The sequence below is a fragment of the Papaver somniferum genome, chromosome 4, assembly GCF_003573695.1.
Source record: "Papaver somniferum cultivar HN1 chromosome 4, ASM357369v1, whole genome shotgun sequence".
Taxonomy (NCBI): Eukaryota; Viridiplantae; Streptophyta; class Magnoliopsida; order Ranunculales; family Papaveraceae; genus Papaver; species Papaver somniferum.
The window spans coordinates 153,307,794-153,368,741 of NC_039361.1; the positions used below are offsets into that span (position 1 = coordinate 153,307,794).

General features: G+C 37.5%; 2 protein-coding genes, 1 long non-coding RNA gene and 2 pseudogenes across 5 annotated transcripts; 4 read left to right on the plus strand and 1 right to left on the minus strand.

The window, feature by feature from the left end:
- The first annotated feature begins 1,576 nt into the window (after positions 1–1,576).
- LOC113271614 lies at positions 1,577–4,443 on the plus strand (annotated as a pseudogene).
- LOC113273310 lies at positions 3,664–7,746 on the plus strand (annotated as a pseudogene).
- Positions 7,747–48,303: 40,557 nt separating this feature from the next.
- Positions 48,304–49,656, plus strand: LOC113274373. Its single transcript, XM_026523784.1, has one exon. The coding sequence runs from the start codon at positions 48,466–48,468 to the stop codon at positions 49,363–49,365; it is 900 nt and encodes a 299-aa protein (XP_026379569.1). The 5' UTR covers positions 48,304–48,465; the 3' UTR covers positions 49,366–49,656.
- A 90-nt stretch (positions 49,657–49,746) lies between these two features.
- On the plus strand, positions 49,747–53,048 carry LOC113271615 (pentatricopeptide repeat-containing protein At2g13420, mitochondrial-like). Of its 3 annotated transcripts, XR_003322231.1 has the most exons (4): positions 49,747–50,109; positions 50,255–52,059; positions 52,164–52,275; positions 52,438–53,048. XR_003322231.1 is itself a non-coding variant. In XM_026521509.1 (2 exons), the coding sequence occupies exon 2, from the start codon at positions 50,262–50,264 to the stop codon at positions 51,825–51,827; it is 1,566 nt and encodes a 521-aa protein (XP_026377294.1). In that variant the 5' UTR covers positions 49,747–50,109; positions 50,255–50,261; the 3' UTR covers positions 51,828–52,371. The 3 variants fall into 3 exon arrangements, 1 of the variants encoding a protein (XP_026377294.1); XR_003322230.1 differs by having other exon boundaries at positions 50,255–52,275; XM_026521509.1 differs by lacking the exon at positions 52,438–53,048 and having other exon boundaries at positions 50,255–52,371.
- Positions 52,520–55,303, minus strand: LOC113271616. Its single transcript, XR_003322232.1, has 2 exons — positions 53,042–55,303; positions 52,520–52,836 (listed from the first exon to the last, which is right to left on the minus strand). It is a non-coding gene; the product is annotated as an uncharacterized LOC113271616 (long non-coding RNA).
- Positions 55,304–60,948: the final 5,645 nt, after the last annotated feature.

Consider the following 60,948-nt stretch of genomic DNA (forward strand, 5'->3'; position numbering starts at 1 on the left):
TCTGGTATTCCATTTTCACCGTGGCCTGAGTTAGGTGATTTTAGGAAATTTTGGTGGGTGATATTAGCGGACTTTCCCTGCCTCGGGGGCTGTTGCTATGACATTGATATTAGTTGAGCTTACTTGAGAGTACTTGCCTTTGGGGCTATTTTGATGTAAAGAGGGAGGCTATGAGTAATACCCTTCAGTAATTATGGGGTGGGCATAACAAACCCACGCTTGTTCTGGCCGCGTCTCCAGCTCACTTCCCTAAAATACGATCTCCGTCTACAGCTATAAATAAACAACTTACCTCTTCATTACTTGCTAAAACTAAAATTCATTGTACTGCGACTGAAGAAAACCCCATTTAACAACACACTGTTTTAGGGTTCGTTCTAGTTCGAAACGTAAAAATAAAATAAAATGGGTATTCTTAATAATCAAAAGGGAAAATCATCATCTTCTTCTTCCGTTGGGCATGTTGATCATAAGATTAGAAAAAAGTGTTTCAAGAACAGAATCAAAGGATTTGAGAAGAAATTTTATGAGTTGGGAAAACTATGTGATGTTAAGGCTGTTGGAGTTGTGCATTCTGAATTCATCAATGGGGTTAAAGCATTACCAGAGAAACCTCATGAATTTGATGAGGTCGTGATGCAGTTTCACGAAAAGATGATGAAATTGTGTACTGGTGAAGAAGAAGAGAAAGTTGAGAATAATCAGAGATCCTGTTTAGGTTACGGTAACCCTAAATTTGATAATTTATGTACTGTTGAATCACTTGTAAAGATTGAGAGAGATTTGGAATCCATATTTGTTATAATTTCCGAGAGAGAAAATCAGTTGAAAGCAGGGGATGTTACATCATCTTCTTCAAAGGGGTTAGTTCCCAATTGCGATCAGACAAAGAATTTTGGGGTAATTGAATCTAAAGATCACCATTACGAGTCCACTTCGTTGGTAGCAGGATCGTCTAACAACGTTTATGATTATGGATTTCCTTGTTCTGATTATAATCAACAACAACCGCAACCGGAGGAGGAGATGAATAAGAGTTTTGGGGTTCTGGAAGCTACTTCGATGGCAGTAAGATCATCTAAGAACTTGGATGATTATGGACTTTCTTCTTCTGATATCTTTAATCAAGAAGAGTACCAACCCTTGATTAGTCTTGATCCTTTCTCTTATGACATGGTTTGTGATCAGCCATTCTCTGATATGATCGACTTGGAGTACCAGAGGTTGAATTGCAGCAGCAGCTATATGGAGACGATGATGAACTTAACAACCCCTGGACCAGAATTTCTTCTGTGTTAATAGTGCTGGCTGGCTGGAGTAATTAAGTAAATTTTTTATTTGTAATCTATTCTATTTCTTGTATTCATGGAGGAGACAATTGATTTGTGATGATAATGTATCTTTCTAGTTTATGTAACTTGATTTTTTCTGTAATATTTCTTGTGTTCATGGTGACAATTGATTTGTTATTAGGAATCAAGATCCAACCTCCTTAAAATTTTTGTAATCTATTTCTTATATTATTTTGGATGTCAGGGTAATCTATTTCTTGTAATTCACTGCAAGTGACATAATGTATGCAACAACTCCGGTTCTGAATGGGCTTGTGTGCATCAGAAAAAATATTTTATCCCATTCCTACTAGACTGCTGTACAAAATGAACCATCTTTCAGATAAGTTACTCTGCTTTTCTTACAATTACTAATGTACTAGTTGATCAGTAAAAACCATCTCTGATTTCATGACATAAATTTCAACCTACCTAGGCTATGTTTATCTACAAGAGCTTTAAAAATGTGATGCCTAATAGTCTTAACAAATTTATTATCTAACGTCATACTAAAAATACGGGTATAGTTGCCAGGCGCCGGCAGATGGATAATAGTATTTGAGTTTCGGGAATATCTGAAAGCACTACTCACACATGTATGCAAACTTATTCACTCTTTCTATTGCTGCACATAAGCTGTTCGATAAAATTCCTGAATAATACGTTCATTTCCTTCATATTCATATATATATACAATATTATAATAGCTATTTGTAAGTTTTAGTGAATTTGTTGAATTATTTTTGTAGGTTGTGAATGGCATTCAAATTAGTGCCTCGATGTTTCTTGTTCACTTCCTTCGCTCAAAACTTGTCCAAACTGAGTTTTTCATCGTATGTTTCTTCTGACTCTCATGAGCTCTCACCAGCTAACGAACTACAGTTAGAGTTCAGGGAATATTTGAAACCGTCCCTTCCATCTCTTCAGACATCAAATGACGTAGACATGGTCGCTAACCTTCTAATAGAGCACCATGATCCTTATCATGCTATGGAATCCACTCTACTTCATCTCAATGGTATAAGAGTTTCTACTGAGTTGGTTCAGCAAACTGTGATTAGATTGAAAAATGTGCCGAACGTTGCATTGGATTTCTTTGTTTGGGCAAAAGAACAACCAGGTTACCACCATGACGGGGTTGCTTATGATATGATGATTGATATCATGGGAAAAGTACGGCAATTTGACGTCGCTTGGCAGTTGCTTCTTGAAATGGATCAGCTAGGTGATAAACCGACATCGAAAACTTTTGGCATTTTGTTTCGGAGATTGATAGCTGCAGGACTTACAAGGCAAGCCCTCCAAGCTTTTGATGACATGGAGAGTTTCACAAAAAGGGAAACTGATAGAGAAGATTTTGTTTACCTTCTTGACACTCTGTGTAAGTATGGATATGCTAAGGTGGCTATGGAGATCTTCAGTGGAAGGAAATCCAAATTTGAACCGGATACGCATGTATACAGTTCTGATTTATGGTTGGTGCAAGTTAAATCGACCCGAAGTGGCAGAGAAATTCTTTAGAGAAATGATAGATCGTGGATTAGAAGCGAATATTGTTACCTATAATGTTCTCTTGAATGGAATTTGCCGTAGAACGGTCTTACACCCGGAAACTCATTTTGAAGGGATCATTCAAAAAGCTGAGAACTTGTTGGATGAAATGCAGAAGAGGGGAATAGAACCAGATGTGACTAGCTACTCTATTATTCTTCACGTTTACAGCCGTGCGCATAAACCAGATTTGTCGCTTGATAAGTTGTGTTCGATGAAAGAAAAAGGGATTTTCCCCACAGTGGGAACCTATAGTTCAGTTATAAAATGTCTTTGTTCATGTGGAAGGCTCGAAGATGCTGAGGAAATCCTTAATGAGATGGTTGCTAATGGAGTAAGTCCATCTCCTACAACTTTTAATTGTTTCTTTAAGGAATATCAAGGGAGGAAACATGCTGATAATGCCTTGAATTGTACAAGAAGATGGGAGACTTGTCATGTACGCCGAGTTTGTCCACATATAATATATTAGTCGGAACATTTTCAAGGTTGAACAAGATGGATATAGTGCAGGAGATATGGAATGACATGAAGGAGAGTGGAGATGGTCCAGATTTGGATTCATATACGTTGTTGATTCATGGATTATATGAGAAACGGAAGTGGGCAGAAGCTTGTGAGTTTGTGGTGGAGATGATACAGAGTGGATTTCGTCCACAAAAGATCACATTGGAGAAGCTGTACAAAGGTTTAACACAAGCTGATATGTTGGCGACTTGGAAAAGATTGAAGAAGAAACTTGATGCATCATCACTTAAACCCTTATAGTAGTTGATAAAATATGGATGACAATATGACTTGGAACCTCCCGTTACAAGTTAAGAACGGTAAGCTGTCGAGTAACTGCTGGATTCTGATGGAAAAGAACAAATTCAGAGGCCTGACTCTTTTGCTTGGTTCATTGGCAACTGCTGGATCCTCTGCATAACCATTATTTAGTGACTTCTCCATGATTGAATCTGCCACCTACATACCGCCTCAACACCTGTTGAAAACTTGGCTTGGAACACGCCTTTCAGCAGATGGTTTGGTTGGTGTGCATTAGCTTCCTCGCCAACTAAGGTCCTTTATCTGCTCTTTCTTCCATTTCCTACGGATCCTGGTAAGGAGTCTATGGTTGACTTGCGTTTATGACTTGCTCCGCTCTCTCTTCAACTTAGTCACTAGTACTACTGGGTGCTGCAGAGTCTCCGACTTGGTTATTGAATGCAGGTTCGAAATCCTGTAAAATTTGAAAAGCTCATTATTGAATGCAGGTTTGCACATTTTTAGAACATTAGTTAGTGCGGCTTGTTGGTGTAGTGTAACAGACATTTTTCTTATGAGTTCTGGGAGATATGGAATGACAAATTGGGTTATCTTTTTTTTACACTTTCCTTACACTTGGGAGTTCCTTGGTTTTGTTTCAGTTGTCAAGTCTCTGTTAACTTTAATTAATGGGAGCTTAGTGTTCCTATTTGGACTGTGCTTGGTTAGCTACCTTGTAGCATTTGCAACTCCGGTAAAAAAAGATTTAGTGTTCTTCACAGTTGTATGATAATAACAATGGATGATCAAGAAAGGGTTTTCAAAGATGGTGCTATTGTTATTGATGCAGATAAGATTATTGCTATTAATCAATCTTCACTCATTTTAGCGGAGTTTGGTACTGCTGGTCATGATGATGTTGATATTATTAATCTCAATGGAAAAATCTTGATTCCAGGTTCTGATTTCAATCTCACTAATCTTTCTCTGTTGAGAATTTATGTTTTTGGTAATTTGGTTGATGTTTTTGATTGTAAATTTATTATAGGTTTAATCAATACACATGTTCATACAGCTCAACAACTTGGCAGAGGAATAGCTGATGATGTTGATTTAATGACTTGGTTACATAAAAGTATCTTGCCTTATGAATCAAATATGACTGAAGAAGATTCTTATCTTTCTACATTGCTTTGTGGAATTGAGCTCATTCACTCTGGTGTAAGCTCCCTCTAAATATCTAGTCTTTCAGTTGTTACTCAGATGTCCAGACAGTATTGCATATTTGATTTTCTGATAGGTTTTTGACATTGCGAATTACAGGTAACTTGTTTTGCTGAAGCGGGTGGACAGCATGTCTCTGGGATGGCAAGAGCGGTGGAGCTACTGGGTTTACGTGCATGTTTAGTGCAGTCAACCATGGATTGTGATGAGGGCTTACCAGAAAAATGGGGTGTTCAGTCGACTGATTATTGTATTCAGGTTTGCACTCAGTCTGTTCTCTTTTATGGTTTTCACATTTCGAAATCTTTCTTTGTTAGTATGCTTTGGGAATCAGTTTCAATCTGTCATTGGTGTTAGTCATTTGTTGAACTTGGTTTTTTTCTCGTGCATTTGGCAACCTGTTTTTTTGGTCCATTATTTGTTGTATGACCAATGTTACTTTATTGACTTATGCGAAGCATCATAATACTGCAGATGGGCGTATTAGAATGTGGTTTGGAATACGGCAAATTATGAATGCAACTGATAAACTACTATTTGAAACTAGAGATGCGGCGAAAGAACTGAACACAGGCATCCACATGGTATGAATCCTTCTTGGTACCATCCATTGTGCATTTATTATCTTCCTAACACCTACTAATTGTTTCTTTTCTTGTTACACTTTTATGTTCCCACGAAACACTGTTTCTTATCATCATAATGCACGTCCCATTGTACTATGGATTGTTTTTCTACTTCCTGGATCAACTATATGATCCTTTGTCCCAGACTCTTGAATGCGTGATTCTTACTATATTAAAATAATTCTGATTGTTCGATTTTATGGTCCTGATTCTAATTTGTTTATTGTTTTCCTTCACAGCATGTTGCAGAGATAGCTTATGAAAATGAATTTGTGACCAAGACTCGAGAAGTTGATCATGGAACAGTTACATCCTTGAAGAAAATAGAGCTCCTACAACCCAACTTGCTGGCAGCTCATTCCATCTGGGTCGATGATACTGAGGTGGTTCAAATCCTTGGCATTCTATCATGCTAAGATTGGTCATTCAATTGAGTCTCTTAGTGGTAGAGATCACGTATTTTAGTCTTCTTAGCGAAGTTTGCATGTTTATATTAATAGTGTCAATTGAGTTTGTAGAAACTAATATCGTTTATATTGGCAGATTGGTTTTCTTTCGAAGGCTGGTGTTAAAGTTTCTCACTGTCCTGCTGCAGCAATGCGAATGCTTGGGTTCGCACCTGTAAAGGAGATGCTGGATGCTGGGATTTGTGTCTCTTTGGGTACTGATGGGGCCCCATCGAATAATAGGATGAGCATAGGTTTGTTCCATATTCCTTTGTTTCATTGCAAATACCCATTTGTCTTGTTTTATAATTCAACTGCTCAATTTACGCTTACTCGCTCTTTAGTTTTCTCTTGCGCCTTGTACCCCCTTTATTATCTGGATTCCTCCAATCAGTAAACGGTTTTCAGGCGAATAACTTGTGTTGTGACTGAATCTTCCTTTGACAGCTGATGAGATGTATCTAGCTTCTTTATTAATTAACAAATGACGGGAAACTTACCTAAAGGGCACAACCGACCCTACAGCTCTGCCTGCTGAGACGGTATTGCAACTATAAATGGTGCAAAATCAGTATTATGGGATAATGAAATAGGTTCACTTGAAGTCTGTAAAAAGGTACAATTAATGATACATATTGTGCTTATGTAATTTATTTCTGTGTCCCGCTTGATTGGTTTATATTGATGGTGCTTTCTTTCTTTCTTTCTTTTTTTCTGGTAGGCTGACATGGTTATTGTTGATCCCTTCTCTTGGTCCATGCTACCTGTACATGACTGGTAGGAATTCTGAAATTGGATTTATGTTTGTTAAAATGTGTCCTAATCACATGGATCAACGCTGTTCCACGTTTTTTGTTTCTTAGATTAGGGCACATTGTAAACTTTATGATACCTTCTGCCGAAAAGCGTCATTTTCATTTGTTCTCCACTCTGCTTCAGATTATACTGCAAACTTGTGGCTTTCTTTTCGTACCCACATTGACAGCTAGCTTTGCGATTTTAGGTTCTGTATCTCATATCTGAATACTATATGTTTCCAATATTCTTTACAATTTTTCAGTTAGTTGCTTGCATTTATCAGGTTGACCAAATGTATTTATGCATCTGTTCTTTTGCAGTATTTCCAGCCTTGTCTATTATAGTTTGCGAACTGAGAATATTGAAGCTGTCATGTGCAATGGTCAGTGGATCATGAAGGACAGGAAGATGGTGAATATAGAAGAGGTATGTCTGAACTTCTTTTGGAAAACAAGTCATCTAAAATAAAATACGACAAGTCTTAGAAACTGTCTGACATTATATTTTTGAAACGCAATTGGCTAATCGTGTGGTGTTCTTGGACAGGGACAAGTTTTCTCAGTAGCAAAAGAAGCTTCTCAGGAACTTTTAAAGAGGGCAGGCATCACAGTACCGAGCAGAATGAACTTCATCTGATTGTGCACGATCCTTGTCAGACGAAGAATTAAAGAGATTTTCGGAGAACAAAAGTCATAGTTGACTCACTATTTAGGATTCGTAGCGAGTTAAATTTTGTTTTCCTGCAGACCAAAGTTGTTCTATGAGTACATCATACTTATTGATTTTGAAAACAAAGGTTTCTGAAAACAAAGAAAACGAAGAAAAAAAATGTTATTTCTGAAAGAGTAGTGTTTGTAATTGTACTACATTGTTACATGAGAAGTGGGCTCAACAACTCTCAAACAGATAGGCCCATAAAAGGTTAGTAAACCAATCAGATTGTCTCTGGATGAGAAGTAGGTAACTCAATTTTTGTTGCTTTATTCTTTATCAGATTCTAGCTGTATATAGAACCATAATTGTTTTCTCAACTAGTAATTCACCAGTTGTACATGCTCAGTAGATGTACTAGAATTTTTCATCAGTATTTTCACTTAATACTAAACTTATTCAGAATTTAAATTTTTTTTACTTGGCGACTTCCGGTGCATATGACTAATTATACTTGCACAAGTGAATAAAAAAGGTGGGGAGGAAAGACATACTGTAGAAGGCAATCTCGTGCAAGGGGTGTCTAATTTTATTGATGATTTAAGGAAAAATCCAATTAGATTTGGATCTGGGTGGAAAGATTTTCCCTAACTATAATCTCGGGCGACTAAATGTCCAATTGCCAAAAATGTAATCTACAAGTGTGGTGTCATAAACAATGTGGGGAGTAAAACAAGAGAACTCTATTATTGATCCGTAGAATTAACGGACAATTAAGAATTGTTTGTTTTTTATCCGTAGATTTAAAATGAGTTGTGGAAATCTAACGGCCGAAAGAAAAGCTACATTTAAAGAGTCGGTGACTCTTTAAATGAATGAGTTCTACAAGGAAATACCATTAGATCCTAAAAATAATATATTAGAGAGAGTCAAGTCCAGTTGACCCAGCCAACTGTCTGTTTGATCCTTTTTGGTAAAATATATTATAGTTTGGTCATAAATATTATGGTTTGGTCCTAGGCTGATGTCAATGTCATTGTGTGGTGGCAAAAATACCCTTTTGGGGCCACATATATAGACAAAATCACTAAAAAATATTTACACTCTCTCTCCTCTTTATTTTCAGATTTGTTTTCTCTCTCCTAATTTTTTCAGATCTAGTTTCTCTGTTCTTGATTTTCTTTCTCCGTTTTTACTGCTGGTGTTTGACTTTGATGAAGATGACGGTGTTGAAGATGAAGATGACGAAGAATCATATAAAGATTATGAAAACGACGAAGATGAAGATGCGTTTTTGATTTCTTTGCTACTGTTGAAGTTGAAGATGAAGACGAAGATGAAGATGCTCTTTTGACGTTTCTGCTGGTGTTGAAGACGAAGATGATGAGATATTTGTTTGCTGCTCGTGTTGAAGATCTCGATTTGTTGATGTTTTTCGTGTCGATGATGATTTCTGTTTGTTGCTCGTGTTGGAAATCTCAATTTGTTGATATTTTTCGTGTTGATGATGATTTGTTGATGTTTTTTCGTGATGATGATGTTTGTTGCTGCTTTTGAAGACGTCGAAGAAGATGAAGATGATGCTGCTGATGTTTTTATATGGAGTTCATTCCAGAAATGAAGTCTGGTTTGTATATGTTTTTCTATGGAGTTCATTTGTGGAATGAACTCTGTTTTTTTAGGTTTTTATATGGAGTTCATTTTTTATATGGAGTTCATTTCTGGGAATGAACTATGTTTTTTTAGGTTTTTATATGGAGATCATTTCTGGAATGAACTCTGTTTTTTTAGGTGATTTCTGAAAAAATAAGTAGAAATTAACAGGAGTTCATTTTGAAGAATGAACTGCTACAAAAAAAAGATTAACACGGAAGGGTATTTTTGTCCAGTTAATTTAAATAATTATGGACCAAACAATAAAGGCGTTTGACCAAAACACTAAACAGACATGGGCCCACCTAAAAAAGGACCAAACGATATTTTTCTCTTTTGTATTTGATATCTTAGGCCCTTTCCTATGGGTGTGGCAAACATTCATGTTTGCCATTTAAGCACCCACTATGGAGGGGGAAAATTGGCAAACTGGCCTGGCTAGGTGGAAAATTTGCCACTTATCCAGGCCAGGTCAAGTTTCCACCGAGTCCAGTTTACACCGTTAGGTGTTTACTGCACCGCTACCGGGTTTTATAAGACCGTCCGGTTTAGCTTGTACCGCTGAGTATAATCTGATCCAACGTCCATAATCCCCCCCCCCCTCCTATAAATACCATGTTCCTTTAACATTTTAACTCACACCTTCTCTTCTCTACTCTTCACATTTGTTAATCTAAAATAAATTTCATCATCTAACTATTTCATTCACTTGTATTGTACAATTTCTTTAATATGTCTCAATCTAATACTCAATCTAAACAACAAAAGAAGAAGATTAGGGGTCCAAAATTTACCGTAGCCGAAGATGAAAGCATTTGCAGAAACTATGTGTTCTTAACACAAGATAGTATCGATGGTGCCAGTCAACAATCTACTAAGTTGTGGGATAACATATTTGCTAACTTTCGAAACGAAACTATGAACATCAACGAGCGTGATGCAAATGGATTGTCCGGTCGCTTTGTTACAATCAACGCCCAAGTTGCCTTGTATGTCGCTGCTCTAATGCAAGTTGCTCGTGGTCGAGAGAGCGGTCTTGTTGATGTTGCCTTGTATTTCACGAGAACTTAAACCACGATAAGGCCCACAAACGACTGCGAACTTCTGCTTCAAAATTCCAAAAGCCCGTTCCACATCCTTTCTCAGATTCATTTGTTTACTATTGAAATACGAGTATGAACGACCTATTTCACCGGCAGGTGGATGACGGTAACATTGAACTAAAGTTGACCATTTTGGATAAATTCCATCTGCAAGATGATAACCATGAGTGTAGTGATTCCCGTTAATACTGAAATTTACCTGAGGAGAAATTCCATACTTTAAATCTTCAAACAAAGATGATTTGTTTAAAACATTTATATCGTTTTGAGATCCCGGGAGACCAAAAAAAGCGTGTCATATCCAACAATCATAAGAAGCAGCAGCCTCAAGGATCACTGTTGGTTTTGCGTAGTGACCCTTATACTGACTGGCCCAATAGGTAGGGCATCCGATCCATACCCAATGCATGCAGTCAAGACTATCCAGCATTCCAGGAAATCCCCTTTCCTGATTCTGCTTTAATATTTCTCTAACATCTGCATCAGTTGGTTTTTGTAAATAAGTAGGACCAAAATGATTAACTATTGTTTCACAAAACAACGCAGTTGTTTGGTACTCATAATTAGAATCTGGAGGTCTTCCATATCCTAAAATCCTCAAAGCCGAAGTAACCTTTTGTTCAGGACTATGACTCCTAATATTCAGTGCATCATACTGATAATTAAATTGAGGTTCTACCTGACAAAGCTCATCAATAATATTTAGCACCAAATGTCTGGGCATGCGGAATCGGACTTGGAAATTTTCATCAGAGAACACACAATCAGGAAGAAAATAATCGTGCATCAGCTTCTCGTGCCATTCATCCCGACCCCGGTACGTATATCTTCTTGTGAAGACTTCTCTTGGCTCTGGATCTCTAAGTGTTTTCCTCGATAAATATAGCTGTTGGTTAGTTCTTTATCTTCATATGACTCATCATCAATTTTATTCAACGCCTGAACGAATATTCGTTGTTGTTCTTCAAATCGATCCATATGAATACACACTTTTTCGTCGGAAGAATCCATATCCATTGAGTTGAAAAAAAATTAAATAGATGACTAAGGTACAAAAGAGTGAGTAAGATAGAGTTAATGAGAAAATTAGGTGTGATTAAATTGAATTGAATGGGGTGAATTTATAGGGAAACATGGAGGGGTGGGGGGTGGGGGAATAGCCGTTATTTCACTATTTGATAACCGACGATTACAAGATCGACCGGTGTTAAAGAGACTGCTAGTGGTCGAGACTCTCGGTCTTTGCTCAACCGTTCGGTGGAGACTCGATCGCTTATGTTTTCTCGCATAGTGGCTCGGCCAGTTTGCCAGGCCAGCTGGCATGGCAAATGGAGGGTTTAGCCTGTTGCCGTAGGAACCGGCATTACAGACCTTAACCAAATACATTCACAACTTGCTAAATGGGTTGTCAATACTCCATAATGATTTATAGAAGCAGCTTCAGTTGTTTTGTTTGACTGACCTGTCAAGATATAGTTGTACTTCTAGTTGTAGTTCTTGTAGATGACAAAATATAACATCTACCAAATACTGATTGTTGTAAGATCATAGAGCTGAGTGCTGTGACAGGACCCAGGTCGAGAGCTAGTATACGAGTCTCTAATACATGGGATACTTGAAGTTTCTATGTAACCCCGTGTCTAACCTAAAGCCAAAGACCAAGCCACATGCACGACCTGAGTTCTGGAGCCCATAGCGAATACTAGGCCAAGAAGCAGTTAGGAGCTAAGACCAAGAGTTCGAGACCTGAAGTATGTATTACGACAAGAGAAGAGAACCAAGTCCAGGTTGTCGATAAAGTTACTTGGAAGATAAGTGAAGTCTAAGTCGATCATGACTTCATCACCAGATAGATTTAGGCGGTTCCTCATCAGATACGCTTGTCGCGTGGTAACTACACTAGTATAAATATCCAGATAGGCTAATCTTGTAAACCAAGTACAATGTACACAACATATTCTGATCAATAGAGTTCCACGTTTCAGTGATTCTCTCTCCTATGATATCCCTATATATGCATAATTGACTTAGAACAGAATCATCAAACCATAATTGGTATTGAACGAGATAATCACCAACTAAGCGTTGTAATTGATCATCATTTGTGATCTGACATCTAAATCGCCAATCAATATCTTTCCATAGGTACATATTCGATTATAATTCCTTCAACGCAAATTACGCATGTTCATTGGCGCCGACTAAGAGATGCATAAGTGAATTATGTATTACTAGTTAAACACCGAAGAGAAGTATTCAATACTCGCTAAAAAATTTATAAAGCATGAGATGCTCTCAAATACTGTAAATGAAAATAATCAAATTTTTAATGATCAAAATCTTATATAAAAAACTAAAAAGGAAACATTCGGTTCGCAAGTCATACGATATTTAAACCAAAGACAAACTATAAAGAGATAAAGAGGAAATGGAATGGTACCCTAGACAATATCTAAGACTAATATCTAACATCACAAAATGGTACCCTAGTCAGGAACCTCGAAGAAATAACCATATATCTTCGCTAAAATGATGTGGCTGCCGTTACTAGCTGTCAGGCCAAATTCCCACCAACACAACAACAATAAGAGAAAAATAATAAAAGCAATTAACTCTCGTTAAGAAAAACTCGGGTATCTCAAAATGAAATATGCAATCTATATACCTGATCAAAATTGAGGTCGAGGGAAAAATTTAAAAACGCCAAAGGATAATGGAACCAAAGGCACAACTCGAATCATAAAATATTTAAGAGAATGACCAGACACATGTCGAAAAGAGACATGGGCACGGGACGATCTTATAAATTCATCCAGATCGTTGAACATTATAGAGTGGTCTAAGTCAAACAGGACTAAAGCAAAACTATTGAGATCCAACTGAGGTCGCGAACTTAAGAGTCAAAGAATTCCAGATCCAAAAACTTTAAAAGACAAGGACAAAAGATTAATCCAAACAAGGATTTACGAGAAAGATTGACCTAACCCAACAATCTGACTCTAATAAAAAAAAACCTTCAAGTCAATGTAGGTCAAGAAACCTAAACTTGACCAATATATGAAAACTAAGTTCAATACGAACTTCAGGTGAAAAAGTGAGGTATAAAAATTCAAAGCTATTTTAAAGTTCAAATCTTAAAGGTCAAAACTTGCTACAACCATTATCCGAGGTTACTAATTAATGAATCAAAATCTGGACTAAAAATCTCCCAAAATTAAAAATGGGGGAGTAGTTAAAATAGTGTAAATGTGAAAAAATAAACGCATGAACTCAAAACTGACAAGAATTTCTAATAAGTTCTTAAAGAAAAATATTATAAATGAGTTCTATATAAAAATTTAAAGAAGGTGAAGGACATGGAAAAGAATATCCACTGCATTTCTAAAAACTATGCCCCGTATCTTCAAATCAACATGGTATTGGAGAATAATATTCTTGGGATTCATCTCCATGCCAATAGAAGAACTGGGATGAGAAGGATAACTCGAACTTCACACCATAGGGTTTGAAGCAGGGATAACTAAGGGACTTCCACATGAAGAAGAACGCTCCAAGCTAGAAAGCTTGGCAAGCTCGGATTGGCGTTCAATAACTTGAGGACGAGAAAGAACTAGCGAAATGTTTAAGGAATATATGACTATGTTTGTTTTTTATGGAACTCTCATAAATACTTCTAAGACAACCTTATTCACAAAATCACTTTGAACTTGTGGATTATTGTTTACTGTTGAGTATTGGATAACACCGTTAAGTTCTTATAATTTCAAAGGCCTACTTGCCACTATGGACTATCATTGTGCACGGTTCCAGAACCTGGACCATAATGCATATTATTTTATGTAAGGGAATTTTTCACACGCTTACATTCCTAAAATTTTCATATAAAATGGGAAAGTGTTTTCCTGGATCTTAAGTTTTCATAGCTTGAATTCAAAGATACCTAGATCCTTCAAAATCTATTAATAGAGAGACTCTTGCAACATGATTTCTTAATTCTAGCACTCTTATGCCATAGTTTCAAAGCTAGAGTCATCCTCTATAATCTAAATTCTTCATAGAATTATATTCTAGGAAACGACTTCGAAGACTTCACTTAAGGATTCGTGAAGTACAATTAGATTATCTTTTATTTGGAAGTTCGTGTAACCGGATCTTGATCTTCTTGACCTTAGAGTAGTAATCTCAGATCAGGAACGAGATAGATAGAAATCACAAAGTTCCCTTCCTCTCATACTCTTTTATTCCTCAAGATATATATATAAACTCTTATTTGATTTGTTTGGATTATTTTTGAGAGGTGGTTAGTAATCCATGCTTGTCTTCTAACATAGTGTCAGTGTTCCAGATTTGTGGAGTTTGTTGGAATTTATCCACTACAAACAGACTTCCAAACATAGATTAATACATATCAAAAGGTAAATCAAATAGGATTGTATGTTAAAGGAAGATAGGTATTAAAAGTCCCTACCGAGGTTGAAAAAACTCTTAGGATTTAAAGGACCTCCGCTAATGGAATCAAGCACGTAGAGTTTTACAAGGTTTAAGAGACGTAAGGAACACGACTGCGGATGAATTGCTTGGAAGGTTAATTCGATATCAAGTACATTCTAGTCTGAAGTCTGACAGTAAGCTAGTGCTCGTAGCGATTTAATATAGTATGGTGTTCAAAGTTGGACGAGGTTCGGGGTTTTTCAGCAGGTGTAGTTTTCCTCGTTAGCAAAATTTCCGGTGCCTTTTGTTTTTCTTTTTCCGCATCATATTGTTTATTTTTTAATAGGAATAACATAAGTAGCATGTAATCAATCTAGGTAATTTAAGTCCTTATTGTTTGAGATAAAAAAAAAAGACTTGTTCTTGTTGAATTCATATCTTGAAAGAAAGATTGCAAGTTTCATACTTGTTAGAATTCAAAATGTCTTAATTCGGATACAACTAAATTGATCTTGGATATTGATTTCTAAGATCGTCCAAGAATTCTTCTACACAATCAGGTACACAAATCTTTGGTATATACATGTTTATTATGGAAGAGAAAGAGAAAAACTTTATATACAATCTTTTTAAAGGGTCTTTGCTTTGACCTACTTGTAATTGTATTAGTTTTTTCCATACCAGTTGCCGAACAAAAAAGTTGGTGGTGTATTTAGTACCCTCTCCTTTTCTATTTATTTCCGTGATGACATGATTTTAAACTCGTATCTTGATGGGTAGAGACCTGTGTAGATGGGGAAAAACGATTTGCTGGATTTTACGGAATTGAGGACACGTCTGCGGAGACTCCTTGAACCGAGCGAAATGTTGAACCTCACATAGATGCACTGCAAGAAGGGAGTGCTTTTAAGTTCTAGAGATCAATATGTAAGACCCCGGCCTAAACCAAGAACAATTAATGGTCGTTCCAGAGTCGATTCGGCCACAAGAGAGGATGGATTGATCTGTAGGAGGGAAGCTGAGAAATGTGTGGGATCAATGGTGATCTGAGATTGTAGGTGTGTTGTGAATTCAGCGTAAGAACGCTCTGAATGATTGAATTTTACTCAATTGAGAGTGATTGCTCAGACGATGAGTTCGTATAGACGAAAGATTGTCTGTATGAACTTGCCGAGAAATTCCTTGGTTTAGACGAATGTTCGAGTATTCGAATCTTGTCCTTTCAATCAGGATTCAGAGACATCTTATAATGCCGGAGTTGAAAACACCATGATCCCATGAAGTGTGACAGTTGCTGGAATCAGAGAGTGGGGAAGTGGGAAATCATGTCAAAACCAGTTGTTCATCGTGCGGAGACTTGGTTAATTTTCCACCCACTACTTTGATGACTCTTACAACTGATTGCACGACTTGCTCACGTTCTCGTCATGTGTATGAACACACGTGCCGTAGACCGCTAGACCAAAACCCTAGTTAATATCCCTCCATGTGACACGATTGATATCTCGTGATTGTGGAGTCAGTTGTTGAATTTATGGGACGATGAGTCCTTGTATTGCTGAGTTGAACATAATTTGCAAACGTTCTGAGACTCATGAATTAAATGCCTACTGAGACGAGGTATTATTATGTTGATAACCTAAGACGAGCAAGTGTTGCTGAATTGTTGAATATTGATAGTTGAACCAATATTCCTTAGTCTGAGCAAATATTCCTCATCTGAGCAAATGTTACTCATCTAATGAATTGTTGAATATTGATAGTTGAACCAATATTCGTTGGTGTGAGAAAATGTTGCTAATCCGAGCAAATGTTGCTCGTTTGAGGAATCATTAGTAACAGGACCAAGATAAATATTAATTAAAATACTGGCAGTTGAGCGAGTATAATTAATTAGGGTATTGATCATGGGATCAACATAAAAGTTATTAGCGTTTGAATCTACTCAGAATTACGCTTTTGCAGAACTCTGGATTCGAAACCCTAATTTTGATCAATTGATGATTTATTGAAAATCAACCACAGAGTGATGGAGGGACCGGCTACATAGGATGATCATGTAACGCCCAGATGCTCAAGTGAGGAAAATACCAAAGTCTCTGAAGACCAGTTGGTGAAAGAATGATTAAATGCTGGTTTAATCATTTATTAAAATAATTCTCGTCTGAGCGTCAGATAGTAAAACCTAGTCATGACAAGATGAGGCTCCGACCAAGAGGTCATGAGACCGACTCTTGGTATCCGCGAGACCAATTGATGTTCGTTTGAGCAAACCCTCCTTTGTTTGAAAAGACTTTGAACCTAATATGAGCAATTAGGGCCATCCTTGGTCGGTCAAGGGGATGTCCCCGTATCACCATAGTGTCCGTGTCTCAGTCCTGAGAGTTTCAATATTTTTCGATGCGCGCTTGAGCAACATTTTGAGAAAATATGTTGAATCCAGGGTTTTGCTAAAACTAGGAAAAATACATGAGATGATGAAAAATAATAAATAAAACAAGGAATTGCAAGGTGTGGGACCGGCCACGGCTAGGGCATGGCCGGCCGACTGACAATCACGGTCCCACACACTTTTCCCAGTTTTATGTAATTTTATGTTTTTTCTCTGAATTGAGGGAAATTCCATGAGATGAGAGAAATAATAACAAAATAGGGAATGATGGTGTGTGTGACCGGCAATGACCAAGGCATGGCCGGCCAACGGGCACGTTCCCAGGGCACTCTTCCCAATTTTGTGTAATTTTCATGATTTTAGGGAATTTTTCATAAAATCAAAGAGATTTGTTGAAACCAAGGTGTTTTGTTGAAATCAGGGAGTTTTCATGGAATGAGGAAAGCAAAACAAATAATAATAATAAAATAAGGGGCGTGTGGGACCGGTTAGGGCATGACCGGCCGGCTAGAGGCCAGTCCCACGGTTTCCCTAATTTTATAATAATTTTCATGGGTTTAGGGAAAATTCATGAAATCAGAGAATTTTCATGGGATGAGGGAAATAATATAACAATAGGGAACCGTGAGGTTTGGGACCGACCACGTCCAGGGCACGGCCGGCCGGCTAATGGGCTTGGTCCCGCGACACCTTTCCTAATTTTATTATTTCTTTGACATAAGGAAATATCATGAGATTAGGGAATTTACTTGAAACAAAGGAGATTTGCTCGAATGAAAGGATTTTCATGAGATCAGAGGAAAATAATAAAATATGATAAAATATAAAATTGGGCGTGGGACTGGTCACAGCATGACTGGCCGGCTTGTGAGCCCAGTCCCCTGGTTCCTTTGCAAATATTTTATTATTATTTTTTTCTTCCTATTTTGCATAGGTTCATCATTCCTTCGTGTTCTGAAATGCTCGTTCGTGCATTCAGATGCTGGTCTGTGCATTATTGCTAAACACACTTGCGCCATTTTAGTCAGGGCTTATTCGATGCTCAGATGCCTGCACGTTGAATATTTATTACTAACCCATGGAATTCTGCTGGGAAAATCATAAATTGAAGTAACGAAACATTCAAAGAATCGTAGAATATAGTAGAAGATTCAGCTATGATTAGAGATAATTAATTTATGGCTCAATACTAGTAGGGATTCCTATCTTGGAATATTAATTATCTGAGAGTTGAGCAATATGAACTTGCTGGAGTGTCATATTTTTCCTATATAGTCAGGGAAAACCTGGTTGCATCCTGAAGATGTTGTTGCTCTATACTAGCAGGCATGCTGTCTAGGAGCCGTCCAATCTTTCGATTCTATACATAAATAATTACTGAAATTGCTCAGTATTCATGAGATGTGTCGTGTCCTCAGCTGGGAGACTACACATCTACATATACTCTGAGAGACAGCCTTCTTAGTCAGAGGTTTTATGGCATGATCTTTCACGCTTTACTGAGATATGAGTCTCAATACTCATCCGATTGACGGATCCGGAGTATGTATAATTATGGTTTTACGATTTTGCGCTTGTCGAAAATCCACCATCTACATTAAGTCCCCTTGTTAGTGAGGGACAGTCATGTTCCTCAGTCATCATTGAATGGTGATTTTCTAGGTACTGACAAAAATAAGTAATTGAACTTAAAAGATAAGATATTACCGGATTTAGACTGAATGAGCAAACCATGGTTTGAGCGCAAACCCCAGTGGCATAATAGAGCATCATCCAGCGAGCATAAATTGGTGTAGCACCGCTGATTTGATGGTGAAACCTTGGTTGGTATAGGATTCACGGGTTCGGGCCCATGAAAATAAATCCTTGTCTTAGGAACAGACGCTCTTTCGTTCGTTAGTTTAAGGAACAAACAAAATAGACCTGAGTCTAATGATATAAAATTTTGTCTATGAGCTTTCACGAAAACCAGAATTTTATCTTTTAAATATGTGAGATTTCACAAAGTGGAATGAACTCTCGTTTTAAAGGTGGATGCTCGTACGAGAGAAAAGTTTTTTTTTAATAGACGTGCGTCTGTTAGTAATAAAATTTTGTTTATGAGCTTTCATGAAAATTTTTATCTTTAAGCTTTCAGAAATCTTTAAAAATATACTCTCGCTTCAAAGACAGATGCTCGTTCGAGGGAGCAAAAATATATAGATATATTTTTTCAAGATTACGTGAGTTTCACATTAAATATTTATATATTTTGTAAAATCATGTTTTGATTTTGAACAACTTTTGAAAGTAGACCATTATACATGATGAAATAATGTCTGTATGTGAGTTTTCACAATTGTAGAATGGACGTCTGTCTAGTTTTTGAAAAACCAGTGGATGTTAAAATTCACGTGGGTTGTTCACGATTTTATGAAAATCAAGTCATGACTTTGAGTAATGAATTTTGGCTCGTCTTTGCAGGTTTGAGGGAACGAGCAAGTTTTCGAAATTCTGACTTTATAATCACTACAGCTAGTGAAATTGTAAATAGGTAAGAGTTGGATTGTTATCATTTTGTTACGCGTTTGTTATTGGTATATCCATGACTCCATGTCTTTCGCCTCAAATAGTGGTGACTTCTGGTTACAACCACTCTTCTGGACTTTCCGGGGAATGCTTCAGAAATATCAAGTCAAAGATGAAGACTTTTGCAGATGTTCATGCCGAGGTGAATCAACCTTTCAGAGACGCTGGAAAGCTGATGCATTGTATGTCTCTCGATCATTGAAAAGGAAAGCTGAAGATGAAAGGCTTGCAGCTTATCAGCAAAACGTCGTCAGCTTCAGCAAATGAGACTAGAGGCTGAAGATGAAGTCTGATCTCGCGCGGAAGGCGTATCTTCTGATTCAGATGTAGATGAATGAAGAATTTCGTCATCAGAAAATTCAGAAGTCAGGTCTTCATTGAAAATGCTGTAGAATCTTCGTTCGATGTCCGATTTTCGTGATCTACCCATGTTTCTTAACCCTCAGAAAATTTCGAAGCTTTATTGAAGAAGATTTTCGGCTTTTGAGCACGTTTAAGGGCCGAAATTGACGAAACAGTAAACTTTCAGGAGGTTTTCAGCTGTCATGTAGTCCAAAGTTTTGGCCACATCTTTTTTCTCGTTTCTCCAATTGCTATGAATTTTGGATATGTTTTGGAGGACATCCATATGAAGATAATGATATATGACCCATACCTAGATTCTTCACCAATTTCTCCCAGCTCGCTGCTTTGTGCGTGGAATTGTAAAATCATCTCAGGCGAGCTTGTTGTAAAACACTCATGAGATCATTCACTTGTGTCTTGAATGGTTGGTGAAGGATTTTAATGTTATTGAGTCATTTGAGATCAGGAAACCTTGATTGATACATGAGCATGGTGCTTGCAGTGCCGTCTTGCTTCTGTCATTCGTAGAAACATTACTTCTGAAACCCTGGTCACGGGACCATAACTGAGGTCGCTCTCAAGAGGGGGTGATGTAATGATCGTGGTTGTATGTCCCGTGGTAGAATTCCTTTTATGATGAATGATCAAAACATGAGAGTCTGGTGTCACGGGTCTTGGACTATGAAACTAATCGCCATGATTAGTGGACCGTCAGTCCCCAGTATTTTGTTAAATATCTCATTTTCTCTTCTTCTGGCAAGACTTGGATAGAGGACCCAGGTAGAAAAATTGATGTAAAGACCTAGGTGGTCGAATTTGAAGGTACCTTGATGAAGGACTTAGTGGAAAGACCTGGTGGACACCGATCGACTGTGGAAGTTATGAATCCCATCCAAGAATTGTTGCTTGCATGTTGTACGCTCTGGAGGCTGTAGGAAGCTCATACGACGTCGAAATTCGGTGCTTGACCCCAAATTTTGAAGCAAAGAGATTCAGTCATCATATGAGAAAAGAATAACTTAATTTTGAGTTGCATAGTCTAGCCAAAGAAGCGTGAACATTTGTAATTTATAATCCCGTACAAATTTTTCATATTTCGTAGAGCTGACGGTAAAGGCCATATATTTCAGCTCGTATATCCAATTGATTCAACCTTTTGGTATATTATAGAAGAGACATAGAAGAACATCTTTTGTTGAGGAAGTATTGTCCCATTCCTCACTCATTGGTACATTTTTGTAAATCCATGGGCTAAAGTGTGTTGTATCTCATTTGTAGAGGTGATGAGAATTTCTTGTAGAAGACTTGGGATTGTGCCCGCCAAGCTTCGGAAAGACTTTCATGCGAACATATTTCATGTTTACACACCTTGATATGAATCATTAGTGCTTGGAGAAGTCCCGATCCATCAAGTAACACTTCAGAAAAACGGATAGTTGATGAAGCTGGTCATGAGGATATTGCCTCTGAGACCGTTGTTGATGCTGGATCGCGATAGAATTTTCTCCAGAAATGCTTGTTGATGCCGATACTGTGGTCGGAGTTGCTCCAGAGACCGAAAAGGCTAGAACCATGATTATCGACATAGTCTTTACTCCTTCATCCAGTGAGCCTTTACATTCACGAACTAATTGATGAGTTGAGCGTCCCTAAGATGAGGGTGTAGGGAGTTAACCCAAATTCTCCCGAACCTTTACTGTGAAGTGCCTTGTTATGGAATCGATGTTGTTGCGGTACATAGCAGCGGCAGTTTCCATTCTGGATGTGAGAAGAAAAGTTCATTGGTCGTGCAAGGCTTGTGATGTAGAGAGGTTCCATTGATGAAGTTTCATGGAATCACATCAGATTGCAAATTCCAATAAGATCAAGTCCCCAGTGTATATTGAAGGAGTTTGTACCATCCATGGATGAATGATGTTGCATCTGCTTCCGAAGTCTTATCATGGGATAATGGAGAATTAACGATTGTAATTTAGTTACACTTTGATTGCGCTGGTGTTGAATCAGTGTGTCATCGCCAAGATATTTGTGTTGAATCTAGATGCACCGTTATATGAGGTCTACCCTTTGAATGGGAGCACAATTTGAAGGCTTCTTGAGCGTTGAAGCGTCATATCCCTTGAGCACGTCTTAGGTTTGATCGTTTGGGTCCCAACTATCTTCTGTTGATTCAGCATTCCTTTAGTCGCAGTAGTGGGATTCAACACTTGCGCAGACATCAGAGCTTTCTGATTTTTTGGCACACATGAACACTCCTGCAAGGCTATGAAGAAATGCCCAAATTTTTCTTTGTCGTGTTTGAACATCATCTCAGTAACGAATGTCTCAGTGAGATGCTCGATTCGGAGAAATATCAGATTCAACCACTTGGTAAAATATTTTTGAAGTGAGATTACCCGCTTATAGCGTCTTGCAATAGCAGAGATGCTAGCAGAATTGAGTCACCATACTAGAATAGCATGTGAGGAAATAAATGACATAGACATGAGAGGAATGAGACTTGCCTGAGTGCAGGACCTTTTGATGAATGTCTATGCATCTTTTGCAGGTTCTTGTTTCAACCTCGTCAAAGTTCGAAATTCCTCCAAGTGTTCTGATGATGGAACGTCTGCCAAATCTTCTGGATCAGAACTTTCTTCGTTGGAGAGACGTGTAAACAAAAGCGCTTTGTAAGTACCATCTTTTCAACGTGGATCCACGCTCGTCTGAAGGACATGTCATATCCTGGATCTTCCTGATTATGTGAAACTTGGTTTCTGTCCAGGTTGAACTTATGTTCACTTTGAGAGTGATGTAGCCATAAGTATTTCCGAGCATTCCTTCAAGGTCTCTGATTGAGATGGGAGCATGAGTAACTTCTTGTCGAGTGATGCCTGTGGATCCGATGGTTTTCAGTGGAATTTTGTTGATGGCGGTGTCAGCATCGATCAACGTTCTTCCAAATTCGTTTCTTCTGAGATTGACTGTGGTAAGAAGTCCCCAGTCGTACATCTCTTGGTCTGTGGCTGGAGGCTCAAAAAGTATTTCCGGAATGGACTTCTTGACACGATGTGATCCAGTGCTGTGAACATCTCTCTCCTTTGTACCTTCGACAGATAGAGCAATTCACGTTTGACCAAGGATTGAACTGCCTCTTTGATAGGTTGTTCAGAGAGTGTAAAGGTTCTGACTAGGGGAGGATCTAGTGTACTCCTTCAGTCCCCAGTTGAAGTTATTGTGGATCAACCTTCTCTTTGAAAATGTGCTTCAAAATATTGCAGTTTCTTGTTGGATGATTGATGAATCTATGAAGGTGACAGTACCCGGGATTCTCCATTTCTTTTTCAGTTGGCTCTCTCCTGATGAATGAAAATTTGATTGCACCATCTTGAACCCGGACTTTTAGTAACTCGATCAATCCTTCATGAGAAGAGAGAAGTTTGAGTCTGTATGATCATTTCCCCGTTCGTTGATGTCGGGTCATGGTTTGTTCATTTCAAGATTGGTTATCTTTCTTTGGTACTTTTAGAGGAGCCGGAGAAGCGTGCTTGCGTTGTGACTTAGTTTTCCATTTGCTCCTATCTGCAAAAACATTTATGGAAAGTTGAAGGTTGTATTGTTTGTTGATCATGCGTATGCCACCTCGAGTGTCTCGCGGTTCTTCAGCCTTTGTAGCCTTTGTTCTTTCCAGTAAAGCGGGTGCAGTAGTTGCCGATCTCTTCGCCGCTTCATGAAGCTCTTAGAAGGTATGGAAACGAAGATTTTCCAATAAATCTCTGTAGACCGGGATCATTCTGTTGATACACAAGTCTACCAGTTGTTGTTCTGTGACGTTTGGATCACGACAGTCCAGGGCCTGGACTCTGAATCTTTTCACGTAGTCATTGGGATGTTCATTGACCCTCTGAAACATTCTTCCAAGATTAGAGAGAGTGACTTGTTTCGATACAAAGAAGTACTTTCTGTAGAAGGAATTGATTATCTCTCTCCAATTATTGATGGTCCCTGGTGCGATATTGTTGTACCAGGTGTAAGCCCTGCCTTTCAAAGATTTTGAAAATTCCTTGAGGCGAACAACATGGTTGTGTTCGTGTTCTTCCAAAGCTTTCAGGAAACGAGAAACATGTTCTCGAGCATTGGCAGTTCCATCATACAGAGTGAAGGTCGGAGAAGTATAACCTTTCGGAAGAGGGATTCTTTGCATAGCGGCAGGATATGGAGGCTGGTGACGATGGGCATGTGTTGTCTTATCCTTTCCACGGTTCTCAAAAAGGCGTTCCAAATCTTCCCGAGTAATGAAATTTGATGATTCCTTTGCTGATGGATCGTCTGCAGCTTTGTAGACTTCGTCTTCATCCACTGTATGAATTGGAATCACCTCAGGATCAGCATCTGAGGATTTCTCCTTATTTTTTCCTTTCCTTGAGTTTTCTCTGACATCTTGTCAGTGAGAACCTTCAGTTTGTTAAATAGCTCCTTCTTTGTTGCGGCCATGTCAGTTTGATTCTTTACAAGAGTCTCCTGCACCTTGATGAGATCATCCATGGCAGGTGGTGGATTCCCCCTGACTCTTCAGGGTGTCGGCCGAACAAGGGATGATCTTCCATGTTAGCGTGAGGAGGAATAACGTTACCACCGTTAGTGTTAAAGGCCGGAATGATTTCCAGGATATCCTCATTGTTATTGTTGCTAGTGCTAGGGTCGTTTGTGTTGGAACACGTAACTAACCCAGACCTAAGACCAGCCATCTCTGTGAGAATGTGAGAATGAAACCGAGAGATTAACCTCCCACCATGGTCGCCAATCTGTAGATGGGGAAAAACGATTTGCTGTTTTTTATGGAATTGAGGAGACTTAGGTGCGGAGACTCCTTGAACCGTGCGAAATATTGAACCTCACACAGATGCACTGCAAGAAGGGAATGCTTTAAGTTCGAGAGATCAATCTGTAATACCCCGGTCTAAACCAAGAACAATGGCCGTTCCAGAGTCAATTCCGTCACAAGAGAGGATGGGTTGATATGTAGGAGGGAAGATGAGAAATGTGTGAGATCAATGGTGATATGAGATTGTAGGTGTATTGTGAATTCAGCGTAAGAACGCTCTGAATGATTGAATTTTACTCAATTGAGAATGATTGCTCAGATGATGAGTTCGTGTAGACGAAAGATTGTCTGTATGAACTTGCCGAGAAATTCCTTGTTTTAGACGAATGTTCGAGTATTTGAATCTTGTCCTTTCAATCAGGATTCAGAGACATCTTATAATGCCGGAGTTGAAAACACCATGATCCCATGAAGTGTGACAATTGCTGGAATCAGATAGTGGGGAAGTGGGAAATCATGTCAAAACCAGTTGTTCATCGTGCGGAGACTTGGTTAATTTTCCACCCACTACTTTGATGACTCTTCCAACTGATTGCACGACTTTCTCATATTCTCGTCGTGTGTATGAACACACGTGTTGTAGACCGCCATACCAAAACCCTAATTAATATCCCCCCATGTGACACGATTGATGTCTCGTGATTGTGGAGTCAGTTACTGACTTTATGGGACGATGAGTCCTTATATTGCTGAGTTGAACATAATTTGCAAACGTTCTGAGACTCATGAATTACATTTCTACTGAGACGAGGTATTATTATGTTGATAACCTAAGACGAGCAAGTGTTGGTGAATTGTTGAATATTGATAGTTGAATCAATATTCCTTAGTCTGAGCAAATATTGCTCATTTGATGAATTGTTGAATATTGATAGTTAAACCAATATTATTTGGTGTGAGCAAATGTTGATCGTTTGAGGAATCATTGGTAACAGGACCAAGATAAATATTAACTAAAATACTGGCAATTGAGCGAGTATAATTAATTAGAGTATTGATCATGGGATCAACATAAAAGTTATTAGCGTTTGAATCTACTCAGAATTACGCTTTTGCAGGGCTCTGGATTCGAAACCCTAATTTTGATCAATTGATGATTTATTGAAAATCAACCACAGAGTGATGGAGGGACCGGCTACATAGGATGATCATGTAACGCCCAGATGCTCAAGTGAGGAAAATACCAAAGTCTCTGAAGACCAGTTGGTGAAAGAATGATTAAATGCTGGTTTAATCATTTATTAAAATAATACTCGTGTGAGCGTCAGATAATAAAATCTAGTCATGAAAAGATGAGGGTCCGGCCAAGAGGTCATGAGACCGGCTCTTGGTGGCCACGGGACCAATTGATGGTCGTTTGAGCAAACCCTTCTTTGTTTGAAAAGAGTTTGAACCTAATATGAGCAATTGAGAAAATTAGGTTAAAATCATTAAAACGTGTGGGACCGGATGTTTTCAAGCCTTAGGGCCATCCTTGGTCCGTCAAGGGGATGTCCCCGTGTCACCATAGTGTCCGTGTCTCAGTCCTGAGAGTTTCAATATTTTTCGATGCGCGTTTGAGCAATATTTTGAGAAAATATGTTGAATCCAGGGTTTTGCTGAAACTAGGAAAAATACATGAGATGGTGAAAAATAATAAATAAAACAGGTAATTGCAAGGTGTGGGACCGGCCACGTCTAGGGCATGGCCGGCCGGCTGACAAGCACGGTCCCACACACTTTTCCTAGTTTTATGTAATTTTATGTATTTTCTCCTAATTGAGGGAAATTCCATGAGATGAGAGAAATAATAATAAAATAGGGAATGATGGAGTGTGGGACCGGCAATGACCAAGGCATGGCCGGCCAAGGGGCACGGTCCCAGGGCACTCTTCCCAGTTTTGTGTAATTTTCATGATTTTAGGGTATTTTCATAAAATCAAAGAGATTTGTTGAAACCAAGGTGTTTTGTTGAAATCAGGGAGTTTTCATGGAATGAGGAAAGAAAAAAAATAAAAAAAATAAAATAAGAGGCATGTGGGACCGACTAGGGCATGGCCGGCCGGCTAGAGCCCGGTCCCACGTTTTCCCTAATTTTATAATAATTTTCATGGGTTTAGGGAAAATTCATGAAATCAGGGAATTTTCATGGGATGAGTGAAATAATAAAATAATAGGGAACCGTGAGGTGTGGGACCGGCCAGGGCACGACCGGCTAGTGGGCTTGGTCCCGCGACACCTTTCCTAATTTTATTATTTTTTTGACATAAGGAAATATCATGAGATTAGGGAATTTCCTTGAAACGAAGGAGATTTGCTTGAATGAAAGGATTTTCATGAGATCAGAGAAAAATAATAAAATATGATAAAATATAAAATTAGGCGTGGGACTGGGCACGGCATGACTGGACGGCTGGTGCTCCCAGTCCCCTGGCGCCTTTGCAAATATTTTATTATTATTATTTTTCTTCCTATTTTGCATAGGTTCATTATTCCTTCGTGTTCTTAAATGCTCGTTCGCGCATTCAGATGCTGGTCTGTGCATTATTGCTAAACACACTTGCGCCATTTTAGTCAGGGATTATTCGATGCTCAGATGCCTGCACGTTGAATGTTTATTACTAACCCATGGAATTCTGCTGGGAAAACCATAAATTGAACTAACAACACATTCAAAGAATCGTAGAATATAGTTGAATATTCAGCTATGATTAGAGATAATTAATTGATGACTCAATACTAGCAGGGCTTCCTATCTAGGAGCATTAATTATCTGAGAGTTGAGCAATATAAACTTGCTGGAGTGTCATATTTCTCCTATATAGTCAGGGAAAACCTGGTTGCATCCTGAAGACGTTGTTGTTCTATACTAGCAGGCATGCTGTCTAGGAGCCATCCAATCTTTCGATTCTATACAGAAATAATTACTGAAATTGCTCAGTATTCATGAGATGTGTTGTGTCCTCAGCTGGGAGACTACACATCTACATATACTCTGAGAGACAACCTTCTCAGTCAGAGGTTTTATGGCATGAGATTTCACGCTTTATTGAGAGACATGACTCTCAATACTCATCCGATTGTCGGATTCGGAGTATGTATAATTATGGTTTTGCGATTTGTCCCTTGTCGAAAATCCACAATCTACAACCTGATAATTTCATACACAATATCTTTCTCCGGAATACTTCTTCATAACGAGTATGATGAGTTAACTATCTAAGATAGTTTTTGGTAAAAATCATCAAAGGTATCACCATCAGACATGCAAAGGTTTTCCTAGTCAGATGCTAGGGTTTGAAGCCTCGCTTCTTTTTCTGCGGTATTCTCTTCGAATACAATCTCCAAAATATCTCAAGATTCTTTCGAAGTTTTACATGTAATCACATGATGTTGGAGATCTTGGCTTATGACATGTTTTATTCCAAAGTATAGATTCAACCGGAAGTTCGATACAGTATATAGTAACAAATTACCATTAGTGTTATACCGATTCTACGAAGTCCGTAAATAAAATATACTTCATATAACTCCATATACCAAAGTTGTATATAACAACTAGTATATCTTTTCTGGACACTTTGATCATAGTATAATGACCAAGTCACGATATTAGAGACAAGTAAACAAACTATACTTCGTATGTTAAGTTTTCAATATAAACTAACTTGAAAGAAGAATAAATTTAAATTGGAACAAGTTATACTAACTTGAAAGAACAATTTAAATGATGTGTTCATTGATGCCGATACGTCTTCAAGTTCTTCATGGGTAACAAGAGCGAGTCTCAACATTTATATGTTCCTAGGATAACCTAACGAAGTCGACTTTAGTAATCAAATCAAGCAGCTTCGAGTTTTGGAATTCAAATATGACAACCAAACTTGACATACCAACGCTTGGTGAGTTCGACCGAAAATTCTCTAACCAATATTGTTTTGAATATGACAATTAATATTTCGTTATCGAACAACAATAGACCATTAAAAAAAAATCAAAGCTAAGCACTAACTCGGACAAAACCTAATCTACTTAGAATACGGCATTAAAACACATTGGGGAACACGACTGATAGATGTTCACTTTAGATATTTGTCTAATAATTTGTTTTTTTGATTTATTTTCTTATCATTATTGAATGTATATTGATAAAGAGTATTATTACAAGAAACTAGTTGGAAGCCTAACAAGCTAAGCTCCAACGACAAACTACTACATTAGTTGAACAGGTTGTTGTGCTAGCCCACCAGCGAGCCTCATGAGGAACCAACAAAGGGAGTCGAAGCAGGTGGGGGTGGTGGGGGTGGTGGTGGGGGGTTACTTATGCCGCAAGGGGGGAAAGCTAACTCTACCTTTTCCATGTCAAATTCTGCAATATTACGCCATCGGGGACTCGAACCTGGGACCTCCTAAAGAGCATCAAACTTTTGAGGAACGGGATGACCAGATAGCTAGCTACCCGTTCATTATTATTATTTATTATTTATTTAATTTTTTTCTAAACAAATTTTTTTTCTTTTTGTTATTCTTTTTATACATATAAGTATATTTTTTTAATTTATTTCTTAAAAAAATTCAGATACTTTGTAATTAATATATTCTTTTATTTATTTATATTTATAATTCTTATTTTTCTTGTAATTATAAAGTTAGAATTCCATCTTTGTATTACATCTGTTTCATTCTGATGCCAAACACCAAGTATTGAAGTACATGTAGGTTTTATGCATGACAGTACAAGTACATGTAATTGCCAATGTCTTAAATTATTGATATTAGCGTGCCAAAGGAACGTTAAATTAATATCTCAAAGCAGCTTTAATCGGAAGAAAATCAACAAAAGGTCTTGCCTATCAGTTTGTAATATTTTCCTAAAAATGACAATTAGAAACAACAACATACCTTTAAAAAATATACAATGTGATGCGCTTAACTCACACAATCCCAATTTAGATTGTGACATTAAGACAAACTATGGAGTAGGGACTGACACATAAGAGTAAGTATATACAATTAAATGAAAGAAATTGATGCTTCGGATACAATTCCGAGCTTTGCAACTGTAGGAGGTGCGGTGGGGCTCACTTCTACATTCCCAATCCAAATAATTGAGTCATTCCTTATCATTTGTTGGATCCCCACACGATGCATTCCTCAGGATAAATCCCGATCAATCTAGGAACTTTGATAACCGAAAGAATAGTTTACTTTTTACAAGTAGCAAGTTGGAGTAACATTGTTAATAGGGGTACACTCCCCAATAATCTGGTATCCCAATTAGCAGCCGCTGGAGTTCTATGCAATTGACGATCAACTTTCATGGGGTGAGACGCCAGGGCCTGAGATATGTAGGCTACTTGATTATTACGAATTTTGTTGGGTGATATTGGCCGACCTTATCTGCCTCGGAGACTATTGTTATGTGGGTGATATTGGCCGACCTTACTTACGTTGGGGGCTCTTTTGATGTAAAGAGAAGAATCCATGAGTAATACGTTTAACTAATTATGGTGTGGGCATAACAAACCCACAAACCAGGCTTGCTCGATCTAGCCGCGGCTCCAGTTCACTTTCCTAAAATCATTGTTATTGCGACTGAAGAAAACTCTACTAAACAACATACTGTCCTAGGTTCGTTCTTGATCGAAAAATGAAAAAAATGGTATTCTTAATAATCAAAAGGGCAAATCATCATCATCTTCTTCCATTAAACATGTTGATCATAAGATTAGAATAAAGTGTTTCAAGAAAAGAATCAAAGGATTTGAGAAGAAATTTTATGAGTTGAGAAAACTATTTGATGTTAAGAAAACTATAAATGAAAAATATACCTATACCATCTGGATTTCATATTCATCCGTCTCTGACTCTCTGCAAAGTTAGATACCGTAAAACTTCTATATAATAATAGGTTTTGGATCGCCTAATCTTATTATTTTAAAGAGATATTATATAATCGATAATTTAGTAATTTATTATTTTATAGATATATCAATAACATATTAATTTAAAGGATAATTTTCAATTTTTTGACCTTGAACAATTTTGGTTTTATACAGAGTACTTAAGATGTGCACCCATTGACTAATTTGATACAAGTTTCTAGGTAATAAACCATTGAGAGTTATGGAAACATTAATATTATACTAATCACAAACCCTAATAAAATACAAGTAATATTTAACACAAAATTTACAACTCAATTTAACATATTATGAAAATCGTTTTTTGTTTTCCTAAAAGAATTATTTGGGACCTATTAATATTTAAGGAGAAATTTTGGGATGTATTATATTATAATGTTATCGAATTTATTATTTTAACACTAAGTGCCCAAATCGGGACCAGAAAATTTTATTATTTTAGCGAGAATATTATATTATCGAGTATTATATTAAAAAAATATTACTGTAGGATGAAGAAGATGGAGAAACTGAAACTGAGAAACTGAAACAGAAATCGTGGGAGAGATGGAAGATACGGGATATAATCTACTATCCATTTCCTATCAAATTAAATCCAGTCCATATAACCTAGCCAGAGTAGTTAATTAGAGTACTGAATAGGGAGGGCAGGTCTGGTATGAACCAGATCAACTCAATGGACGAGTCACACTGAGTTAGACTCACACATAGTTGGTACCTTGTTCCAGAGTTCGACTATAAACGTACCTTTTCCCAGAATAGTCAATTTTTATGAGTTTTGCTCATAAAAATATATCCAATGTTACACACTTTACTCGGAAAAATCTCAATTTGCTTAAGATTATGGCACTAATGAGTTAGTATATGAAATTGAAATAAGGAATTCGTTTTTTTTTATATAGGAAAGGTCGCTTCATTAATAAATTAAACTATTACATAGTTATAATCTTTCTCCAAATCTACGGCTCGAAAATTTGGAGGCAAAGACTATTCATCATTTGAGTTATTTGCTCTAGCATACTTTGCTAAAGTATGTATACAAGAGTTTGCAGTTCTCTTGAAAGATTTACAGACCCATTTATTCACCGACTTAAGTTTAACTAAACAATCATGAACCACATTACTTGTAGTCCAGATAATACTAGAAGATGAACCATTAATGGTTGATACTATTTTGTTACTATCTGATTCCAAGTGCAGATGCTGAATTCCTTTTGTTCATGCCCACTCTATTGCTTCCAGGGATGCTAAGGCTTCATCTTGTTCTTCATCCATTGCTGCTACTGTGATGGTTTTTGCTGCTCCAAATTCACCTGCAAATTTCCTCAATATCAGTTCAATTCCTGTAGTATTTCAACTATAATTCTTATCAAAAGAGGCATCAATATTTATTTTTTCCCATCCATTTGCTGGACATTTCCAACATTGAGGAAATCTGGTTGTTGTATTTGAGATATAATGTTGTTACTTACAAAATTTTCCCAATCAAAGATATTTTTGTGAGTAAGATTTATTACTTCCTGTGGATTCATAATAACCCTATCAAAAACAATAGAACATCGATATTTCCACATTGTCCACATACTAAAACAAATAAATCTCAGAGATTTTTGATAAGTCACACAATTAAAATTATTAGCATTAAAACAAGAGCTTATCAAATCACTAAAAGTACTGTTAATAACAGGTGAAAATAAAATGCTTTCTAGAACAAACCAGATTGTGTGTGTCACTTGACACTCATTGAAAATATGTTGAATAGTTTCACTAGAAGAGCCACAAAGAGGACAAGTATAAAACTTAAGGTGGAAGGTTCATACTCCACAGTCTCTTCCAAGGGAAGTTAACTTAAGCATTTTTAAGACCATTTTGGTTATAGTCCAAGATGGTGTTATAAGCCTACTTATCAGTAAAGTCCCCGTTCCTAGTTTTAGTCCATATGATTTTGTCTTTCGCATACAAAGGTATTCTAATCTTGAAAATGAGAGAGACAATATGATAATCAAAAAGAGTATTTGGATAAATAAGTTGGTTAACAGTTTCGAGAGCATTAGACTGGAAAGTGGAAGGCAGTACCCAAAGCAACCTGGAACCCAAATGTCTCTCCAGATAAAGACATTTTCACCAGTACCTATTTTCCAACAGTGATTGTCCCTAATTATATTAAGGCCATGAGTAATCCCTCTCCAAACCCAAGAGTCATTCATACTTGCAATGTCTCTTACAGGATTGGCATCTAAAAAATACTTGTGTTCAACTATTTGATCCCAAAGGAAATCGGTCTCATTGACTAGTCTCCAAGCCAGTTTGGATAAAAGAGATTTATTAAAAGCTTCAGATTTCCTAATATTGAGACCACCAAGATTCTAGGAGAAGCAATAGTATCCCAGTTGATTATGTAACCACCTCTAGAATTATCCTTTTTACCCCACCAAAACTTTCTTTGAATATCATCCATCTTATCAGTTAACTCTTTAGGCATAGGAAAAACTGTCATTTAATGACGATAGTATACGGATGACGATCGTGTACGGTAGATTGAGTTGGCATGCAGTACACCTAAGTGGTGTCAATCAATATGGAGTTGTGGACATGAATGAGCAAGGTGTACCTCAATATGTTGCATAACGGTGATCGTATGACGATAGTTGGTGAGATAGCTTGGATCTCGTCAAGGTGGAGATTGTTGGGGATTTGGCTCGACCCAAGCCCATAAGGTTAGTCCCACATGGGATAAGCGGAGTTCTAGTTGGAGACTAATAAGGTGTGGAATCTCCCTACATAGTACCGAGGCCTTTTATATTAAAACCCCACACCTATTTTCCCAAGGTGGTGAAAGTGGGGACAGTATCGGTATTATGTAACGTCCGTAGAATCCATCACATCATTCCTCACTACCAGATCATTAATCTACACCTTGTAAATGGTTTTATGGTCCTCCACCAAATTAAAAACTCAAACTATGAAGTGTAGGTCCTATGGCTCACACATCTGGTTGTTTTTAGGATCAAACTTTCTTTAAATATCATCCTATCTTATCAGTTAACTCTTTAGGCATATAAAAAACTGCCATTTGATGGCTAAAGATCCTAGGGTAGTTAATCTGGAATCAAACTTCTCTAATATATGACTAAATGACTCTATCTTGTTTTTCTGTAACAAAAGGGGAACTCCTAAATACTTATCCTGCAAGCCAATTCTTATTAATATTCAAAATGTTAGTAACAACAACATTTTTAATATGATCATCAGTTTTAGGTGTAACAGACCTGGTTTATCATAATTAATGGCATGGACAGAGATATAAGAAAATTTAGTAATCATATCATTTAGGACTTATACCTCTTTAGGATCAGCCTTACAAAACATAAGGCAGTCATCTGCAAAAAAAACAAATGTGATATAGGGGGAGCAGTTTTGGGAACTTTATAAATCCATGGATTTTATTCTCATGTTGGGCTTTAATGAGAGTATCCATACATAAAATGAAGAGATAATCAGACAAGGGATCACCCTGTCTCAAACCTCTTTGAGGACAAAAAAGCTCACCTTGGGAACCATTTAACATGATTGAAGAAGTGAATGTTGAAATACATTGATAAATCATATTGCAGAAATCAGTATAAAATCCCATTTGTTTCAGAAAATCAATAAGAAAGGTCCTTCTATCCTACCAAAGTCCTTAGACATATCCAACTTAAGGGACATGAAACCTTTTCTAGATCTAAGTTTCTTCATAGAATCCACCAACTCACGAGCAATAACTATATTATCAGTCATGATTCTTCTTTTAAGAAAAGATGCTTGAAAGGATGATATAAGCTTATTTAGAATAGGTTCATTCTAGAAGATATAATATTATATATTATCTTATAAGATGTGATACATAAACTTATGGGTCTAAAACATGCAGTGATTTTTGGACAAGTAACCTTAGGTATAAGGGATATCAATTATGATTAGATTCCTTAAGAATATATTTAGAATGAAAGAAGGCTTGGACCATATTAACAGTGTTAGCTCCAACAACATCCCAAAATTTTGATAAAATCTGGAGGGAAGCCATCTGGACCTGGAGATGTCCATGGCTTCATACCAAAAAAAATATTTTTTACCTCATCAGCATCTGGAATTCTCAAAAGTTGAGAATTATCAGCCTCAGTTACACAAACAAGAATATTGCTAATAAAATCGGTATCATCTATAGGGTTACTTGAAGTACTCACACCTGCAAAATGGTTTAGAAGATTATTAACAATTTGAGATCTTTCAGTTAACCAGTTCCCTGAAGAATCTTGAGTTCTCTTCTTCCTATAGTTAGCTTTAGAATGAAAATATCTTGTATTCTTATCATTGTAATTAAAATCATCCTCTTTAGCTCTTTGAGATTCTAGGTTAATAGCATTCCAGTGATCTATCTTTTTATGTAGATCAATTAGCCTATCATCATTATGGTATACAATACCGTGCTGTTGTAGTTTTTTAAGTGGTAAATAAAGTTCGTTCAACTCAGACTTGTGTAGACTCAATTTCAGACTTAATAATAAAAAACAATAAAAATAAAGAAAATATATATACAAGGTTTGTCACAATGTCGAGAGATTACTGAGACTCAGGATTCCACCAAACCTCATACCATGTGGTTCAAAAATCAATTCTTAGACAATTATAGCTCTTGTTTATTGACTCTAATTCTTTGTCAGGGTAGATTTTAAAAAGATTAATTGTAAATCACTAGCATGATGCATCAAAAGCACTTAGACCAAGCATACATCATCATACGACTTCACAATTAATTAAGAAAAATCATAAAACGATTAAATGAATGCAAAAAGTCATAAAAAGAATTAAATATAATTACCACACGTATGAAATATGGCTTCCTCCGTCATCCCAGTGTTGGGGTTTAGCTCCTCATATTAATCATGATCTCAAAATATGTGTTTGTTGCTCAAAAGATGATTAAAAGAGTGAAAATTAATAACACAGACTGTTTGCAATAGTGTATTGGTGTTGCAAAACAGCTGTTACAATGGAACTGTTACAGAAAAACGGTTGCTTTGCCGCTGATTTAAGACTGCCCTGAAATAAGACTGCCCTGAACAACTTAATGTTCTTCAGCTGTTAAACATCGACACTTTTATGCGACTGTCTGCCGAGGGTCAATGTTCTTCGCGTTCTTCTTCTTCAACAACAACAGCAGCAGAAACAAAGTTTGGTAAAGCTCTGATTTCTAATTCTTTGTCTCTCCTTAGGTTCCCAAACTCCCGAAGCCTCTTCTATATGACCCAAGACATCTATTTATGTCAAAAATACCGATTAAATCTCTCCCAAATCTTCCAAAATCTCTTTCCTTCTCTTCACGGCCAAGTTGCGACAATTTCTTATTTTAGGATTTCTACGCGTTTCTGAGCTTTCCTTTTTATTCTAAACTCTTCCTTAGATAGATACAAATCTTTGGGAAGGTTTACAGCGTTTTAATCTCTCTAAAATTCCCTAAAACAGGTCACACGCGTGACTTTCCATATTTTCTGGTTGTGAGAAAAATCGGTCGTTCGAGCCCATTCTAAGCGATTTAAACACCCATATCAGATTCCTAGACCCATAAGGAGTCTATCCTATGAAAATCACAGGTTTAATCGACCTCAAACTCCTTCAAATCACGATTGCCAAAACTGCTCTTTAACTGCATTTCTTTCCCGCCAAAACCTGATTTTTGAATGTTGAAGATGGTTGCCCCTTATCCTGAGTAGGGGTGCAATTAGAAGATGCCTGGAAATGGGATGTCCCTTAGTAATTAGGTTACCCCTTATCCAAAGTGAGAGTCCTAATAGCAAATGTCCTCCCATGAACGCAAAAAACACTTTTCGAGCCAATTTCGCCGCACAATCTTATTTTTCCAAAAACACCTACAAAGACATAAAAAGCCAAAATAAATACAAAATCGAGCACTAACAATATATACAATTGAGATTATATCATACACAAAAATGTGTCTATCAAATACCCCCAAACCTATTATTTGCTAGTCCTCGAGAAAAAATAAAATAGAAATAAAATCCTAACTCACTGTCGCAGGCATCGTCGATTGCATTTAGCGTATGCAATAATCCTTTAAACCCCTAGGTGTCCCTAGTGGCGGAGTGTTGTCTCCGGAGGGCTTACCAGAGGTATACCCACAAAACCTTTTTACTCCAGAACCTAGCTATCTACACAGAACCTTGGAAGGCACTAAAGAATCTCCTTGGTTGGCATACTTATTGACTACAAGAGGAAGTACCCTGATGCGAAATTCCAATTGTTGTACACGAGTTTGCACTCAAGCATACTAAAATTCATATGAAGTGACAGAGATTTACTCAGATAGTCGCACTATGGACATCAATATCCGGAGTCAAAACTAATCACATGGATAGATCAAGAAGATGGATATAGAAAAACATAGATGGTTTTGATGTTTACTAGGTAAACAGTGTTTCTCATATCTATCTGAAGGCCCCCGCCAAAATGAACCTATCCTAATGGAATGAGATACTAGTCTGACAGATATCAACACACTGGCATATACAAGGGAACCAATGATTGATAATCCTAACTCTAGGTCAACACAACTGGCATATACAAGGGTTCCAGTGGTCGAATTTATTGAATTTATTCCAGTTGGTCAGATGGTCTGGTCTCTTTTTTTTTCAACTCTTTTTTTTTGGTATCTCAATCACTCTAATTCACCCTAGCATTGGTAACAACTTGAATCGTGAGCCCCACCTAATCACTTAGAGAAACATAGTTTAAAAACAAAACAAAATAAAAACAGAAATGAAAAGGACTCAACGAAATATGGTGAAACTATCATGTTATTTCTAACACCTGAGCTCTGTGCTTTTATGAATAGACTCTTTAGATGTTGCCATCTAGTCAGATTGGTTCCTCAACTCCTACAACCAAAATGCTTCCATCCACTTAGATTGGTTAGTGCCATCCTTAATAAGCATAAATTTATAGGCTCTGGAGTTTAATTGTGCAACTAAAAAGTTTCTCCTATACCCCCAAACTTAAATCTTACATTTTCCTCAATGTTCTAAAGATCAAATTAAAAGCATGAACAAGGAGAAACTGTTACCATTTGAAGCAAAAGAGATAAGGAAAGATATTACCGTGTTGCATGAGAATGGGTTACCTCCCAAGAAGTGCTAAGTTTAATGTCTTCAGCCAGACTAAGAAAGGATTAGTCACCTTATAAAATCATAAAGTAATAGCCGAAATATCTGTGGGTCATCAAAACCAAATAGATCTATCACAAGTAAAAGGAATCTGCAACATGCCAAGAAAATGAACAAATAAAGCACACCCTTGTCTAGTTTCCTGTTTAAGACAACTACATCTAGTTGTGGTTCAGGTTCAGGATCTATAACTGGGTCCAAATAAAATATTTTCATGGGTTGCATTTCCTCATAGGTTAGATCCAAATGTTCAGGTTCTAGAGTTGGAAAAACTCAAATAAAAAATTAGAAGCACATAATAATAACCTAAATAATTGAGGATCCTCTAAGTCAATCAGATTTGACTTACACAACTGACCACAATGAGAGTGGTGATCTTCCTTAAACAAGTATGTCGACTCTAATCTCCTAAAGTAATTAGGTTTAGTCTCAAAACTTAATATTCGACACATTTGAAAATCAAACATTCCCACATTTGGAAGAAAAATATTTGGTGGGAAAACAAAGTCAATCTGGGTAGTATAACCTGGGTAAACCACATCAACCAGAGGATGGGTTTCTAATAACTGAAATTTCTTGTGGACATCATTAGGTTCAGGAAAACGTGTATGAAGATAATCTTGTAAAATGGTTGAGGCACATATGTCAAGTCCCAAGTGATGGACCTTTCTAAGAGTTAAATCACATGGATAATGATAATCACCCCCAAACTTAGAGTTTTCAGTGTCTCTAGAAAGACTAGTCACAACTTCCCTAATTTCAAGGTCATCTAATTCATGAAAATGTTCAATTGATTCTTCTAAGTCGGGTACATCCTCACTCATCTCGACGACTTCATTTTTTTTCTAAGTCTATTGTTTCTAAATCGCTAGACTCAAAATATACTCGTTCCTCTAAACCATTATTAGCTTCGTAATCAAAAGGAAATACTACATCGTCTAAAACGGGAGTATCTCTAGTCAAATCCTCGTCCTTTTGAATAGGTGAATAATTATTAAAATTATTTGGATTTGAACTAGAAACAATATTATTATTAAGCTCAGTTGGAGTAGTAAATTCCTGATCACTATGCCTATTTATTTCAAATTCTTCATCAACACTATTTTTATCATAATCATTATAATAACATGAAAATGGTTGAACCTCATCTAAACAACAAGTAGTTTTACCAATTATATCCTCGTCATCCTGTTTATGCAAATAACTATCCTCATTTTCAAGGGTATTATCGGAGACACTGTATTGAAAATTAAAATTATTTCGAGCAATTTTTTCGTTCGTCTCAGCTATCAGCTTGAGGGATTCCTCTATAGAAAGTTTTCTTTCGTCATAAACTAAGTTATTCATCTCAACTATCCTATGTGTCGACTCTTCTAATTTCCTGAGAGACTCTTCTAAAGGAGAAATATAAGAATTTTGCTCATATGACCGGTGCGTATGTGGATAGCAATTGGACTCACCATGGTATGGACCATAATCCTCAAAAGGCTGGTGTTCCCAACCACTATTCACACTATGGTCAAAGTAGTAAGGTCCATTTTGAAACTCAGTCGGATATTCGTTGTATTGGCTATTGTAATACCAGTTCGACATTCTACTGCAGGGGTGTGAGCTGTCACACAAAATAAAGCCCACTGACAGGGGATTCGTGGGTGGATAGAGTCTTACCTCCCGTACCAGACGGGCGATAAACCGTTGAAGTCGACTCAGGCCACCGACTCCTATGTCAGTGTACAAACCCGAGGGGCCGAGACAGTATCGTAACTGTCGTCCTTCCCTGCAAACAGTTTATATTTAATTTTTAACCCTTCCTCAGGGTTTCAAAATAATAATAATGTCCAGTCCAAAAATAAAAATGTCCAAAAAGGAAAATAAAAATTACAAAAATAAAACCCTATTTACAGTTTCCAAAAATAAACAAAATAACTATATACAAAATCTTCTTCTTCACTCCTTTCGGATTCCTCCTTTCTTTCCTTCTTTGGCGATGCTTTCCTTTTATAACAATTTTTCTTTCCTTGTAGCTTCGCTCCAAATCTAAAAAGAATCGAAAAATACCAAAACGCGTAAAAAAAGAACAAAAAATAATAAAAATAAAAATAAACCTAAAACAAATCTAAATACAAATCCGCGTTGGCGGCGCCAAAAATTGTTGTAGTTTTTTAAGTGGTAAATAAAGTTCGTTCAACTCAGATTTGTGTAGACTCAATTTCAGACTTAATAATAGAAAATAATAAAAATAAATAAAATATATACACAAGGTTTGTCACAATGTCGAGAGATTACTAAGACTCAGGATTCCACCAAACCTCATACCATGTGGTTCAAAAATCAATTCTTAGACAATTATAGCTCTTGTTTATTGACTCTAATTCTTTGCCAAGGTAGATTTTAAAAAGATTAATTGTAAATCACTAGCATGATGCATCAAAAGCACTTAGACCAAGCATACATCATCATACGACTTCACAACTAATTAAGAAAAATCATAAAACGATTAAATTAGTGCAAAAAGTCATAAAAAGAATTAAATATAATTACCACACATATGAAATATGGCTTCCTCCGTCATCCCAGTGTTGGGGTTTAGCTCCTCATATTAATCATGATCTCAAAATATGTGTTTGTTGCTCAAAAGATGATTAAAAGAGTGAAAATTAATAACACGGACTTTTTGCAACAGTGTATTGATGTTGCAAAACAGCTGTTACAATGGAACTGTTACAGAAAAACTGTTGCTTTGTCACTGATTGAAGACTGCCCTGAACAGCTTAATGTTCTTCAGCTGTTAAACATCGACATTTTTCTGCGACTGTCTATCGAGGGTCAATGTTCTTCGCGTTCTTCTTCTTCAACAGCAGCAGCAGCAGAAACAGAGTTTGGTAAAGCTCTGATTTCTTCTTCTCTGGCTCTCATTAGGTTCCCAAACTCCTGACACCTCTTCTATATGACCCAAGAGATCTATTTATATCAAAAATACCAATTAAATCTCTCCCAAATCTTCCAAAATCTCTTTCCTTCTCTTCACGACCAAGTTGCGACAATTTCTTGTTTTAGGATTTCTACGCGTTTCTGAGCTTTCCTTTTTATTCTAAACTCTTCCTTATATAGATACAAATCTTTGGGAAGGTTTACAGCGTTTTAATCTCTCTAAAATTCCCTAAAACAGGTCGCACACGTGACTTTCCATATTTTCTTGTAGTGAGAAAGATCCGTCGTTCGAGTCCATTCTAATCGTTAAACACCCATATCAGATTCCTAGACCCATAAGGAGTCTATCCTATGAAAATCATAGGTTTAATCGACCTCAAACTCCTTCAAATCACGATTGTGAAAACTGCTCTTTAACTGCATTTTTTTCCCGCCAAAACCTGATTTTTGAATGTTGGAGATGGTTGCCCCTTATCCAGAGTAGGGGTGCGATTAGAAGATTTTGGAAATGGGATGCCCCTTAGTAGTTAGGTTATACCTTATCCAAAGTGGGAGTCCGAATAGCAAATGTCCTCCCATGAACGCAAAAAGCACTTTTCGAGCCAATTTCGCCGCACAATCTTATTTTTCCAAAAACACCTACAAAGACATAAAAAGCCAAAATAAATACAAAATCGAGCACTAACAATATATACAATTGAGATTATATCAGACACAAAAATGTGTCTATCACTCTAATTCACAAAAATATCTTGTATTCTTATCATTGTAATTAAAATCATCCTCTTTAGCTCTTTGAAATTCTAGGTTAATAGCATTCTAGTGATCTAGCTTTTTATGTAGATCAATTAGCCTATCATCATTATGGTATAAAATACCGTGCCTTTGAATATCTTCAAACTAGAAGTTTATCTTTTTGATATTATTTTGAATATGGCCAAAAGTGTTCATATTCCAGTGATTTAATTTCATGTTTCACAGTTTGAAGAGACTTCTTATGGAGAAGGCAGTATCCATGATGTTGGAACTTAACAAGTTTTTTGGAAAAATGGAATTGGATGTGAAAGGTTCTAAAAGCGATCTCTTTTATGATAATCCAACGGTCACTTATGGTGAGCAAGACATTGTTCATCCCAACGCAACTTGATTGTGTTGTAAGTGCATTCTCACCAAGGAATGCCCTGCTATGTATACGGTGAGGAAATAACGAGAATTTGGGCACACAGATGTTCGGTAAAGCTGTAGAATTCGACTGGATTCTTCTAAAAAGGTACGTCTATAAACCTGAGCAATATTTATGTTTTTATTTGCTTAGAGTACTTATAACGATCCATGTACCTTGCTTATTGTTCATTTCTACCTAACTTGATCTGTGTTTAAGGTTCTTAAAAGTTTAGGTTTGAAAATAGTAGTTCGGGATGTTTGGACTTCATGGTACACCTACCTGGTATGCATAACATCATTTAAAATCAAAATACAGGGGTTTAAGTACGCATACCTGTTTGCATACTGCTCAAGGATACGAAAATTCGTTTGCAAACCCGTATGCATACTTGACGTCGATATTCGGTAAAATTGTTTTAGCCGTAACTTCTTCGTCCGAACTTGGAATGACCTCATTATTTTTGCATTCTCTTACTCTTTGAATTATCTTCAAAATGGTGATGAGAAATCCTAAATTTGAATAAGTTGAGGTTGGTATTTGTCCCGTATCTTCTTTTTTGAGTAATTTTCTCCGTTTCGTCGCACTTGTTCTACTTCTGTTAGACTTGGGAACTTGGATTATTGGAGTAATTCTCTTATAAGCTCATTTGTATCTTTTACAAGAATGATGTTGGTGAATCACAAAGAAGGAAGTTCAAGAATAGGAAGTAGTACGCATTGCTATGGGATTCTTGAATGTTCACAATCATCTTATCTGAACTATGATGCATGGTCTTTAATGACTTTGTATGTTCTTCTTTGTTAAGAAAATCTTTTTATACGCCTTTGGTAGCTATTCTTGGTGTAAATCCGGGCGAAAAATATTGATTCTACCCTCTAAGGACAAATCATCTTATATGTGCATTACGAGTTTGTCTTGATGCCTAGGAAACTTCTTATGATAATTTATTCTTGTTTTTGAGAAGGATTACTAGAGCTTGGAATAGCCATTATTGTGATTACACAAAGCTATGTCCAACGTTTTCATCTTCATGATTTTAGGTTTATTTGTTTAAATTCTAAAATTGTATGGAAGATGATTTTTGCAGTATTAATCTTTATGGTTTCATATATTGCAATTTGTTATGGGATATGTGTGCAATTCGTAAGTCGATATGCATGTATTGATAAAAGAATGAATGAACTTTTTAAAAATACAAAAGTTAATCCTATTATGTCATTTTTTGATTGAAGATAGCTTAAAATCTTTTATTGACAAGGATTATGTCTATTGTATGTTATTGTGCGAATAGTGATGGAAAATAGAATGAATCGTTGTATATTCCGCAGTATTGATCTTCCCTGATCCATATTTTATGTATATACTGTGTGGATCCATAAGTCTTCTTGTGTGAGCATTTCCAACTAAACTAATCATAGATTCGTGATTATTTTGGTTGTGTATTTCGATTAGATTAATCATGGGATCTCTTGTGGTTAATTTAATTGAGAATTTTTGGATAACAAAATCATTTTTTGGTTTTTGGTGTCCAAAGAAATCCTTCTTTTCTTGTAAAAGTAAGGTCGCTCTTGTTGTTCTTTCCGGAATATTAAATGGGGGAGAGTTCTTTTGAACTTACGCTTAATTTCCATATCTTTGTGGGGAGTGCGGCTGTGGAATATTTGAGGAGTTATCTTGTATCTTTATAAACTCCGTGAAGAATGCATTTAGCTTCGGCTTTATGATTGCATCTAAACAAAGTTGATATGTACTTTTCTTTGGTCTTGAAGTTTCTCCATGAGAATTTCATTAGGATCCCGTTTTCGTACCTTTGCCAATTTTATTGACAAAAAGGGGGAGAATTAATATGTAGTTCACACTACAAATACATATGGTTTAGGTGTTTTACGGATCATTATGTAAGAGGGAGTGGTTTTCGTGTTGAGACGAAGTATTGACTAAGGGGGAGTGATATATATCACGATAGTATTTTTGTCGAAGTTGTGATATGAGAACTTTGATGTCGTGTAATAATATTATGACACTTTATAACAATGATCGAGAGCTTTTGTTTTCTCATTGTTATGGATACGGAACTTCAACAACGATGATGCTAAACTTACAACCTTTGGAATCATTGGAGTACTTGGAAGTGACGAAGATTTCGAGTAATGTTGAAGCACCAAGGAGATCAAGCATGTGGAAGAGAAGCTACAAAGTTTTTATCTATTTTGTAATCCATATGCATTGATAGCTTTGCCACTAAAATTGACAAATGGGGAGATTGTTAGAGAATTGCTCGGTCGAACTCGCATACATTGCTATCTCAAGTATGTTTGTCAATATTAGTGATCAAAAATATATGTCTTGATTTCTAGTTTACTTATGACTAAGTCTCGGTCTAGGATAGTCAAGTGTAGTTGAAGATCCAGACTCCATGGCGATCATCTTACGAAGACGAGGAACTATTCCAGGAACCGGTGGAACTTCATCCGACTAAAAGGTATGTGGAGACTTGAACTTATCTATCACTCAAAAGTCTTATCTATCACATTTGCTATTTCGAGCCGAGTTACTCGCCTATCTTTTTCTCGAAATATGTGTTGGTAAGCTTTCGCTTTAACCATTTTCATCTTTACCCGTGACGAAAGTCATGATGACGTTTTAATCTTGAAAATATCTTTGATGACGATTGTCGTGAATAACGATTGTTATAACATTATACAAGAATGTTTCAATGATTGAAATGTAGAGTAAGCATATATATTGTGGTTGCACATTAGTGTATAAATCCATGTACCGGAAGCAAAGTGCGTGCATGCGGTATTAGTGAAGGAGACAGGTTGAGTACGCGTACCCACAGAAGTTTTCATACCGAAAATTTCTGCTGGAGTTTGTAAGTTTGCAAACTAGTAAACCAGTCCACGAAAGTTTTCGAACCGAAAATTTCTGCTGAGTTTATAAACTCAAATCCGCTAGCTAAGGTACGCATACCCGTACGCGTACTCAAACTGGTGATATCTCAAATCGGTAGTTCATGAACTTAAAACAATAAATCAATAAGGAATGCAATCTTTGCAAACTGTGGCTATATTGTTCATGAATTGATTCAAGTGGATCAAACCGATTTTGTTTCAATTGTGTCTATGAATAAAGACCTAAGCAATTGAACAACTCTTCAACTAGTTCTTATGAGTCATTTGAACTAGTTATGTGAAAGATGAATACGGTTAATATGAAAGTGCTCATATGGATAACCATTGGTTAACTATTTGTGAACAAACTAAATGTACACGTTTAAGTACCGTTACTCAAACATAAATGAATGCATTTCACTTGTGTATGTGACAAGCTAAGTTTCGATCTAACAGTTGAAAGATATTAGCTTGGTTGAATCAGGTTTTCCATCTAACGGTGAATATTGAATGCTTTGTTACCAAGGTAACTTAGATGGAAAACCCTGATTTGAAAACTATATAAAGGAGACATATAGCATCTGGAAAAACTAATCCCCACACCTCCTGTGTGATACTAGTTGGTTTGCTAGAGTCGATTCTCCTTTAACCTTAGGTTTGTTCTCGAGACCCTGTAGGTTAACGACTGAAAGACTTCATTGGGATTGTGAAGCCAGACGAAACTACTTTTGTTGTAGTTGAGCGATCTGATCTTGCCATTTTCTATCGTACAATTTCAATTTAATAATTGGCTTGAGATTATATGTCCGATATGGCAAGATAAAAAGAAATCACAAACATCTTCGTCTCATCGTTTGTGATTCCACAATATCTAGTTTCACTACCATACGATTTAGATTACTGTGAGGTGATTGATAATACTAGGCAGTTCTTCGAGAATATAAGACTGGTTTATCAATTAGTTCATGTTCACCTTGATCTATCAAAAGACGGAACAAAAACTCTTGGGTATTTCTGTGGGAGACAGATTTATTCAATTCTCTAGACTTTTCTGTGTGAGATAGATTTGTCTATCAAGTCTTTGACTTTGGGTCGTAGCAACTCTTACTTGTGGGTGAGATCATCTAAGGGAATCAAGTGCATAGTATCCTGATGGGATCAGAGAGTAAGGAGCGCAATTGTACCTTGAATCATTGTGAGATTGATTAGGGTTCAACTACAGTCCAAACCAAAGTTAGTTTGTAGTAGGCTAGTGTATGTAGCGACTTAATACAGTGTGGTGTTCAATCTGGACTAGGTCCCGTGGTTTTTCTGCATTTGCGGTATCCTCGTTAACAAAATTTCTGGTGTCTGTGTTATTTCTATTTCGCATTATATTTTGTTATATAATTGAAATATCACAGGTTGTGCGTTGTATTGATCAATTGTGAAATCCAACCTTTGGTTGTTGATTGGAAATTGATTGATCCTTGGATATTGGTCTATGGTACCATCCAAGTTTTTATCCTTGTATTTGATAAAGACTCGCAGATTTCTATTTGCTTGAGTAAAGTTAAAATCAAGAGATAGAGATATAAAACTCTCTGATATACTTTTCTATTGATTGAGTCTAAATGTCTAGTTGATTCTCATAAAAGTATATTGGAGTTTGTCCATACAGATTGCTAATCGAAATATTGGGTGAGGTTGTTAGACCCCCGCTTTTTCAGGCTATGGTCACTAGCTATGGGAGCTAAACGAAAAACATGACTATTATGATATAGATCAAACCAAGATCTGTCATCCAAAGCTCTGTCTAGTCTCTCCGTAATTAAAGCATGACCATGCCTTCTGTTAGACCAAGTGAAAGGATTACATGTGAAGGAGATTTCATGCAAACCTGCAAGATCAAACGAACTTTTTGCATAACAAATTTGATGTTGGTCAGCTATTTTACCTCCCAGTTTCTCAGATTTATCAACAATTACATTGAGATCACCAATTAAAATCCAAGGATGGGAATAATCTAGTCTAGTTTCAGCTAAGGAATTCCATTGTTGTTCTCTATCCTCATTGTTCAGAAGTCATACATATAAGTGAGCCTAAAAAAATCCAACTTTAGCATCTATCGTATCGGGTCGGGATCAACTAACAAAGGATTTTGACCAAGCACATTAACCACAAGATCTCGTTTATCAAACGGTGATTAAATTTGCTGATGTGGCATCCGTTTTCGTTTTAGTATGTGTTTGGACGAGTAATCCGGTCGAGTCCTTGAATTTAGGTTCATTTATATTTCTGCAAAGGATGTAAACGCAAGATTGATTTGATTTCTGGATGGTGAGTAATCAACTGATTAATACACAAAAAGAGTTCATCATGTCCGTATTTAACCGTCTCTTCTAGTGATCTTACTATTTAAGCTTTGAGTATATAATTGTTATTACCTTCATAAGATAAATCTACCGTGGTTTTAGAGCAACTGCAATGGACGACTAAACCCAAATTTGGTGTCGAATGGACTGGCGTAGTGGGACGGACCATCGATCAAAATTTGATCAAAGAGTAAAACTCGGACCAAATTTGGTCGGCGATTAAGACCAAATCCAAATATAGTCGGGCGTTTATATAATGTCCGCCTACCCGACGGGCGTTGGTATAATGTCCGCCTGTAGCCGCGCGTTCGTAAAGTTAACGCCTGATGCAGGGCGTTGGTATAATGTCCGCCTGGATGGGGCGTTGGTATAATGTCCGCCGGACACCCAGGCGTTGATATAGTCATATACTGTTGTTCACAAAGTTTTGAAAACTTTGCTTGGGGCGTTGTCTTTATCAACGCCCCATTTTTTTTTTTTTTTTTTTTTTGAACCCGGGCGAACGTATAATCTCCGTCCCACACACCAGGCGTTGCTATAATTCACGCCCCATACAGGCGTTATCTTTATCAACGCCCCATGTCAGGCGTAATCTTTATCTACGCTGGACGATGAAGCGGACTTTATATCAACGCGCGACCAAATTTACTCGTCACCCGCTACGCCACAGGACGGACTAAACCCAAATTTGATCTTTTTTTTTAGTCTTTGGTCTTTAGTTATGCTCGCACCACTGTGGACGCTCAAGAACCACGTAGCTCTGTAAACCCACTTCACTAAAATTGCTTTGCATATCCCCTTCCCAAAGTTCTGTTGGTTGTATTGCAACGTTGCAATTCGCAGTTTCATTTTTCCTTTCGCTTTTCAATTTTCACATATTTCATCCAATTTTTAGTTGATCCCGACCCCTATCCTAAAAAGGAATGATGCATTTTCATTGGGTGAAATACCATGAGCTAGGCAGGCGGGTACGGTGGACTGACCTTACTGAGTTACTTGGGGTTTGGGGGTATTTTAAGCAACAATTTTGAGGAAGAGAAGAGGACATGAGCAGTACCCTTAAGTAATTATGGGGTGGGCATAACAAACCCACGCTTGATCTAGCCGCGTCTCCAGTTCACTTTCCTAAAATACGATCTGCATATACAGCTATAAATAACACACCGCGACTGAAGAAAACTCCATTACTAAATTTCATTGCTACTGCGACTGAAGAAAACTCCATTTAACAACGCACTGTTTTAGGGTTCTTGTTCGAAACATAAAAAATGGGTATTCTTGATAATCAAAAGGGAAAATCATCTTCATCTTCTTCCATTAAACATGTTGATCATAAGATTAGAAAAAAGTGTTTCAAGAACAGAATCAAAGGATTTGAAAAGAAATTTAATGAGTTGAGGAAACTATGTGATGTTAAGGATGTTGGAGTTGTTCATTCTGAATTCATCAACGGGGCTAAAGAATTACCAGCGAACCCTCATGAATTTGATGAGATCGTCATGCAATTTCAGAAAAAGAAGATGAAATTGGGTACCGGTGAAGAAGCAGAGAAAGTTGAGGAGAATCAGAGATCCTGTTTTGGTAATGGTGACGGTAACCCTAAATTTGATAATTTATGTACTGTTGAATCACTTACAAAGATTGAGAGAGAATTGGAATCCATATTTGTTATGATTTCCGAGAGAGAAAATCAATTGAAAGCAGGGGATGTTACATCGCCATCATCATCATCTCCGAATTGCGATCAGAAGAATAATTTTGGGGTAATTGAATCTACAAATTACCATTACGAGTCTACTTCGTTGGTAGTAGGATCTTCTGACAACGTGTATGATTATGGACTTCCTTCTTCTGATTATGATCAACAACAACCGCAACCAGAGGAGGAGATGAAGAAGAGTATTGGGGTTCTTGAATCTAATTCTAATTCGTTGGCAGTAAGATCGTCTAAGAACTTGGATGATTATGGATGTTCTTATTTCTCTAATCAAGAAGAATCCCAAGCCTTGATTAGTGTTGTTGATCCTTTCTCTGAAATGGTTTATGATCAGCCATTCTCTGATATGATCGATTTGGAGTTCCAGAGATTGAATTGCAGCAGCAGCTACATGGACATGATGATGAACACAACAAACCCAATTGACGGACCAGAATTCCTTCTGTGGTGAATAGTGCTCCTGGCTGGATGGCGTGATTAATGTTGAACTAATTATGGAGTATTTTTTTTGTAGTCTATGATTCTTTGTTGTTCTGTTTCTTGTATTCATGGAGGAGACAATTGATTTGTGATGATCATGTATCTTTCTAGTTTATGTAACTTAAATTTTTTTGTAATCTACTATTTCATGGAGTATATGGATGTCAGGGTCATTATTTTGTAATTCACTGCAAGTGACATATATAATGTATGCAACAACTGCGGTTCTGAATTGGCTTTTCTAGTGTGCATCACTTCGCTTTACGTATCTAGATGCTTTGGAAAACAGAACTTGTCAGACAGTGGCTCGACTCGTCACCAAGGAAAAATATTTTATCCCATTCCTACTAGACCTGCTACAAAATGAACCATTTTTCAGATAAGTTTCTCTGCTTTGTTTCGAGCAGCAACATTAACTTGCAATCCTTCCTTCATATGTGTTCATCAGAAGTTTGAGGCTCCTGATTTGAATTTCTCTACTTGTTAAATTAGAGATTACAGAGAATGAAAATGTTGTTTCTATGAACTTTCTGACAATTTTTAATGTACTAGATCAGTAAAAATTATGTCTAGCCATGTTTATCTACAAGAGCTTTAAAATGTCATGCCTACCAGTCTTAACAAATTTATCATCTAATGTATAGTTGCCAGGCGCCAGCAGATAATAGTTTTAGTATCGGAATATCGGGAATCAGTGAAAGCACTACTCACGCTGGTATACACTCTTTCTATTGCTGTACATAAGCTGTTTGTTAAAATTCCCGAATAATTCGTTCTTTTCCTTCTTTATGAATTTGATTCATATATACAATCTTTATAGCTAAACATTTGTAATATTTCTAATGATTTTATTTTTGTAGGTTATGAATGGCATTCAAATTAGTACCTCGATGTTTCTTGTTCACTTCCTTCGCTCAAAACTTGTCCAAACTGAGTTTTTCATCGTATGTTTCTTCTGACTCTCATGAGCTCTCACCAGCTAACGAACTACAGTTAGAGTTCAGGGAATATTTGAAACCGTCCCTTCCATCTCTTCAGACATCAAATGACGCAGACATGGTGGCTAACCTTTTAATAGAGCACCATGATCCTTATCATGCTATGGAATCCACTCTACTTCATCTCAATGGTATAAGAGTTTCTACTGAGTTGGTTCAGCAAACTCTGATTAGATTGAAAAATGTGCCGAACGTTGCATTGGATTTCTTTGTTTGGGCAAAAGAACAACCAGGTTACCACCATGACGGGGTTGCTTATGATATGATGATTGATATCATGGGAAAAGTACGGCAATTTGACGTCGCTTGGCAGTTGCTTCTTGAAATGGATCAGCTAGGTGATAAACCGACATCGAAAACTTTTGGCATTTTGTTTCGGAGATTGATAGCTGCAGGACTTACAAGGCAAGCCCTCCAAGCTTTTGATGACATGGAGAGTTTCACAAAAAGGGAAACTGATAGAGAAGATTTTGTTTACCTTCTTGACACTCTGTGTAAGTATGGATATGCTAAGGTGGCTACGGAGATCTTCAGTGGAAGGAAATCCAAATTTGAACCAGATACGCAAATGTATACAGTTCTGATTTATGGTTGGTGCAAGTTAAATCGACCCGAAGTGGCAGAGAAATTCTTTAGAGAAATGATAGATCGTGGATTAGAAGCGAATGTTGTTACCTATAATGTTCTCTTGAATGGAATTTGCCGTAGAACAGTCTTACACCCAGGAACTCATTTTGAAGGAATCATTCAAAAGGCTGAGAACTTGTTGGATGAAATGCAGAAGAGGGGAATAGAACCAGATGTGACTAGCTACTCTATTGTTATTCACATTTACAGCCGTGCGCATAAACCAGATTTGTCGCTTGATAAGTTGTGTTCGATGAAAGAAAAAGGGATTTTCCCCACAGTGGCAACCTATAGTTCAGTTATAAAATGTCTTTGTTCATGTGGAAGGCTCGAAGATGCTGAGGAGATCCTTAATGAGATGGTTGCTAATGGAGTAAGTCCATCTCCTACAACTTTTAACTGTTTCTTTAAGGAATTTCAAGGGAGGAAACATGCTGATAATGCCTTGAAATTGTACAAGAAGATGGGAGACTTGTCATGTACGCCAAGTTTGTCCACATATAATATATTAGTTGGAACATTTTCAAGGTTGAACAAGATGGATATAGTGCAGGAGATATGGAATGACATGAAGGAGAGCGGAGCTGGTCCAGATTCGGATTCATATACATTGTTGATTGATGGATTATATGAGAAACGGAAGTGGGAAGAAGCTTGTGAGTTTGTGGTGGAGATGATAGAGAGTGGATTTCGTCCACAAAAGATCACATTGGAGAAACTGTACAAAGGTTTAACACAAGCTGATATGTTGACGACTTGGAGAAGATTGAAGAAGAAACTTGAAGCCTTACCACTTAAACCCTTATAGAAGATTTTTTGTTTTTTTTTCAAAGCAATACGACTTGGAACCTCCCATTACAATTTAAGAACGGTAACCTGTTGAGCAACTGCTGGATTCTGATGGAAAAGAACAAATTCAGAGGCCCGACTCTTTTGCTTGGTTCATTGGTAACTCCTGGATCCTCTGCATTATAGTGACTTCTGCATGATTGAACCTGCCATCGGGATACCGCCTCAGCACCTGTTGAGAACTTGGCTTGGTACGCACCTTTCAACAGATGGTTTCATTTGTGTGCATTAGCTTCCTCTGCAACTAAGGTCCTTCCTCTGATCTTTCTTCCATTGCCTTTGGTTCTTTCATAAGGAGTCTGGTGACTTGCATGTATGACCTGCTTCCCTCTCTCTTCAACTTGGTCATTTAGTTCTATGGGGTACTACGCAGTCTCCGGCTTGGCTATTGAGTGAATCTCATGCAGGTTCGAGATTCTCTAAACTTTGAAAAGCTCATTATGAGGTTTGCACATTTTTAGAACATTAGTTAGTGTGGCCTGTTGGTTGTAGTGTAACAGACATTTTTCTTATGAGCTTAGGATAACAAATTGGGTTATCTGTTAATTCTAGGAAGTATTTGTATACAGGTTTTCTCAAATTGCTGCTGTTACGCTGTATGGATTCTGCAAAACTAAATAAGCGACCTATGGAGATAGTAGTCACTCTACATCGCTGCATAATTTGGTTTGTATATTACAGAAACACCGTTCTCTGCAAACTTTTGTGGGTGCAAACTGTAAGTTCTGGGAGAGACAGAAGAGTAGTATTTATTTTTACACTGTCCTTACACTTGGGAGTTATAGGAGTTCCTTGGTTTTGTTTCAGTTGTCAAGCCTCTTTGTTAACTTCAGTTAATGGGAGCTTAGCATTGTTGAGCTTAGTGTTTCTTTTTCGACGGTTCTCTTTTGAGCTGTGCTTGATTAGCTACCTTGTTCTCCGGAGGTGTTATACTCCTTCCTGGGCGACACAAACTGACTTTCAAGCATCTGAGTTACATCAAAAGGACTTTAGTCAGTCCATGCTCCTTTCTCAGGATTGTAAATCTTGATGATCACAACGTGGGAAGGTAAATTAACAACCCACGCAACCTAAACTCAAACACCAGTTAAGTGAATAAGCAGCAAACTTCAAATTCTAAGTAGAAGTGCTAGAAACACATGATATATAGCCACACACAAAAAAAAGTGTCACCTCGATAAGGAGCGAGCGCAGTCTGTCCATCCAGATTCAAAATTGAGATGCCCATGGTCACCTAACTACTGGATCCTCAGTACAATATGCAGCTAACAAACCCAAAAAGTAACTGGAGTAATTTGACCTCAAACGAAATTCCGAACCGTAAAATCCTTGATAGTTTTCCAAATCCGGTATGCAAAGACTGAGAAGAACAAGATGAAGTGGCCATACCACAAGGTGCGTAAACCCCAAACCATTCTGCGCAAGTTTGGACCATTCACAATAATTGAAGTGGAAACCAACACCTTCACCAAAAAGTTCCTCGTCAAGATAACGGTTAGTTCCGCCATACTGGCACGATTGATTGCAAACACATACGCAACAAGTCCTGGGAATCATTGCACCTAACATGATTCATTTCAGTCTGTAAAATCTCACTGCTTACGCTAACCTCTTGTAGAAAACGACTTGGGGTGTCATTAGCAAGAGCAGTATCTTGAATCTAGTATTGCTCTGTCAAGGCTTCTTCACAGTGATTCCAAGCAAGCGGACATGTTCTGTAACTGTTGCCAAAATGGAATTCCTTTTTTCAGATCAACTCGTAAAGTTAAGGCCACACCTTTGTAATTGGGGACTGTAGCTGACAAACCAACCAAACAGATGTGCTCCTCCGTGATCTAAACTAGTCTAACTGTTCTTGCAACAATACTTTCAATAACCGGCCCCCTTTTATCCAAGTTCTTATGCTGTTCTTCAGTAGTTGCTCATGCGGCGTACAACCGTGTACGTCCCCAACAAGTATCAAACCAACTAGTACCAGATTTTAGTTGCCGGCACCACCACCACCGGTACCCACTCCCGCACCTGTTTCAGATTGGGTGGCTGGTTTCAGGCTTAATGAGAAAACAAAACTGGGGCTCTTAATAAGGAAAGTGTTCGAATTCTATACAAGCAAACACAAGTGAAAAGAAAAAGGAAAGTCCGTGTCTATATAAATAGGGGATATACTAGCTATAGTTCTCTCTGCATAAACATCTCTCCCTTTATTTAAAGCCATGCACGATTATGATGGACCTATAATCTTCAAGAGAAGGAAAACAACAACATCATCTAATGTCGACAGCAAGCATGAATATGATTCAAAGATGATGACAACAACAACATCTGACAGCGGCATGGTGGTGTCCCCGTCTGTACTGCCATCGGGGTCTAATAAATCAAAGCAATCGCAGCTTGGAGAAGATTCCGAGAGAAAGAAAAAATTTGAAGCTGCTTCTGCATTGGCTAAAAAGGTGGCTTCTTCTTCACTCAAAGAAAATAACAAAGACGAGGTCTAAGTCGACGGGTTTACACCTCAATTCCGGTGCTGGAAAGAAATGGACTACTTTTGCACACAACGGTATTGTATTAGCACCTCCATACAAGCCGCACGGAGTGAGGATGCTCTACAATGGAAAACAGGTTGAATTGACTCCCGAACAGGAGGAGGTTGCGACCATGTTTGCAGTCATGAAAGACACGGAGTTTGCTGCGAAACCAAAGTTTATAGAAAACTTCATGAAGGATTGGAGAGTCATACTTGGGAAAGAACACCTTATCAAAAAATTCCATCCGTGTGATTTCACTCCAATCTACGATTGGCATCAGAATGAGAAAGACAAGAAAAAACAGTTGAGCGCACAAGTAAGTTTGTAGATTACATGAAACAGTTGAATTGCAGTATATTTCCGGCATGCATCTAATTGTTGATTCCTGCAGGAGAGAAAAGCCCTGAAAGAAGAAAAACTGAAGCAGGAGGAGAGGTCTGTCTACCTTTCACAACTAATAGTTTCTCAATTCTTTGTTTTTCATGTCATTATTGTTTGTGGGTTTTATTTGACAAAATATAATTCACAGGTTGGAAATTTTAGAGTCGAACCACCAGGGCTGGAAACCAATTTGCACGGGGTGAGAAAAGGGAAAGCTCCACTGCAGCTGGATGCTGATGATGGGAAACCAAAGAAGAAATTTACCCCCGAAATGTATGACAGGTTTTCTCTTATCTTAACTTACTACTATTTTGAGCTGAATGCACAATGATGTTGTTGTCTCATGTATTTTGCTATTGAATTTCAGATTGCAGAAGAAGATCAATCTGACACTTGACAAGATTGAGAAGACCCAACGAGATATGGATTTGAAGAAGGAACTAAAAACCACTGCGTTAGGCACATCTAAGACTAATTATCTTGATCCTAGAATCTCAGTTGCTTGGTGTAAGCGCCATGAAGTCCCAATTGAGAAGGTAAAGGTTCAAAACTGCATCTAATGTGTGTGGCTCTTAATAATCGTTTTTATTCTTTCTTAAATCTGATGCCTTGTCATTTTCTTTTTGGCAGATATTCAACAAGTCGCTTCTGGCAAAGTTTGCTTGGACGATGGATGTTGATCCTGACAGTGACTGAATCTAATTATATAAGACGAAGAAAACCAGAAATAGCTAATTATATGATTTAGGCTCGTTTTGGACAATCTCCAAATGAGTTGTCCTGACAATGACTGAATTGTCGGGTAAAGTACTAATAATGTAACTGAGAAGAAGATACTTAGCTCAAACCGATGTTGCAGGAGATGCACAGAAAATGTAGAGGCACGTATACGATACGCTGTCCTAAAGGCAATATCGCCTGCTACTCCGCTGAGATGTTATAGCAGTTGGCGAGTCACCTCCAGGATACAACTACTGATAGTACTCCTCAATGTAGCATACAAAGAGAGTACCCTTAGAACTTGGCAGTGTTAGCAAAAGCTAAAAACAGAGAAACTAGAAATTAAAACTTCTTTTCTGAAAGCAGAGGGAGAGCAAAAGAAGAGATATTTCTCTGTTGTATGTTAAATGAGCTCAAGACTCCTCCCTTATATAGTGTTAAAGACATTACAAACGAGAAGAAAAAAGCATGCAACCAAATCATGCGTATGACAGAAATACTTGTAATGTTGGGTTAAAAACATTGTTGCTTTTGTCAGGCTTACAACAGTGTGTTGTCAAGAAGCCAAGCCAAACACGTACGAACAAGAAACCCAAAACAAATACGTACATACAAGAAAGCCAGGACAAACATGTGCAGACAAGGAAGGCAAGACAAACACGTACAGACAAGAAAGCCAAGACAAACATGTGCAAACAAAGAAGAAGATTCTTCTACATGTGTGTAAAACACATACCAAAAGTTTTAGCAAAAAGATAGGATCTAATGAACCCGAACCCGAACCCGACCGACCGGACGGACGGCGGCGGCGTGCGTGCTTCTGTGCGAAGCACCGCGCGTACGGGAAAGGCAACCTTGACCTAGTCTAGGCCTTCCCCCCTCACACAAAAGTCTAATGACCCAAGGGCCATGCCCTTATAGCCAATTCTATGGTATTTAAGTCTAAAACTCTTTAGATTTTATTCTATGTGGGACTATTGTTTTATCTATTCAAATGAAAAAACAAGTAGTGGGCAATAGGTCTAGAGATCAAAACATAGTCCATGCAAATTTGGTATAACAAAACCGTTTTTTCTAACAATCCCCCACATGAATGATAAAACATATCGACGAAATACGAGAAAACATAATACATCAATATTAGGCTAAGGTGTCCCAGAGATTGAACCTTAACTAGTGAGAGGTTACCGGAACTGCTTGTTGTTTCGGTGAACACAATGTCTTGAACCGTCAACAGTGAGTGCAATTCAGAAATAACAACCACACTTTGATGTCTCAAAGAAAAAGAAAGCTGCCAAGCTCTTGCCGTTGTGCCCGTTTTGGCCGTGGGCTAAATCCCGGACTTAATGAATGTCTCTAGAGAAAAAGCTCAAATTCTCATAGGAAGCGGCCCCACTTCCAACATCCACATAGGTGAGTCCATTAAGAGTGTCCTGCCACACTCCGCTTTAAGCAAAGCCATGGAACTCATTAAGATCTTGACAGATCATCCTAAAACATGCAGGCAGCACTATCATACGGTTACACCATAGGGAGGGACAAAGATAGTGCTCTCTTGACATCACCAAAAATTAGTTATCTCATTGAACCTTGATCTTGGAGCTCCATTCACAAGGTTGAGTGTCCTTCATGGCGATTTATTCTATGAGCTTGAGTCCCATCCCCTTCGATGTGGATCTAACTACCTCTCTAGATAACCCTTTCGTCAAAGGATCTGCAATATTCTCTTTAGACCTTACAAAGTCTATAGAGATGATGCCAGTAGAGAGTAGTTGTTTCACTGTCTTGTGCTTCTTCGAAGATGTATAGACTTTCCGTTGTATACACTATTCTTTGCGCATCCAATAGCAGCTTGACTGTCACAGTGGATTGCGATCGAAGACACAGGCTTGGGCCAGAGTGGAATTCCACCCAGGAAACCTCGTATCCATTCAGCTTCCTCTCCAGCTTTCTCCAAGGCTATAAACTCAGACTCCATGGTGGATCGGCTATACATGTCTGTTTGGTAGACTTCCATGACACAGACGCACCACCAAGTGTGAAGATGTACCCACTAGTGGATTTGCACTCATCTGAGTCTGATATCCAGTTAGCATCACAATACCCTTCTAGCACAGCAGGATACTTCCCAAAACTTAGCAATAGTTTGAAGTTCCTCTCAGGTACCGTAGAACTCTGTAGAGAGCATTCCAGTGATCCTGCCCAGGGTTGCAAGTGTACCTGCTTAATCTACTCACAGTATAGGCAATATCAGGTCTTGTACAGTTCATTAAATACATAAGACTGCCAATAACACGAGAATACTCAAGTTGATAAATACCCTCACCCTTGTTCTTTTTCAATTTGCAATTGGGATCATAAGGAGTAGTTGCAGGTTTAGCATTTTCATGATTAAATCTCTTAAGCACAGTTTCAACATAATGAGATTGACTAAGACTATATCCATCAGACATCTTTCTGATTTTCATCCCTAAGATTACATCAGCAGGGCCTAAGTCTTTCATGTCAAAGTTTTCGTTAAGCATGCTTTTAGTGGTATTAATACTATCAAGGTTACTACCTAATATGAGCATATCATCAACATATAGGCACACAATAACATGAGAATCATCCACAGATTTAATGTAAACACATTTATCAGATTCATTAACCTTGAAGCCATTAGATATCATTACATGATTAAATTTTTCATGCCACTGTTTAGGTGCTTGTTTTAAACCATACAAAGATTTTTTCAGTTTGCATACTTTATCTTCAAACCTTTCACAACAAAACCTTCAGGTTGGTCCATATAAATTTCTTCATTCAATTCACCATATAAAAAAGCAGTTTTAACATCCATCTGATGTATATGCAAATCATAAATAGAAGCAATAGCAATCAGCATCCGGATAGAAGTGATTCTAGTGACCGGTGAATAGGTATCAAAGAAATCTAATCCTTCCTGTTGTCTGTACCCCTTAGCTACCAACCTAGCTTTGTGTTTTTCTATAGTTCCATCTGTTCTAAGTTTCCTTTTGAAGACCCACTTGCAACCTATGGTTTTACTACCAGGAGGTAAGTCTACAAGCTCCCAAGTTTCATTTTGTTGAATGGAATCCCACTCATTATTTGAAGCTTCTTCCCAGAAGGGAGCTTCCGGAGAAGTCATAGCTTCCTTATAGGTTTGGGGTTCAGACTCTACCGTAAGAGTCACAAAATCTGGACCGAAACCTTTCTCGGTTCTGACCCTCTTACTTCTTCTAGGTTCGGTTTCAGCATCTAGAGACGGGGGTTGACTAGTCGAAGGAACATCTGAGAGATCATCGCGGACCCTTTTATGAGGTCCAGACCCTAAAGGGAAAATGTGTTCGAAAAACACTGCATCTCTGGATTCCATTATGGTGTTCTCACCAATTACCATGAACCTATAAGCACTAGTGTGCTCAGGATATCCTAGGAAAACACAATCTACAGTTTTAGGTCCTATTTTGGTTTTCTTGGAACGAGGAGTGGCCACCTTGGCCAAACACCCCCACACTTTAAAGTATGCATAGGACGGTTGTCTTCCTTTCCATAACTCATATGGAGTTTTGTCGGATTTCTTAAATGGAACTCGGTTCAAGATATAGCAAGCAGAGAGAATTGCTTCCCCCCACAGGTTCGAAGGTAGCCCTGAACTAGCTAACATAGCGTTCACCATATCTATGAGTGTTCGGTTTTTCCTTTCAGCTACTCCATTCGACTCAGGTGAAGAAGGTGCAGTAGTTTCATGAATGATGCCATTAAGTTTGCAGAATTCTCCTATAGGTATCACATACTCACCGCCTCGGTCCGACCTAAGAGTTTTAATAGTAACACCTCTTTGGTTTTCTACTTCAAGTTTATATAATTTGAAAGCGTCTAAGGCTTCATCTTTACTTCTAAGAAGATAAACCTGACAGTATCTTGAGTGATCATCTATAAAAGTGATGTACCATTTTTTACCTCCTCTAGTTGGTGTTGATTTCAAATCTCCCAAATCGAGTGGATTAGTTCTAGGGGAGTTGTACTACGTTCAACCTTTTGTTAAAGGGTTTTCTAGCATATTTAGATTCAACACAAATTTCACATTTATGACCTCTGTCAAAGTTTATTTTAGGAATGCAGCCTAATTTAGCAAGTCTTTCAATAGATTTGAAATTAACATGTCCTAGTCTATCATGCCAAACATGTGAGGAGTCACAAACATAAGCAGAAGAAGATGCATTATCATTCAAGTTCAAAGAAAGTACACTAAGCTTAATCATGTTATCAGTGACATATCCTTTTCCTACGAAGTCACCACCTTTAGAGATTACAACTTTGTTAGACTCAGCTACAAATTTAAAACCTTTCCCAAGTAAGATGGTTTCTGAGATAAGATTCTTGCATATGTCCGGGACGTGATACACGTCATTCAATGCGAGAGTTTTTCCTGAAGTGAGCTTCAATTCAACCTTGCCTTTTCCTACCACTTTAGAGGTAGAAGAGTTTCCCATAAACAATTTCTCATCGTCTCCTACTTTGTTATAGGAGGAGAAAGCATTTCTGAACTTACAGACATGCCTGTGGCTCCAGAATCAAGCCACCAGTCTCTCACATTGGTCACATTAGAGACAAGGTTGACTTCAGACACCATGCCAGTAAAATATCCAGAATCATCTACTACGTTTGCCTTATTTTTCTGTTTAGGATCATTTTTGGTCTTTTTAGGTGCCCTACAGTTTGGCCATATGACCAGTTTTCCCACAGTTATAGCAGTCGCCTTTGATGGTGTTTTTGGAGACACCACCCTTTGGCTTAAGATGGTTACCTTTGGAGTTACGTTGTTACGTTTACCATTTTTGCTGGATTCTCCTTGCCTTTTCTTTGACGCAGCATTATCGTCCAGGACATGAGCTTTGTTGGACATGTCTTTGCTCAGCATCAGGCTTTTGTCCTTGCAGCACAGAAGTTCCTCCACCTGGATCTTTTTCCCCAGCTCCACCATGGTGATTTCGCGATTCTTGTGTCGCAGCCTCCTCTTGTACTCGTTCCATGAGGGTGGTTGATGAGTGCTAAAAAGCGCATATTTCTATATATTTTTCTTGGCATTTAACTCATCTTTTGTGCATTAATTCTACATTTTATCCCATATTCTGTATTTTCATTGTTTTCAAGAATAAATATTTTTCTTAATTAATTTTGCATTTTTAGGTAATAAATAAAGTCGGATGACTTGCGGAGCAGAAAAGTGGTGAAAAGCTAGGAATAATTACGCAAGGAAGCTGCAAAGAATGGAGCGCACGTCCAAAAAGCTAGGAATGGGCTCAAGAAGGAAGAATTGTTCTTAAAGAAGATATGGGCTTGGCATACCCAAGGCCCAAAACCCTTACCCAAACCCATTTTCTATATCCATACCCGCCTCCATTCTCAGCCGTGAGATCGGATCCATCTCATCATCCAATGGTCGCT

Coding starts and splice junctions, on each gene's coding strand:
- LOC113274373 (XM_026523784.1), top strand. CDS start 48,466: ATGGGTATTCTTGATAATCAAAAGGGAAAATCATCTTCATCTTCTTCC.
- LOC113271615 (XM_026521509.1), top strand. CDS start 50,262: ATGGCATTCAAATTAGTACCTCGATGTTTCTTGTTCACTTCCTTCGCT.